General features: G+C 36.4%; 1 protein-coding gene across 1 annotated transcript; it reads left to right on the top strand.

Moving 5' to 3' along the window:
• The first annotated feature begins 62,340 nt into the window (after positions 1 to 62,340).
• On the top strand, positions 62,341 to 71,050 carry LOC149200800 (disease resistance protein Roq1-like). Its single transcript, XM_089401074.1, has 6 exons — positions 62,341 to 62,485; positions 67,353 to 67,983; positions 68,097 to 69,186; positions 69,312 to 69,587; positions 69,739 to 70,812; positions 70,887 to 71,050. The coding sequence occupies exons 1-6, from the start codon at positions 62,341 to 62,343 to the stop codon at positions 71,040 to 71,042; spliced, it is 3,372 nt and encodes a 1,123-aa protein (XP_089257200.1). The 3' UTR covers positions 71,043 to 71,050.
• The last annotated feature ends 1,039 nt before the right edge of the window (positions 71,051 to 72,089 follow it).

Here is a 72,089-nt window from a genome sequence, read left to right as displayed (position 1 = left end):
AGAACCATTACTTGAAAAATTAGTTTAGGCAATATTACAGGAAACAACATCTCAAATAGAACTACAAGAAAAAATCAAACTGCCTCATGTCCATTGGGAGCAAGTGTAGTATAAAACTCCTCACACACATCCTTAATGAGCTAAATAAATCAGGTCCTTCATAGAGAGACAAGAAACACACCTTATAGGAAAATATGGACCTTCTATAAGAAGATAGATATAGTCAGAATCCTTGAGACTTCCTCCTAGGGACAATTGAGACCTCATCATCTCCTGCTGTCGTGGCGGAAAAAAGTCGTTTGTGCGGACACAACTGACCTCCCTAGGAGTCTAAACTCTCTAGCGACAAACAAGACAAAATGGAGTGATCTTTCTCTAAATATACCTTTTAAAATATGAAAACTACAAGTGTTTAGTAATTGTTTGATTGTTTGTGGTTGCAGGAATTGATGTGAAGGAGGAGCTCATCCGGATCGGCAAGGACGGACTACAACAACAGCGTTTTGGAATAAGGTAAGCCTAAACACTTGTAGTTTTCATATTTTAAAAGGTATATTTAGAGAAAGATCACTCCATTTTGTCTTGTTTGTCGCTAGAGAGTTTAGACTCCTAGGGAGGTCTGTTGTGTCCACACAAACGACTTTTTTCCGCCACGACAAATTGGCGACTCCACTGGGGATAGATTCCATTGATGAGAAGAGTCTTTTCTTTTGTATGAACTTTGCTTTGAGAAAATTGGTTTATTTTTCTGGTTTTGGCTCTGTGACCTTGTCTCTGGGTGGGTTAGCTTAGGATTAGTTTTATTTTGGGTTTTCTTGAGTTTTTCAGTAGGACGCACCCTCTGAGTGCTGCACAGTGCGTCCCTGGACGCACTGTCGCTGTGTGCACAGTGCGGGCCCGCACCTGTTCTAACGGGTTGCCTGCGTCCCCTGCTAAAATTTGAAAAAATTCCATTTTTTGCATTTTTTGCTCTTAGATTTTGTTTTTTCTTAGTTTTTTTCTGCCCAGATTCATTAGTCTCTTGCCATAAATCTTCACCTAAGCTTGTTTCATTGGCATTCCTACTTTAGCTTTCATCAATTGGGTGTTTTGAGTCTCTTTTTTGAGAAATTCTTAATTTGATTTCCTTTGGTCATTACTTGGAGGTTTGGCTCAGTCTTGTACAGAAGGACGCGCCTGTCCTTTGACATACAGAGCGTCCAAAGACGCAGACTTTGTGAACATTGTGAGCGTCCCTGCAGGTAAGGCTTGAGAGAACCTGCGACCCCAGAGATAAACACATTTTTTACAAGACTTTCTCTCTTCTTTGAGTTTGAGATGGATAGCAGAGGCATAAGGCTTGCTTAAGAGGGTAGCATGACTGTTGATTTGAGCCATACTAACTGTAAGTAGTCATGGTGACATTTTTTAGTGTAACACCTGCCCCATGCCATGATGGAGATTGAGAAGGAAAATATGTAACCTCATAGGTGGAAAAATATAATAGAAAAGCAAGGGTTTCAGAAAGTACTCAATTTGTAAGATGAATTTCATCAACTCAGAGAAGAGATGGCAATCATCAAACTTCAAGAGGCCAGTAGAAGGCAAAACTTGGAGAAGGGAAAAAACAATTTAGATAGTGATTGTAGCAAATTTCATCAATAAAAATAGTTAGCAGTGACCAATTAATAAGGATGGAAACTAATTTGGGGATCATGGCCCACTTATCCTTAGATACATCCACCTATAGGAAACTAGCCAAAACCTAAAATTTGTTTTTGAAGGAGTAATGGTGATAATTCAAAATATCTTGTTTAGCACAACAATGAGGACTTCAAATATAGATTCCTAAGGATTTCATCAGGTTATGAAAAAACTGTAACATTGAGGAGAAAGTTAGACTATGTGAATTTTACCTACACATCATGATTTTTCCTTACTCACCATCCTACGATCCAAATCCTTATGTGGGGGATGTACACATTATAGCCCTATCCTCTTAGATAATACATGAAGAGATGAAGGTTAAGGAGGGGAAGAAGGCATTAGCGAAAGAAGTGACCACTCCACTGTGGGTGAGGGAAGAGGTACCTAACAATCTAACTATTATTGCAACCCACAACATCCTCATCGAGGACCAATAGGTGGCCTAAATCTAGAGAAATATATAAGACGAGGTTATCCTCCCATATAGATTGTATATGAAAGAATTCCACACACCCACTAGGCTACATAATGCCTTATTTAGGACAACACTCTACAAAAGGATCATCCAAAGAATGGAATATGAACAACTACTACAAATTGAGAAGTTAGAGTTCAAAAATGCATGAAATTGAAGGAAAAAAATTATATAACAACCAACCATCAAGGATCAAGATGGAAAAGAAATTTTTTTGGATGGATGGATTGCCATTGATGGTAAATAGAATGCAAGAAAATCATATTACTTGGTTTCATCACATATAAGTCCTTTAACTACAAATCTTTGAGGGAAAATCGTTTGAAGGAGAATACAATGATATGGTTGCAAGGGGAGCATATATGAGGTTAAATGTATATTATATGACCTCAAGGGGAGGATATGTGGGGGTTAAATGTACATGTTATGTGTAAATGTATATGTAATATGGTCAGCTTAACAATAAAGGGGCCACATGTACAATGTATGAATAGGTATATCTAGAGATCATGTAGTTGTTATTGAGGAGATGTGATTTGGATGTACAAATGTATTGGGGTATTTATAGGAGCTCATCTTATTCTTTAAAAAGTTATTGTGTAACTTATATCTTTTATGTCTCTTGGAATTGTACTTCAAATTTACATTAGTGTACGTGGTGTGTACTTTTGGTTTCTTATGATATTTTAAGTATTTGGACCATAACACAACTATAGTCAAACATGGGAAATAACAACCATCATCAAACCATAGTCTTACATGATCAACCATGGTTTATTAGACTATAATATCATAGATATTTCATTACTTTTTCATGGTAACTTTTATGTTCATTGTGATATAAGTAGATGCTACCTTTTTGTGTTTAGTTTGCTTTCCTTTCCTTCCATTGCATTGGGAATTTACAAGCATTTTCCTGGAAACTTGTTAATAAGTTGTTAAATACAATTACAAAAATTAGAGGATAATGAAAAGATAAGGGAATATATTTTATTAAGTTCATAATATGGAAAATCCATTACGAGATTCATATTAAAATGAATCTAGAGCTAGATGAGGAAAACTATGCAATTTAGAAATTCAAGACGTAAACTTTGATGGAACTTGGGTATAATATTTAGGCAATTATGTTTGGAGATGAACCAATATCATGATGTTGTCCTTCAAAGAAAACATCATTATGAATATTAAGGAATGCAAAACATCCCACGTACCTTGGGAGACACTTAAACGTTTGTATTAAAGTACAAATACAAATGGAATGTTATTTTTAAAAAGAAAAACAAATACCAATAACAATAAAATGTGATAGCCAAAGCTATATAAAATTGGCACATAACCTAGTTTATTATGCCAAAACAAAACATATTAAAACCATTATAATTTCTATAAATAAAGGATACACTCAAATGAAATTGACTTGATATAATGTGATAGATACATAAACAAACCTCTTGGGAGTACTAAATTTGAACTATGTAAAAACACAATGGGTATTCTAGAGAATTCATTTCAACATTAATAAAAGTGATAAAATTAATTAGGGAAATGTTATTGTGCCAATGCATTATTATTTCCAACACATTCTTTTCATCTAAAAATTGAGAAATTGCAGTGCCTTCCTATGGGACTGTGAATGACAAAGAAAGCTTTAACATGTTTTTCGTATATTGTTAAAAAATTAAGTGTCGGCCAAGGTCGGGCTTTAGTGGGTTTGGTCTCCATAGAGAATTAAATAGCAAGTTGAATCTAGGGGTCTGCATGAACAACCAATTCCCAGTGAAGGGGTATATTTTGCTTTATTATAATAGTTTTTAATTTAACTTTATTTTTTTAAATATATTACAGAGTAGTTGATAGATTTTAAATGCTAATAAAGTGACTTGAAAGTATACGAAGATCTTCAATGAGAAAGGATTTGAACAATATTATTCTTAAAAGATAGCTAATCTCTTCAAAATAATTAAACTAATAAAAATATAGTTGTTTTTTTTAATTTAAATGATATTAGTTTATGTATTTATAATATAATAATTCTTATATGGTTTTCATTAAAATGTTAATTATTAAAAAAAATTAATAATTATTTATGACCTAAACATTCCACAGTTGAGTATTGCATAACTTTAAGGAACATTATTGAAAATGTTTGGGAGAAAAGGGAAAAAGTATTTTGTTGCTTTATTGATTTCAGAAAAGCATTTGACTCGGTTTCTAGGGATAAAATTTGGCACAAAATGGAGGAACTTGGCATTCTAAACATTTGAGAGGAGCTGTGCATAGGTTGTATGAAGAGGTGAAAGTCAAAATTAGAACTTCAGTAGGCATTTCTGAAAGTTTTAGAAGCGATATTAGGGTCAAGCAAGCTTGCCCACTGTCTCCTACCCTTTTTGTTTTATATATCGACAAGCTTGAGGAGTGGTTAAATTCGCAAGGGGGTGATGGTATCTATTTGAGAAAGTTTGTTATAAGGCTTCTTTTGCATGCAGATGACCTTATTCTGATTGCTAAATCAACTCTTGGTTTGCAAGAGCACTTACCATCCCTTGAGCATTTTTGTAGAAGTGTGGGGATGCAAGTCAATAACAACAAAACAAAAGTAGTGGTCTTCTCTAAGAAAAGAAAACATAACCAACATAAGTTCTACTTTGAAGGCAACATTCTGGAAGAAGTTACGGATTACAAATACCTCGGAATTCACTTCAACAAAAATCGAAGCTGGAATGGTTGTAGAAAGAAAATAACTTTGGGGGGTTGGAAAGCATTTTATGCTTTTCAAAATAGGTGTAGACAGACAGAGTTGTGGGATTGGAAAACCACTCAAACTCTTTTTGGGCTTCTAGTGATTCTCGTGATTCTCTATGGTTGTGAACTATGGGCCAGCAGTACATTCGACATGCAGTGGAGACAAATTGAGAAAATTCAGAAGCATTTGATTACAAGAAAATTTAAGATTAAAAGCGCAGTTCCTTATGATATCTTGTTAAATGAAACAGGGACTGCTCCTATTGAAGTAATTTCTATGGTGTGAGTCATAAGGTATTTAAAAAAAAATTAAGCAAATGGAAGAGGGTAGATGGCCTAAGGTTGTCTTTAATGATAGATTATGCAAAAGCAAAAAAACTTGGATGTAAAAAAATAACAAATGGTTTAGTAAATGGGGTATTTGCTTGAACGCGTGTCCCATAAACAAAAAATAGATAAAAGCTTTTGTTATGGAAAAGTTCCACAAGTATACTTGGGATAAGGAGCTAAGAAGAAAGAAAAATTACTATATTGAATTGTTTAATCCCACTCATAGTCATCAACTAAAAGCATACATAGAGGCTAATATCTCTTGGAGAGCCAAAATTATTATTGCTCAGTTAAGGACTAATTCTCATCAACTCCGTTGTGAAATAGGGTGTTGGAAAAAGCCAAAAGAAGTGTGGGAGGAAAGAGTATACATTTTTTGTTTTTCCAGAAAAGTGGAAACAGAAAAACATTTCATTTTAGAATGTAAGGCCTTCAAAGACAACAGGGAATGTTATGCAGATATGCTGGCAACTAGCTCTTGGGATAATCTATTTAGCGAGGGGTTTGTCGAGAAGCTATGAGCATTTATTTTGAAGCTTCACAGAAAAATGGTCGAATACATAAATTAGATGAAGAAGCAATATGTCCCATAGGCTATCTCTAACCTCGTAGACGTTAAAATAATTTCTTTCTTTCTTTCTTAAATAATAATAATAATATTAAATTAATTTAACTATAAATTATAATTTTGACATAAAATTTTAAATTTAGAAATTAGTCAATATATCTTATTATGACTAATAACATTTTTAATATAATTTTTTAATCTAAAACTTTGATATAAAATTTTTATTTTGAAAATTAAGATCGTAGTGCACCTTAGAATACTTGAATGACATAATCTGAAAATTCCATATAATATAATATTGGAAAAAATTATTTCATACTCAATTTAAAAAGTCATTTTTAATATAATTTTTTAATCTAAAACTTTGAATTTTTATTTTGGAAATTAAGATCGTAGTGCACCTTAGAATACTTGAATGAATGACATAATCTGAAAATTCCATATAATATAATATTGGAAAAATTTATTTCATACTCAATTTAAAATTTCTTTGTATACAATGCTTTTAATTGTAGGAAAAAATTGGGAAAGGTTTGATAAACAAGTTTCATTAATTAATGTGTATATTAAAAAACTTTATACAAACTTTATCAAATCAAGACAATTAACATCTTGAAAATCATAATCTATTCCAGTGAATTGGGCTTAGCACTTTTTGTTTACTTGTTGTAGGTCATGAGCAATTCTCATTATCTTTATTTTCAAAAAAGACAACTTAAATTCGAGTATGCAACTATCCTTCCTTTATCACCAATCATATATATACATAATTTAAACCTTTAAACATCAGAGTTTTCCTATTTTTGGCAAATTTTAAATATCACAAAAGAATACTAAACGTAAATTAAATTTGAATATTAACAAAAATTTTGAAGATAAGATAAACAAAACTTTTTTTAATTTTTTTTTTTTTTTAATTTCTTTATAAAAGAAAAAATCCCAATTTTTCAATTATCTACTCTATAAGAAGAAATTCAAAAACAATTATTACACAATTACCTCTTTTATATATATATATATATATATATATATATATATAATAAACATAATTGTATAATAATTGGTGAGGTCTGGTGCGGCGATTCGACGCTAGGGTTTCTGCGAACACCTGCAACGGCAGGACATTTGGACGGAAGCCACCAGATCTGATAGCGGCAGCGCAGCAACTCACAGGCTGCAGGCTTTGGCAGACGGCAATGATGAACCCCCGCCAGGGGGAAGGAGGGATGCCTCCTCCTCCAGTAAATGACATCCAGCCAGGGCATAGTGAAGGTACAGAAAAGGAACAGGGGCGTACTGAGAGGAATAACGACAATAGTCAGCAAAAGCAGACAGAACAGGCACAGCCAGACAAGCCAAAAGTAAGCTCATCTACATGTAAGCCAGTAGCCACGATACGGCCAAAAGTGGAGCTACCCAGTCATCGAATCAATGCCAGAATTCAATATATGAGAGATCATGCTCTCATAGGTAAATTTATAGGTTTTTGGCCAAATGAGAAAGCATTGAGAACCTGGATCAATGATAAATGGCACCCAAAAGGACACATATCATTGCATCTTGGGCCAAAGGGGTTCTTTACCGCAGTCTTCAACTGCTTGGAAGACAGAAACAGAGTATTTGAGGGAGGGTCGTACTTCTTCAACTCTGTCGGGCTATTTCTCAGGGAATGGGTCGCACGATTCAATCCGGACAAGGAAGATCTAAGCTGGGCACCGGTATGGATCAGGCTGTATGGATTGCCATGGGAGTATTGGGAAGAAGACTCGCTCAAAGCTATCGGCAAGGTATTGGGAGATTTTGTGAAGGTCGCGGAAGACACAAAAATGCAGAGATACACCTCCTACGCACGGATCTGCATCTACATGGATCTGAAGCAACCCCTGCCTGATACGGTAAGTCTTGATCATGAAGATACGGAATGGATCCAGTTAATTGATTATGAGCATGTTCCCTTTAGATGTAGAAAATGTCATGATCTAGGTCACCTTTATAGAGATTGCCCATTAAATAGCAACCCTCCAGCGCAAGTTGACCAGGAAAACCAGCCATTGGACGGTTTTACAAAGGTGACAAATCGAAGAAGAGGACATAAAAAACCTGCAGTCCAAACAAAGGCAGCCCAAAAGGACCCATCAAAGCCCTCTACAAGCAACAACTTTGAAGTTTTGGCAAACGAAGAGGAGCAGGAACCGGATCTCTTGAACTCCAAAGGAAAAATGTCCACCCAGGACAAAACTGAAGGAACCCAATCTCAAATGGGGGAAAAGAAGGCGGAACAAGAAGGCAATATTACCAAGACCGTGTCAAAAACCTGGAACCTCCCGGAAATGGAGATAGATAATACGGACCCAGTCACAGGAAAAGAGAAGGAGGGAGAAGGAAGTCATCAAGAACCTCAGATCATGGATGAGGACACAGAATCAATAGATATTGGCGAGCTCGATATTCTGGGTCTAGAACAAGCATGCAAAACAGGGAATTTCGACAAAATACCAGACAGACAGGTGGATAACCTAGTGGAAGTTCTTAATAAAGCCCAAAAGAAATACTCTTTAGGGGTTCAAATCGGCAGTCAATGGGATGGGAAATTCATCACCAAAGACAACAAAAAGCGAGGAAGAAAGACGGCTTTAGAAAGAACCATCAGGATCGGTGAAGTCTTGGTTGAATCAGGCAGATATGCCAAGTTAACTAAGTACTACAAAAACAACCCCAAACCTTCCCAATGAAGATGATTTCTTGGAATATAAGAGGGCTCAATGGCCCAAAGAAAGGTAGACTTCTAAAAAACATGCTTATGGAAGAAAAACCAGCAATCCTTTTTTTGCAGGAGACAAAATGTAACTTGGAAGTTTTGGAAAAAGTTGCAACAAAAGCATGGCCGAGGGGGCTAGTCACAGCTGTAGATGCTCAGGGAGCCTCAGGAGGACTTGCAGTGCTCTGGGATGCAAGAATGATACAATTAAGTAACATACATGCTAACAAAAATTTCATACAGGCTATTTTTCATATTTTGGGGTCTAACATCCATGGTCACATAACAAATGTGTACTTCCCCCAAGAAAGCCAGCACAAGATAGAAATCCTGGAAGCATTAACGCAGCTTAATGCAGAAAGGACATATCCGTTATGGGTCTCAGGTGGAGATTTTAACATGATCGCTTCAATAGAGGAAAAGAAGGGAGGGAGATGCAGCACAAACAGGGACGGCTCAATATTAAAAGATTTCATTCAAAATAACTGGTTAATAGATATTCCTACAAACAACGGCCTCCACACTTGGAATAACAAAAGAGCAGCACCTATGCAAATAGCCTCGCACCTAGATCGATTTCTGATTTCCGACAATGCAGTGCATATTGGGGGAGAATTTACAGCCTCCATCCTCCCTTACTCAGGTTCGGACCATTGGCCCATAGCCCTACACTGGAATCGACCGGGTAGTAGTATACGACGGCCATTTCGGTTTGAGGCTTTCTGGTTGACTCATCCGGAATTCCATGAATTTATCAGATCAACTTGGCAAAATTTCAATCCAACGGATGGGACAAAAATGTCTATATTCCACAGGAAGTTGAAGCACCTCAAAGAGCAAATAAAGCGCTGGAACAAATCAACTTTTGGCAACATATTCAAAGCAAAGGAACTTCTCACCCAAGAGATGAAAGATATTCAGCAAAAAATGATCTCTGAAGGACGTTCTGAAGAACTAGTCCAGAAGGAGCAGGTCATAGAGAATAAAATCCTTGAACGAGACCTACAGGAGGAAACTCTCTGGAAGCAGAAATCGAGAGTCAGATGGTTGAAGGAAGGTGAAAAGAATACGAAATTCTTCCACAAAACCACCGTCCAAAGAAGAATGATCAACCAAATCTCCTATGTCTACAATGAACAGGGATCCAAAATTGAAACCCACGAAGGAATAGAACAGGAGTTCATCAATTATTTCAAGAAGATGAATCAAGAACCCAATATAGATAGAACAGAGGCCATTGACACCATCATCGGGCAGATACCAAGATTAATCACTGAAGATCACAATACTCTCCTTCTCAAACCTGTTAGTCTTCAAGAGGTTGAAACCGCGGTGAATCAACTCAAAGCAGGGAAAGCGCCAGGACCAGATGGATTTACTTCTAATTTTTTTCAGCACTTCTGGGAACTAATCAAATGGGAAGTCTGGCAGGTGGTGGAAGAATCGCGTACGCTCAGATGGATGTATCCAACCCTGAATGCAACTTTTATAGCCTTAATTCCCAAAGCAGAGGAATCCAACACTCCAGATAAGTACATACCAATCGCTTTATGCAACATCATATACAAGATTGTCTCCAAGGTCATAGCATTGAGACTGAAGCCCATGCTTCCGCTCATTATATCTCCAGAACAATCAGGCTATGTAGAAGGAAGACAGATCACAGATGGGATTATTTTAACCCATGAAATAATACATTCTCTCAAGCAATCAAAACAACCAGGTATGCTTCTAAAAATTGACTTATCAAAAGCCTTTGACAACATCTGTTGGGATTATTTGCAAAAAATCCTCAAAGCTTTGGGCTTCGCCCCCCCCCCCTGGATCAGATGGATTAGCAATCTTCTATCTTCCTCGTTCTTTTCCATTCTCATCAATGGCCTTCCGTCCCCTACCTTTCGTCCCTCTAGGGGCATTATACAAGGGGACCCTTTATCGCCTTTTTTGTTTGTCATCGTAGCAGAAGGACTAGGACGCAACATAAAATCCGGCATTCTCTCCCGCAATCTAAAAGGTCTAGCCCTACACCAAGCCCCCGCTGTCTCGCACCAACAATTTGTTGACGATAATATGTTATTTGGTCACCCCTCTGTGTAAGAAGCGCGCTCTTTTAAAGATATTCTTGATAATCTTTTGAACGCCTCAGGAGCCCTCATTAATAATGTCAAATCTCAGATCTTCTTTTTTAACACTCCTCCCTCTACCCAACGAGCTATAGCACGCATTCTCGGTTTCTCCATAGCGTCCCTTCCTTCTAAATACTTAGGAGATCCTCTAATCGCTACAGCTCTCAAGCATTCCTCTTGGACCAGCCTTTTAGAAAAATTGGAGGCCAGACTATTCCTCTGGACTCACAGAGCTTTAAATCTGGCCAGTAGGACAGTGCTAATTAAAGCGGTTCTGCAATCTATGCCTCTTTACCTTTTCTCCATACTGGCAGCACCGAAATGGGTTCTAAAAGCCATCAAGCAGCTGCAGCGTAACTTCCTATGGGGAAGCTCGGGACCAAATAGAAAGTGGGCTTTAGTCAAGTGGGAGAAGGCTTGTTTACCTAAAAAAGCAGGAGGGATTGAGCTAAGAGATCCTGAACAAAGCAACAAAACCATGGGGGCAAAAATCTGGTGGAGGTGGCTCACAAACTCAAACACCCCCTGGGTAGTCTTATGGACAGTGAAATATGCTAGAAACTTGCCCTTAGAAGAGAGAATTAGAATGTCGGAAGTCAGCAAAGGCTCGATCATCTGGAATTCAGCAATCCAACATTGAGACTTAATTCAAAAACACAGCTTCTAGGAAGTGAAAGATGGCCTTTCAGCACGATTTTGGGAAGATTCATGGCAGTAGCTTCCAAATCTCAAAGACAGCATACAGGGAATTGCAGAACGAGAAATCAACCAGCTTGACAAGGTAAGCTACTTCTAGAAATCACAAACCACCCAAGAATATAGAGAATGGAAAGAAGCTTGTCATATCTTACCTTACAGCACGGAGCAGATTCAACTTTCTCTATCTTCAGAACTTCAAAAACGAAAAAATTCTAAAGCTACCAGGTATGGGTACTCTTATATGGGGATATGAGGAAAAGGGAATCTTCACAACCAAGGAAGCTTACAAACTCATCATTAAAGACAGAGTAGTCAAAGACAAAATATGGGACAGAATTTGGAATCCTCCTATTTGGCCAAAGGTTTCAACCTTTCTGTGGCTTCTCTCACACAACAGAGTTCTAACATGGGACAACCTCAGGAAAAGAAATTTCTATGGGCCATCTATATGTCTCAACTATAATCAGGAAGAAGAATCAGCTTTACACCTCATGCAAAACTGTCAGCTCGGAAGGAAATTGTGGGAAAAGGTAATATTCCGATGTCAGAGGGATGGCAGAGTGATGGGGGATATCATTGGTACCCTCCGCAACTGGACTCAAGAGCCATATCAAAGCAAGATTCTAAACACTCTTTGGCAAATCATACCGGGACTACTGATGTGGAATATTTGGAAGGAGAGAAATAGAAGGATTTTCAAAAATCAATCAATGACATTGGAGCAAATATGGAATGAGATACACCACAACATCAGAGAAACTTTATCTATTAAAGGCTGGTCTAAGGAGGACTTCCCATCGCATCCGCAAGAACAAGCGATATGGGACAATTGGCAGATAAAATTACAAGATCCAACTTCTGCCAATGGAAATCCATCTATTCATCAAGGGAACTCTACAAGCTGGTCCTCGCCACCAATCAATGTGTTCCAACTTAATTTTGATGGAGCGTCGAAAGGAAATCCTGGTCAAACAGGATATGGTGGAGTCATCAGAGATTACCAGGGCACGCCCCACATAACATTCTTTGGTTCAATAGGTTGGAATACCAATAACGCAGTGGAATTGGAAGGCCTATGGAGAGGACTAACTCTATCACAGGAACACAAACTCTTCCCTCTGATAGTTGAAGGGGACTCCAAAATTCTTATCAATATGGCATCAAAAATTCAACAGGGATCCCCAGTATAGAAGGTCAGCAGTAGCTGGAGAATGGCAACTAGATTGGAACGCCTTCAACAATGGCTCAACAACAACCAAGCTATCTCCTTTAAGCATATCCGAAGAGAAGGGAACAAACTTGCAGATTTTCTTGCCAATATTGGCGTGGACAGTGGGAAATAATTCTTTGCAGGATTTTTACAAGACATAGCCTCGGAGAACCAACTTTCTACCTTCCATTCCATATTAGCAAGAGATATGCAGTCAGGACAAGAACTACACCCGGATGTGGGTGTCAACATGAGAAGTTAAATGTCACTACATGAGCAGATGGTAGCGGGCGAGGTGATAGGATGACACAAGCGGCATAAGATGGGAATTTATGGTTCATTAATGATGGCACGCTATCAAGCTATGCTGAGGGAGGAGATCAGTACGAGCGACGCCGGAATGGGACACCATCGTAGAGCAAGTAGGCATCCTTTGTCAGAGCATCAAGTCCCATTAATGGAGAATTGGGTGAACAGCAAGTGCGGTAAGTACCTCAGGCTGATATCAAATTCTATTTTAATTGCCCAGAGCTCGGCACTCTCTCTGGCTCATTCTAGCAGAGACATTCCAGATCGAATTGGTTTTCAGGAGTTAGGTACAGAGCTAAGTATTTGGAGGCCATCAGCGCTCCACCGAAACCTGCAACAGGTCGGCCTCATCTGCTTACCTCTACTTGCTAGCATGGTTCGACCTCGCGGTGGTTCCCGAAGGGGAAGAAATACAGGCACACGGGGGAGGGGTAGAGGTAGGGGGGGTCCTGTTCCTCGACGCTTCTCCCGGCTTGTCTCAGTCTCACCTGCTTCTCCACCTTCCGACCACTCTGGTCCATCCCAATCCAGTTCTCGCCACATCTCCCGCTACACTTTCAAGAGCAAGCTTCACAAGCCAACCATCTCTGCCACCATCACGGTCATCTTCTCAGAGGAAGAGGATGACCTTCCTGGCTCCGCCGAACATTCAAATGATCGAAATCTCTCCCAGAATTCAGAGGACACTCACGGAGGCAGGGTAGAGGTTTCCCCCAATCTTCCAGAGATGCAGCAAGATGAAAGTCATGAAGCGGATGAAGGAATTCAGCAAACTTCCTCACACGAGGAGGTCATTTTCTGCGGACCGGTGCAGTTCTCCGGCACTGTTCTATATCTGGTGATGCCTCCTGGGCGCAGTTTAACGGACGTGGAAGACAATGTAATGATTGAGTGGGTCAGTTCTCTGGGCAAGGTCAATAGAGATGAGGCAGAGTTGCCACCTCGGGCAGATTCAATCAACGGCGAGGATTGATGGAGAAGATCGAACGGCGGAGGCGGATTTCGGACGGCCTTTTTTGGCGGAACTTTACGCCCCGAAAAGCCAGACTTGATGACGTCAGGTGGAAGCCACGCGTCAACAGGAGGCTTTATCGGGCTTGTCTATACGGAAACCGCTTGTTGGTCGATGGCGGTCCGATAAAATGGTGGTTTTTGTTACGCGGTTTTGTGCTGCCACGGATGTCCTCGTCCGCCTTTTGTCATTGTAATGCTCTTTTGTCCTCGTGTTTGTGCTTTTTGGCGGTGTTGTATAGGGATAATGAGTCCTGGGCTCTCGTCTCCATTAATGTAAACAATCAGTCAAGCGCCGAGGGCCGAAATTTTTCAGATAGAGGGCTAGCTTTAGCCCCCTCAGAGGTTGCTACCTCTTTGTAAATATTTTTCTCTTTTCTTTTAATTAATAGAATAGTCTTTACTCAGAAAAAAAAAAAAAAATTGTGTAATAATTGGTTTTGAATTTCTTTTATATATTAGATAATAAGATACACAATATATATATATATATATATATATATATATATATATATATATATATATATATATATATATATATATATATATATATATATATATCTATATATATATATATATATATATATATATATATATATATATATATATATATAGATATATGAAAAACTACCTTTTTATATAACTATTATGAATTTGTTATATATATTAATTTTTATATTTGTTTAAGATAAATAAAGTTTATAATCGTAATAACAATAATAATGATCGTTTAATTTTAATGTCACGACCAAGCTATATACTAAATTGGTGTAGGAGACCCCTAAAAAAACCTTGTAATTATCTAGAAGTTTATATACCTTGGGTTTATAATATTAATCCTTTGGGTTTAATGTTATTTCATTGGTTTTATAATATCTTGGGTTTTTAGTATTGATTCGTTAGGTTTATAATATCAGTCCCATAGGTTTATTAATCTAAGGGTTCATATTCCTAGGGTATAATATTATTCATAGGGTTTATAATATTAATCTTGGGGTTCAATATAAATCCCTTGAGTTTATAATCATGGTCAACCATGGTCCAATGTGAAATTGAGACAAAGATTGTCTCAATATGAAAAGCAACCATGGTTAACCATGATCAACCACAATCGATCATGGTCAACCATGGTCCTGTAGAATTTCCCACTGTAGATCAATAGATTATGTAATATACTAAAGAAAAATACAAGATCTACTTCTACAATAACCTTTGTAGAAGCTTAATCGAAAATGAGCAAGATCAATAGAACACATATAACTAAGAATGAGAAAGCAATCACACATGAACACAAAAGAATACTCTGGGGAAAGCCTCAGCCTAGAACCCCAATCTCTGTAATATCATACAAGTGGAAATATGTTCAGATTACACAAAGAATTAGCTCACAATCTATCCTTCTCTCTCTACAATCGAACAATATAGCTCACAGACTGAATAGACACAACATAAGTCTTCCTTCAACCCTCCAAGCCTCTTATTTCCTAGTGCAGTTTCTCTTGGGGTCCAGTGATGCCACCTGTGTGTATTGGCCTCATCACACACTCACTAAACTAAAGAAGTAACTGTGCAATCTCTAAGGACTGAATTCCTTCTACATGCAAGAGATATCCTCCAAGGAATATTCCTACAACTGATAGTACACTGTCCCATCACCTAATCTCAATTCGGTCTCTGACTGAACTGACATGCATAAGTTATTTATGAGAGAATATTCAGTTATCTGAAGTGCAGTAGTTACATGCATGCATGCATTAACTAACTGAACTGACAATTAGTTCAACAAACTATTTGAACTAATCTAACTGGACTTAACTCAGATAACTAAGCTAACTAATTACAACTCAAAGTAAAACTCATCCTGATCTCCTTTAATCAAGGGATAACTTCCTCAATCAATGGAGAAACTGTTGCATGCCTTCACATAGACTTCATGTTTGATTTCCTACAACTAATTAACTCAAGGTGAATTAATTAATTATTTTACAAATAACTGCTAAGATCAAATTCGAATTTTACTTCTCTATTTTAGTTTAGGAACTAACTAAAATAGGAAGGTATCCCGAAATGCTATTTATAGCAGTGCTATTTTTAGCACTTCTATTTTTAGCATTTCTTGTTGCTATTTTCAACACTCCCTCTCAACAAGAAAGGGATTATCAGTAACCTCAATCCTGTCTCTGTGGAACTCGAACTTGCATTTTGACAATGCCTTCGTCAAAATATATGCATCCCGTTCCTCAGTCGAAACATACAACAACAACATGATCCTATTGACCACACAGTCTCGAAGATGGTGATACCAGATATCTATGTGGTTGGACCTGTCATGAAAAACTGGATTCTTAGAGAGTTTGATACAACTCTAATTATCACAGTAGATCACTGTAGGATCCATCCTCTGACCAAACAATCCCACTAGAATCTTCCGCATCCAAATGGCCTCACATGCAGCCTGACTAGTAGCAATGTATTCAGCCTCTGCCGAGCGAAGTGCAACTGATCTTTGTTTCCTACTGTACCAGGAAACTGCAGCTGAACCAAGGTTGAAGAGTGCTCTTCCGATCTGATGGACTACCTGCCCAATCTGCATCTGTGAAGCCCTGAAGCTTCACTCCCTCTGTCCGTTTGTACCACAATCCATACTGAGATGTGCCTCTGAGGTATCTCAACACATGCTTCGCTACCTTCCAAAATAACTTGGTAGGCTGAACCATAGCTTGACTCAGCTGGTTCACTGCAAAGCATAAGTCGGGTCATGTGTTCACCAGATACATAAGTGAACCCACTAGCTACCGATAAATAGTAGTAGCTACTACCTCACCTGAAGTAGCATCCTCCTTCCTCCAATTCCTAGCTAGAGGAGTCTGCATGGGTTTTCACTTCTCCATATGGAACCACCTGAGGATCTCATTGGCATACTTGCCTTGAGACACAAAAACTTCTCCATCTCTCTGCCACACTTCCATGCCTAGAAAGTAGTGCATAAGACCCATGTCTTTCATTTCGAACTCTCTTGCAAGGTCCTCCTTGCAAGACTGGATCAACTGATCATCACCTGTCAAAATCAGATCATCGACATAAAGAACAATGATCAATGGCTTACCTTCTACCATGATGTGGTAAAGGTTTGCATCTACTTCACTCTTGGTGAAGCCCAACCCAGTGAAATAGCTGTCGATCCTGGTGTACCAAGCATGGGGTGCTTGCTTCAGCCCATACAGAGCCCTCTTGAGTCTGCACACATGCGTCTCACGATTGAAGGTCTCAAAACCTTCTGGTTGCTCAATGTACAACTCCTCCTCAATCTTCCCATTGAGGAATGTTGTCTTCACATCCATCTAATGGATTTTCCAACTCATCTGAGCTGGTAGTGCCAACATCGATCTGCTAGATGAGTACCTTGCTATAGGAGAAAAGGTCTCATTGTAGCCGATCACCTCGACCTGTGAGAAACCACGAGAAACAAACCTTGCCTTATGTTGCTCAACACTACCATCAGCTACCTGCTTTACCTTGTAAAGCCATCTGGAACTCACCACTGACTTGTCCTGAGGTCTTGGGACAACATCCTAAACACAACTCCAAATTATGGAGTCGTACTCCTCCACCATTGCATCAACCCAGACTGGTTGCTGCACTCCCTCCTCGAATGAAGAAGGTTCGGACTCTTCACACTCCCCAACCAGGGCCATGTAACCAGTGTACCACTCAGGCGACCTCCTCTGTCTGCGCTGAGAAGATGGTTGTACCACATTCTCCCGTGCATCCAGCATCACCCTATCATCTTCCCATGAGCATTTCCGCCCATATCTAGAAGACTCAACATGAGTGGATGTCTCCAATCCCGGATCCTAAGCTGCGGATGCATGCGGCTGCTCCTCATTAATCTTAGGTTCATCCTCCTTAGGAACCGAAAGTTCCTCGTCTGCATGCAACTTGAGCTCCCTCTCAAGTGATACTCGCATGGATTTCTGCTCGTTGAACTTCAGATCCCTGTGTATCACTGTCCTCTAACTGGTAGGTAGGAACACCCGATAGTTATGGGGTGTATCCGTGTACCCCACAAGTATTCCCAACTCAGCTGTTGGATCTAGCTTCTTCCGGGCATCTTTGGTCACATGGCAGTAAACTGATGATCCAAAGATACGGAAGTGACTCACATCTAGTCGCTTCCCCGAAAAGGCCTCCATAGGTGTCTTCATTCCCAGTATACGGTGCGAGCTTCTGTTCTGCAAGTATACTGATGTATTGCATGCCTCAGCTGACAAATGCAGTGGTAGGCTTTGGTCATGCAACATCGCTCGAGCTGCTCCCACAGTCGATCTGTTCTTCCTTTTGGCCACCCCATTCCGTTGTGGGTTATGGGGTGCTGTCAACTCCCGTTTAATTCCCTCTGCAGTGCAGAAGTCGTTAAACTGCTAGGAGACATACTTTCCACCATTTTCGCTATGCAAGGCTTTTATTTTCTTTCCAGCGTCTTTCTCTGCCAAGGCTTTAAACTCACAAAACCTCAAGAAGGTCTGATCCTTCTTTTGCATAGAGTAGATCCAACATCTACGAGAAAAATCATCAATAAAAATAACATAGTACCTTTGTTTAGCCTTGGAGGCTGTAGAGAATGGTCTACAAACATCTGAGTGAACTCGCTCCAGGATTGCTCCAACTCTATTGTCTCGATCTGGAAAAGAATATTTCGCATGCTTATCCAAGGTACAACCTTTGCATGTATTCGTCTGCTCTAGTTTTCCCTTGGGTAGTCCGGTAGAAATATGTTGCATGATCTTCAAGGCTCCATGGTGCAAGTGGCCCAATCTTCTATGCCATAGCTCGCCAACATCTTGGCTCTGCACCATCTTAGCTTTGGAACTCAATGCAGCACAGCCATCTACCTCCAGCTTGTAGAGATTCTTAAATCGAATCCCTATTCGCTTGGTCTGTCCAGTGCCGATATGCCTCAGGAATACCTTTCCTTTACTAAAGATTACATCATAGCCTTTATCTTCTAGCATAGCAACGGACACAAGATTCTTCTTCAGACCTGGTACATACTTTACATTAGTCAGGGTGAGAGGAGCTCCATGCTCCCTCTGAAACACAACTGTACCTTCACCTGAAACACGGTACTTTCCATCGTCGCCCATCTCGATGCACATCTAGAGATCCTTCTCCTCCAAGGTACTGAAAAGATTCTTGTCACCTGAAATGTGGAATGAAGCTCCACTGTCTAGGTACCAAACACGTCCCACCATGGATGAAACCATGCATGCGATAAGAGAAAAATCCAACTCAAACTGTGAGGCCAGTGCCTCACCATCAGATCTCTTCGAGGATTCATTCTTGGATTTCTTCTGTGGACAATTCGTAGCATAATGGCCCACTTCACGACAATGAAGGCATCACACTTTCGATTTGTCAAACTTCTTCCCGACATGGGAAAAATTGGATTTGGAATGGGACGCCTTCCCTTTCCCCTTCCTCACCTTACTCGTTAAGGCTATATTTTCCTCATCATCTTGCTTTGATGAGGATCCGTATCTAGTGCTTCTTCTTATCTCCTCCTGCATCATATCCAACCAAAGTCGTTCCCAATGTAGCCGATTTTCTCTTCCATTAACCGAGTCTTGGTAGCTATGCCAGCTCTTACGAAGACCGAGGAGCGCAAGACTCACCATGTCATGATCAGTTGTCGTGATCCTTACACTTCCAAGCTCATCCCTGTAGGTGGTGAGCTTGTTAAGATATGTAGAGATCATGTCGCCCTTTTCACACTTGATTTTCCAAAGCTTGTCTTTCAGCGCCAACTTCCTCTGATCATTGTTATTCTGATATAGATCTTTCAATTTTTTCCACATCGAAAACGGTGTCGGTGTCTCCTTCCCATGGAGACTCGAGACTATGTGGTCTCGAACTCCCTCCAGAAGGATTCTCCTTGCTCTAGGCACACATTTCTTCCGCTCCACCAATTCAATAGCATTAGCCACTATGGGCTTGGGGAATTATTGATCAATGAAGTCCTTTAGACCGTTATCCTCTAATACTGCTTCCATGTGATCCTTCTAAGCTATATAATTCGAGTTGCCATCAAGGGCATACTCGAGTCTTGAACTGTTGAACACCATTGGTGAAAATGAGATGTGATAAGAACTCGATTTTTATATTCAGGAACCTCAAACTTTGAACTTCTCCCTTCTTGTATACTGTTCTCTCCTTCGATCACCTTTGCTCCAATATCATGTAGAATTTCCCACTGTAGATCAACAGATTATGCAATATATTAAAGTAAAATACAAGATCTACTTCTACAACAAACTTTGCAGAAGCTTAATCGAATATGAGCAAGATCAATAGAACACATATAACTGAGAATGAGAAAGCAATCACACATGAACACAGAAGAATACTCTGGGGAAAGCCTCAGCCTAAAACCCCGATCTCTGTAATATCATACAAGTGGAAATATGTTCATATTACACAAAGAATCAACTCACAAGCTATCCTTCTCTCTCTGCAATCGAACGATACAACTCATAGACTGAATAGATACAACATATGTCTTCCTCCAGCCCTCCAAGCCTCCTATTTCCTTGCGAAGTTTCTCTTGGGGTCCAGTGATGCAACTTGTGTGTATTAGCCTCATCACGCACTCACTAAACTGAAGAAGTAACTGTGCAATCTCTTAGGAATGAATTCCTTCTGCATGCAAGAGATATCCACCAAGGAATATTCCTCTAACTGATAGTACACTGTCCCATCAAATGATCTCAACTTGGCCTCTGATCGAACTGACATGCATGAGCTATTTATGAGAGAATATTCAGTTATCTGAAGTACAATGGTTACATGCATGCATGCATTAACTAACTGAACTCACAATTAGTTCAACAAACTATTTGAACTAATCTAACTAGACTTAACTCATATAATTGAGCTAACTAATTACAACCCAAAGTACAACTCATCCCGATCTCCGTTAATCAAGGGATAACTTACTCAATCAATGGAGACACTGTTGCATGTCTTCACATAGACTTCATGTTTTATTTCCTACAACTAATTAACTCAAGATGAATTAATTAATTATTTTACAAACAATTGCTAAGATCAAATTCAAATTTTACTTCTCTATTTTAGTTTAGGGACTAACTAAAATAGGAAGGTATCCCGAAATGCTATTTATAGCAGTGCTATTTTTATCACTTCTATTTTTAGCATTTCTTGTTGCTATTTTCAATAGGTCCAATGTGAAATTTAGACAAATATTTTCTCAATATGAAAATCAACCATGGACAATGATGGTCAACCATAGTTAGTCACGATCAATCATTGTCAACCATGGTCAGCGATGGTTAACCATGGTCCAACGTTTCATTGTGACAAATATTGTCTCAATATGAAAATCAGTCATGGCCAACCATAGTGAACCATGCTTCAACATCGTATTGTGCAAAATATTGTTTCAATATGTAAATCAACCATGATAAACCATGTTTATTTTAGCGTTTAGAATATTTATCAAAGGGTTTATATACCTTGATTTATAATATTTATCTTAGGGTTTACCATAGGATTTTATGAATATGAAAATTAATCATGGCCAACCATCGTCAACTATGGTCCAATGTCACATTGTGAGAAAGATTATCTCAATATGGAAATAAACCATGGTCAACCATGTTCCAACATTGCATTGTGAGAAAGATTGTCTTGACATTAAAATAAATCATGGTCAACTATGGTCCAAAGGCGCATTGTAACAAAAATTGTCTCAATATGAAAATCTACCATGGTTAACCATGTTCCAACATCACATTGTGACAAAGATTATCTCAATATGAAAATCAACCATGGTTAACCATGGTCATACTGTGACAAAGATCATCTCTTGGTCCACCGCCACATTGTGACAATCATGGTCATCCATGGTCAACCATGTTCCAATATCACATTGTGACAAATATTGTCTCAATATGAAAATCAACCATGGTGTCAACAATCTTCCAACATTGCATTGTGACAAAGATTGTCTCAATATGAAAATCAACCATAGTCAACCATAGTCAATCATGGTCAATCATGGTCAACCATGGTCACATTGTGACAAATATTGTCTCTTGGTCAAAAATCACATTGTGACAAACTGGTCATCCATGGTCAACCATGGTCTAACACTGCATGTTTAAAATAACAACAAGAAATGTTAAAATAACATCAAGAAAAATCCTAATTTAATTTGTCCTCGAATTAAATTAGGAATTAAAATATAACTCAATTCTCATAGAAACTTGTAGCAATTAACTAAGTTAAGTTGACTTAGTTGGCTCAGTAAATTTGAGTTGGAAGTCTATCTAGAGTCATGTAGAGTGATCCATAAAGCTTAGGGCCCAGGTCGAGTTCTTATTGAGTTGTAATTATTTAATTCAATTTAACTGAGTTAAATTAAGTTGAATTGGTTCTAATTGTTGGAGGAACTAGTGAGAGGTAAAGTGAATTAAATTGGATTTAATTCACATGCAGTTATCAATAAGATAATTGATTATTCACTCAAAATAGCTCATGCATGTCAGTTCAGAGGAAGACCTAGTTGAGATTAGAGTTCAAGGATAGTGTACTGTCAGTTAAAAAAACATCTAAATTAAACCGATGATGCATGCAATTAGAGGAAGGCCTATGGAAGGATTGTGCAATTATGAGTGAGGAATTTCCCAATTAGATATGGGTTAATTCCCTAGGAAACTACAAAAGGATGTAGGAGCTTGGCAGGTAGTAGATTTTGCTAAGCATTAGCTTGAGCTGGTTTGTGAAGCATTGAGATAGTTTGTACTTGTGCAAAGATTGTTCTGATTTAATAAGCATTGTATTTTTTTCTCAAATCTTCTAGTTAATGAAATATAAAGATAGCGAGGTTTCTAGATGTTTCTTTCCCCAAAAAAATATTGTGTTGTGTGATTGAAAATCTTCCTTTTCTGCTTCGTGAATTCATCGATCAATTTTTGTTTCCACTGATGAGTAGAGTAGATTCAAGTATTTTTTTCTAGTATATTACATAAGCAGTTTGAATCTACATTAAAAATATACATGATATCGGAGTTGAAATCACTATAGAGGAGGAGAATACAAGTTTGTTGTGCGGGTGAAATCAAATTTGCAGTTTCATACTTCAGAGTCAGTAGGATGTCATTCTATGGTTTAAGACTTGAGTATGCCCTAGAGGGAAACTCGAATTACATTGCTTGGAAGGACAGGATGGATGCAGTTTTCTAAGACAACAGGCTGCGGGAATTCATAGATCATGATATCCTAAAGCTTCCAACATCTGATGCTAAAGATCTGGTTGAATGGAGAAAGTGTGTGGAAAAGACGAGAACAATTATCCTAGAAAGAGTTAGAGATCATATTGTCTCAAATATCCATGGTAAGGAAACACCATTTGCAATGTGGAGGGAATTGATAGACCTTTTTCAAAACAAAAGTGACCATAGGAAGTTGGCACTGAAGGAAAAACTCAAAAAGGTCAAGACAGACAAGGGCGACTTAATTTCTAAGTACTTGATCAAGTTCATCCAATGTCGGGATGAGTTTGGAAGTGTTGGGGTTACTATTGAAGAAGATGATTTGATGATCCTAGCACTTCTAGGCCTTCCTAAGAGCTGGCATAGTTACCAAGACTCAGTTAATTGGAGGTAGAATCTACCAAAGTGGGAGCGGCTGTGGTCCGACTTGGTATAAGAAGAGATTCGCCTGAACACCAGAGATGGGACCTCATCCAAAGAAGTGGAAGAGGACTTTGTGTTAATAAAAAAAGAAAATAAATCCAAGTGAGAGAAGTCCCAAGGTGAGGAGGGAGGCAAGAAGAATAACTTGTCAAACATCAAGTGTTTTCATTGTCACGAGTTCAGGTGTTATGCCACAAAATTCCCACAGAAGAAAGAAAGCAAGAAGGAGCTTGTAGTAGCAACAACAAGTGAAGCTCTAGCTTCACAATTTGAACTTGATTTCACTCTCATTGCATGCATGACAAGCACTGTAATAGGAAGCATGTGGTATCTCAACAGCGGTGCCTCATTCCATATGACGAGGAATAGAGATCTCTTCAGTGAATTGGAGGGCAAAGACCTCAAGTAGAACATATAATTTGGAGATGATGGGAGGTATAGCGCGACTGATACCGGTACTGTTACCATTACTTTTCAAAGGGATTCTAGCTCCCCTCTCAGACTCACGGATGTGATGTATGTTCTAGGAATAAAGAAAAATATTGTTTCCATCATGGTATTGGAAGGCCATGGCTAGGATGTTATTATTAGTAAAGAAAAGATTTTCCTTAGACACATCGCCACAAGAAAAGTGAAACAGATTGGTGTGCTAGTCAAGAACCTGTAGGCACTTGAGGTTAAAGATGCATGCAAAACCTTGAGGAGCAAGGCAAAGTTTAGAGACTTGGTGATTGGGAGGGAGCATGAATTACATCTCAACATGTAGCCTCAGAAGCAACCTCAACAATTTGTGGAGCAACCACAACTGGAGAAGCGGAGAGGAGACCGAGTGGAGACATCCACTCAAGCAGATACCTCTAGTAGAGGGAAAGTTCGAGCCATGTGGGCTGAGGGAGAACATGCAGCAATACCTCCAAGTGAGAGGTGGGGAAATGTGAAGAAATAGTCCCAAGAGTTCAGAAATTGGGTAGGATCCATTGAGGCTTTTTCTTGTCTCATGGATCATTACCTCGCTACGGGAGCCTACAATATTCAATAACAAGAGGATCAGTGTCAGTCAGATACTAAGGAGTGCAGAGTAGTGTTGACAACAGAGCATGAGGCTCAGGAGTAGAGTCAGTAGCAACACAATTTTCCCAATAGATAGTTGCAGACACAGTTGATTCAACTTATTTTATTAGGATGTTTTTTTATTGCAGATGTTGCAGTACCAACAACAACAATGAAAATTGTTGCATGCAAAACATTCCAAAGGTAACAAATCGAGATAGAATTGAATTCCTTTCTCTTTGAGAGGGGGTGTTGAAAATAGCAAAAAGAAATGTTAAAAATAGCATCAAGAAAAATCCTAATTTAATTTTTCCTTGAATTAAATTAGGAATTTAATTGTAATTCAATTCTCATAGAAACTTGTAGAAGTTAACTAAGTTAATTTGACTTAGTTGGCTCAGAAAATTTGAGTTGGAAGTCTATCTAGAGTCATGTAGAGTGATCCCTAAATTTTAGGGGCCCAATTTGAGTTCTTATTGAGTTGTAATTATTTAATTAAATTTAACTGAGTTAAATTTAGCTAAACTAGTTCTAACTATTGGAGGAACTAGTGAGAGGTCAAGTGAATTAAATCGGATTTAAATCACATGCAATGATCAATTAGATAACTAATAATTCACTCAAAATAGCTCATGCATGTCAGTTCAAAGGAAGACCTGGTTGAGATTAGAGTTCAAGGACAATGTACTATCAATTGTAAAATCATCTAACTTAAAGAGGTGATGCATGCAATCAAAGGAAGTCCTATGGATGGATTGTGTAGTTATGAGTGAGGAATTTACCAATTAAATATGGGCTAATTCCCTAGGAAAGTGCGTAAGGAAGTAGGAGCTTGGTAGGCAGTAGATTTGGATAAGTATTGGCTTGCGTTGGCTTGTGAAGCAGTGAGATAGTTTGTACTTGTGTACAGATTGTTTAGGTTGAATAAGCATCGTATTTTCTTCTCAGATCTTTTGGTTAATGCAATATACAAATAGTGGGGGTTTTAGCTAGTGCTTTCCCTAGAAATGAGAAATTCATTATGCGAGAGGGAGATCACACAGTTGGTGAGGGGGTCAACACAGAAATCCTCGAGTATTTCATTCCAAATGCTCAGGCGTTAGGGTAATAAGATCATGTGCATTGTGTTATATTTGATTGAAATTTCCTTTTTTGTTTCGTGATTCCATCGATCAATTTTTGTTTTCGATGATGAGTAGAGTAGATTCAATTCTATTGTTATAGCATATTACATAAGCAGTTTGAATCTAGAGTAAAAATCTACATTTCATTGTGACAAATATTTTCTCAATATGAAAATCAACCATGGTCAACCATCGTCAACCATTGTCCAACATCACATTGTGAGAAATGTTGTCTCAATTTGAAAATCAATCATGGCCAAGTATAGTCCAACGTCGAATTATGACATAGATTTTATTAATATGAAAATCAACTATGGTCAACCATGTTTATTTTAGGGTTTATATACCTTTGGTTTATAATATTTATCCCTTCGGTTTAATATTATTCCCTTGGGCTTTTAGTATTAATCCGTTGGTTTTATAATATTTATCTTAGGGTTTATATACCTTTGGTTTATAATATTTATCCCTTGGATTTAATATTATTCCCTTGGGTTTTTAGTATTAATCCCTTGGTTTTATAATATTTATCTTATGGTTTATATACCTTGGGTTTATAATATTTAGCCCCTATGTTTAATATTATTCCCTAAGTTTTATAATACCTTGCGGTTTTAGAATTAATATAGTGGGTTTATAATAGCAATCCCTTCGATTTATCAATCTAAGGGTTCATATTCTTAGGGTATAATATTATTCATAAGGTTTATAATATTAATCCTGGGGTTTAATATAAATCCCTTGGGTTTGTAATCATGGTCAACCATGCACAACCATGGTCCAATGTCACATTGTGACAAAGATTGTCTCAATATGAAAATCAACCATGGTAAAAACATGGTCAACCATGTTTATTTTAGGGTTTATAGTATTTATCTTAGGTTTTATATACCTAGGGTTTATAATATTAATCCCTTATGTTTAATATTACTCACTTGGGTTTATAATCCCTTAGGTTTTTAGTATTAATCCCTTGACTTTATTATTCCCTCTAGTTTATAATATTAATCTATTGGGTTTATTAATCTATGGGTTAATTTTCCTAGGGTGTAATATTATTCATAGGGTTTTTAATATCTTTAATCCTTGATTTTAATATAAATCCATTGCATTTATAATCATGGTCAACCATGGTCCATCGTCACATTGTGACAAAGATTTTCTCAATATGAAAATCAACCTGGTCCAATGTCATAATGTGAAAAATATTACCTCGATATGTAAATCAATCATACTAAAATATAATCAACCATGGTCCAATGTTGCTTTGTGACGTAAATTGTCTCAATATGAAAATGAACCATGGTCAACCATGATCAACCATGTTTATTTTAGGGTTTATAATATTTATCTTAGAGTTTCTATACCTTGTGTTTATAATATTATTCCCTTGGGTTTATAAAACGTTGGGGTTTTAGAATTAATCCCTTTGGTTTATTATTCCCTTTGGTTTATAATATCAAACACTTGGGTTTATTAATATATGGGTCAAATTCCGAGGGTATAATATTATTAATATGATTTATAATATTAATTCTATGGTTTAATATAAATCCCTTGCATTTACAATCATGGTCAACCATGGTCAACGATGGTCCAATGTCACATTGTGCCAAAGATTGTCTCAATATGAAAATCAACCATGGTCAATCATGGCCCAACGACGCATTGTGAAAAACATTATCTCACTATGAAAATCAACGATGGTAAACCATGGTCAACCGTATTTATTTTAGGGTTTGTAAAATTTATCTTATGCTTTTTATACCTTGGTTTTATAATATTTATCCCTTGGGTTTAATATTATTCTCTTGAGTTTATAATGCATTGGGTTTTTAGTATTAATCCCTTGGGTTTATTAATCTAAGTGTTCATATTCCTAGGGTATAGTATTATTCATAGGGTTTATAATATTAATCTTTAGGTTTAATATAAATCCATTGGGTTTATAATCTTGGTAAACCATGGTCCAACATCACATTGTGACAAATATTTTCTTAATATGAAAACCAACCAATGTTGCATAGTGACAAGGATTGTCTCAATATGAAAACCAACCATGGTAAACCATAATAATAATCATAATAATCATTATTATAGGCCTTCAGTGTATATCAACCATATTTACTAATGTGGTTTTGCATGTGAATGATTTAAGCCTTCGACGTAAATCAAATGCATTTACTAATGTGATTGTGCTAGCACAACCACATTAAAAATAAAACATGGTTAGCCATGGTCAACCATGGTCACATTGTGACCAAGATTGTATCAATATGAAAATCAACCATGGTCAACCATGGTCCAATATATCATTGTCACAAAGATTGTCTTCATATGAAAATCAATAATGCTCAAACATAGTCCAACATCACAATGTGACAAAGATTGTCTCAATATGAAAAGTCAACCATGGTAAACCGTGGTCAATCATGTACATTTTAAGGTTTATAATATTTATCTTAGAATTTATATACCTTGGGTTTATAATATTATTCCCTCAAGTTTATAATCCCTTGGATTTTTAGTATTAATGCCTTGGGTTTATTATTCCCTTGGGTTTATAATGCCAATCCCTTAGGTTTATTAATCTATGGGTTCATATGCCTAGGGTATAAAATTATTCCTAGGGTTTAGAATATTCATCTTGGGGTTTAATATAAATCCCCTTGTGTTTATAATCATGGTCAACCATAGTACAATGTCGTATTGTGAGAAATATTGTCTCAATAAGAACATCAAGCATGGTTAACCATCGTCAACCATGATTAACCACGATCAACCATGATTAATAATAATAAACAATTATAAACATTATTATTGTTATTAATATCATTTATATTTTTAGAAATAATATTAAAAATTAATTAATTATTATACCAAAAGAAATGAATTAAATAATTATTATTATGTTTATTTTTAATATAAATAAATAAATTATTATTCATTAATTATTATTATTATTTAATTAAATTATAATTAATTATGTTATAATTGTTTAGTTTGATTTTATGATGATGATGATGGTGGTGGTTAATGTCCACTGAGACCAAATTGGTCTATCAGACCTATAATTTTCTTAGTTTTTAATTGTCTGGATTCTCATCTTTCTTGGCGAGATTGGTGTTGTAGCTTTTTTTTTTCTCTACGGTCTTCCAACTTCCTTTATCTTGCATCTTCTTCATCTCTTCTGGTTCTTGGGATATTGGTGTCTTAGCTTCGTGATCTATTGTGTTCGTCCTTTTGAAGATAGTCAGAGAAGAAGTTTGGTCTCGGAGATCTGCTTTGCTATTAAATGAATGTTTATTTTGTGCGGTATTCGAATCCTCATAACTGTTGATGCTTGAGGCATTGTTGAGTTCACTTTTTTGCTGTTAAGCGGGGCTTTCCCCTTGCTTGTCTTGAGAGTTGTTTCTTTCTTGCCCGATTTCTTACAATTCAGATTTTTCTGGAGAGTATTCTTCCTTGATGATAGTGTAATATTCTTTTTGTGCTCCTTCCCACCATGTAGATCTGTAGTGATTCTTTCTAGCATAATTTTTTTGGGAAGCTTTTGGGCAATTTTTGGCTAGATGGCTTGTCTCATAGAATGATCGACATTTGAAGAGGACACTTTCATAATCGAGTTTCTGGTTCTATACATAGTCTTTACTTGTTAGGTTTATTTCAGCTGGGAATCTGACGTTGAAGTCCACACAGATGTGCGCATAGGTGGTTCTAGCATATTCCTCTATTTCTGGGCACCTGCAGTAAAATTTCCCAATTGCATTTCTAATGGCTTTTAGCGAGGAGAAATTCCAGAGATGCGAGGGTAGGTTTAGCAATCTCACCCAAACTAGTGCTGAGGTTATGACTGTTGTTAAGGGATTGAATGATGGGTTCCATGGCTTCATCAATAGGTCTGAGTTTTTCCAAAACCAAGGGCCAGAATCTAGAATACATTGTCTACTTTTAGGGTTTTCAAAATCTACTATAAAGAAACCCCTAACACAGGGGTAGATATTAATTTCATTAGAAATGACAGGCTTCCATACCTCCGAGATCCATCTGTGGAGAGTTGTCAGCCACGACCAAAAGCCATTGAACCGGCAGATTAGGGCACTTTCAAAAAACTTCAAAGCCTCATCGAGTGATACCTGGACCACCTGGACAGTGGGAATTGGGGCTTCACTGATGATATGGGCAGGAGCTTGCCCCCCAAAGGCGGACGGAACTGAGCCAATAGTTATCTTCGTGAAGCTGAGAGCCATTTGGATCAAGGTCGATCAATGATTCCCAAGCTTATGTATTCCCCTACGGAAGAATGAAAAAGTCATGCGGAAGAATGTGATCCATATTTAATTATTATTTTTAATTATAATTATTTTATAGTTATTTAGTTTGATTTTACATTTTATCAAAAATATTTAGTTATTTAATATTATTTATTATTTAATTTAAATTTATTATTATTATTTAATAATATTATTAATTGATAAGAGTAACAATATTAATTAATGACAATAATTTTAATAATAACAATTATTTTAAAATAATAATCATTATTATTATATATTTAATATTATTACTTAATTAATTAATTATATTAATTAATAAATTAATATTATTATTAAATAAAAAAATTATATTATATAATTTAAAATTTAATAATAATAAATGACATTTAATATTAAATAATAATTATAATTTATTATAATGATAATAATAATATTTTTTATTGCAATAGCTTTTTTTGCAATTAGTTATAATATTTTTCTTTTAGTGAAAAAGATTGACTTTCTATTAGTTTTGAAATTTCTAAATAGATTTTATGATGATGATGATGATGATGGTTAACGTCCGCTGAGACCAAATAATGGTCTATCAGACCTAAAGAAACAAATTATCTATTTTGATTTAAGATTTTATTCCTATGCTCAAAAAGGTTGGAGAGAAGCCTCCCGAGCTCACTATAATTTTGACATTGTAAAAGGCTAGGAAGGTCAGTATTATAACAAAGATTGTGAAACTGAAATCTAATGTGGTTATACGCGGGGCACTCTAAGAGGAAGTGGTTTTCATCCTCGATGTTCCTATTCTCACATATATGGCAGATCCTTTCCGTCCATGGCGTTTTAGGAACTGCCCAACGACCTGTTTCACTATGGAGCTCATGAGAATTCGTTCTAATCTTTGCTATATTAATTTTCTTCTTTGAGCTAGTTAAAATAGAGAGATACTTTTGATCTTCTAGGGTGGGGTTGATGACATTCTTATAAAAACTTAACTTTCTTTTAGCCGCTAAATCTTTCTCACACCACATTTTTTCTTTGAACTTATAAGTAACAATATCTTTAATGTTATTTATGTTTTGCAATGCATCATTTTCATTGATCTCCCAATAGTTTAACCAGGCCCTTGTGTCTTTATGCCATCCTCGATTGAGCCTTAGGTGGTTTTGGCTAGAATTTAAAGCTAGCTTAGGAAGTCTATGATCATCTATGTTACTGATTTTGTGCTTGTACAACAGAAACCTAAGCATAGCTAGGCTCTCGATAGGGAAAAGACCTGCATCTATAAGGAGAATAGGATAGGGTGTATTACTTTTAATTTTTAGGTTATAAGTTATAAAACGCTTCTGGATTTTCTCAATCTTTCTCCATGATTCTCTGGAGATGCTACAACCTCAAACCTCACAACCATATAAGATAACAGGAGTGACTAAAGTTTCAAAGAGGAACTTCTTTTTATCCCACATTACGAGGTTTGCTATTTTACAATTATTTTCAAGACCAAAGTAAGCTTTCCACCCCCCATTAATCCTTTTCTCAATGCGATGGTTCCAGTTGAGCTTGTGATGAATATCGATTCCTAGGTACTTGTAAGAATACACTTCCTCCAAGTTATTATTGTCATAGATAAAATTAGCGTAAGTGTCCTTCTTGGATTTGATAATCATAACTTTTGTTTTGTCAGTGTTAACAGTCATACCCATGGTAGAGCAGAAATCCTTAAGAAGCCTGAGTTGCTTATTAAGATCAGATGGGCACCTTGCCAAAAGAACAATATCGTCATCATAAAGAACAAGGATGACGACTATCCCAGCTAAGATTGTGCCATCACATCCTGCTTCCTCTAAATAGCCTTCGAGCTTATCGATGTAAATGCCAAATAGGGTAGGGGAGAGGGGGCAACCTAAATATTAAACTAATTATTTTGAAAATAAAAAATCATTTTTGAAATTTTTTAACATTGAATTTCTACATTTTGATTGGTTCATTTATACGAAATGACTAATTTCATGGTGTTTAAAATTGAATTGTAGAAAAAAAGTTATTTAAAAATAAAAAATCAAAAAAATCTTGTATGCAACCAAGTGTCATAACATTTAATAGAGAGCACACCTATCAAATCTAAATATTTATGAAAATGAATTGTGGTTGTATGAAGTACGAAACCAAGTGCCATAACATTTAATAAAGAACACGCCTATCAAATCTAAATATTTATGCTTAGTAATTTATTTTGACACTACTTTTTCAATATTTATTTTTACTATATAGTTTTACTAATAAAAATGTACAAGACAATAAATATAATTATTCATATATTATATTATATTATTTTTAATTTAATAATTTTTCATTTTTTAATTAATAATTATATAATGAATTTAATATCAAATAAATAACAACATATTTTTAAGTTACAATATTCATTTAAATTAATTTATATGCATAAACTATTTAGATTTCTTTTTTAAATATTATTTATTTATAATTTATTTATTTAGAAAATGTTTAATTTATTTATTTTTTTTATATGAAAAATATTAATGTTGCATTTCAAAATTTATATATTTATAATTTTTAGTACAATTTTTACATAATAATAATAATTTAATTTTAAGATATATAAATATGATATTATATGTCAAACTATTTTAAATTGAGGTTTATGATTACTATGTATTATACTTTATATATGTGTGTGTGGTTTTGGAGGTTTTAACTTTATAAACATTTAAATTAATCTAAAGGAGCTATCAATTAAATTTTACATAAGGAGGTACTAAGTAGCAATACTGCATATTACACTTGTTTATTAATTTATTTAATTTAATTGTTGTGGTTGTTGTTTTTCTCATATTTATAATGATAAAGGAATATTAATAATATTTAGAATATTATATCTATGGACATGTTTAGCAGTAAAATATTTTTTATATCTATGGACATGTTTAGCAATAAATTTTTTTTTTATATAATAATAATTTCCATCATTATATATATATATATATATATATATATATATATATATATATATATATATATATATCCGTTGACATTTTTGTCATAATTTGTTTTAATTATTTTAAAATCTTAATATATTTTTTTAGTATGAGAATTTTGAAATGGTGTATCAAAAGTTGAGTTTGTCATTTTTATAAATATGCATGATTTATTAGAGAGTCTCAATTAATTTATTACTTTCTTAAGGTTTGATAAACTACATTGGTCTTAACAGAGGCTCCTCTTTTAAGCCTACATGACTTGAAGGTGAGTTGGAGTGAGGAAAAAACTCTGCAACTTGATCTAGGGTTTGAGTCAGGGTTTGGTGCTGGTAACCATGGCAGGTCGTGGAAGAGGGAGTTATGCTCCCTCCTACACTCAAATAGTCGCAAACAGAAACAAGGAAACTCTTCTGCATCGCTTCAAGAAACCAACAGAGGTGATAAATGAGGATATTAACACAGGAAATATCAAACCTCACGAAAAAAGACTAAATCATGAGGAAGATAGCAGGGAGAAGGGGAAAGAGGGCAGCAGTCAGAAAGCTACACCTCTGAGGGCGACAAGCGTCTGCAAACCCAAGTCAACCATCATTCCTCGGGTCACTTTAAGTGACCCAACACTACATGTGCACAAAGATCACATGACGGATCACGCGATCATATGCAAATTTATGGGGATTTTACTGACGGAGAAGGCCTTACATGCATGGATAAGGAACCACTAAAAACCAAAGGGGGAAATAAGCCTTCACCTTGGATCCAATTGTTTCTTTACGATGGTGTTCATGAGCTTAGAAGATAAAGACAGAGTGTTCGAGGGAGGACCCTATTTTTACGTTGTTGCAGGTCTTTACATGTGACCATGGGTGATGAACTTTGTCCCAAAATGAGAAACGTTCACTTCAGCACCATATGGATAAGACTATACTCCCTTCCTTTAGATTATTGGCTATCATAGTCTCTAAAGGTTATCGGCAATAAGCTACCTCATTTTATAAAGATATCAGATGCGACACTAAGAGGCAAATACACTTCCTTTGCTCGGATCTGTGTGGAAATGGACCTATTTGGGGCACTCCCAGATGAGATCATTTTAGAAGTTTATGATGGAGAATGGGTGCAGGTTGTGGACTATGACCATGTCCCATTTAGATGCCGTAAGTGCCATGAACATAGGCACCTATACAGAGACTGCCCATTAAACAAACTGGAAAGCAACAAAAAAACCACTACAAGTAAAGATCCCGAGGGTTTTACCAAGGTGGGGGGTAAGGGGAAAGGAGGAAAGAGGAACCAAAAGAAAATCAACGAGGACGGATAACTGAGCCACAATAGTTTCAAAATCTTAGAAGAAGAAACTGGAAACAATGGGGAAAACTATAAATCAGAGACTAAAACCAATTAGAAGGATAGGGATACTAGCATGGAGGACATACCAGAGAACAACTAGCAGCAGAATGATCTACCACGCATTGTGGAGCTCAACAAGGACCATGAGATGACCCCAAGTGAGGCAGGAACGGAGGATCATGAACTACAGGAGATTCTTGAGAAGGAAAATTTGGATCTAGAAAATTTTTTGGAGCAGGATATTACCAAAGGAGTTGAATCCCTACCAAAAGAGGAGTTTGACAAGGTTCAACAACTCTTCCTATGGAGATCACAATCGAAGAGCTCTGTAGTCAAAAGAAACCATGACAACCAGGAAAGTAGAGGGTTGAAGATAATGGAGGAAACACCGGGGCACTCTTCCAAGAACCCGGGTAGGAAAAGAGGAAGGAAAAGACAGAATGAGTTGCTGACAGAATGTGGAAAACTCATGATCAACTCAGGTAAGATGAAAGATCTCACCAGTTACTCTTTTACAAACATTTCTTAATGAAGTTTACAACCTGGAATATTAGGGACCTAGGAAGTAAAAGGAAACAAAGAAATCTTAGTAGTAGAATAAAAGAAGAAAAACCAGACATGTTTTTCATTCAGGAAACAAAGTGTTCAATGGATAAAATCAAAGAAATCCATAGCAAATGGTTAAGCAAGTATGAATAACTAGAGGTTAAGGCAGACAACTCAACAGGAGGGATTCTTACGCTTTGAGATCCCCAAAAACTTGGAATCCTAGACGCGGAAGCATCCAGGAACTATCTTTCACTGGTAATACAACCTGTGGGTGATAAGGAGATTTACATAATTACAAATGTCTATGGTCCTCAAAAACTAGAAGACAAACTCAAGCTTCTCACTTCCCTTGAGGAGCTAAGAGAGAGATACCCTGATATACCCTGGATTCTGGCAGGGGATTTCAGTATGATCAAATATCTTACGGAGAAAAAAGGTGGCACCAGAACACTAGGCAGAGATTCCATTGCCTTCTAGAACTTCATAAATAACATGAGATTAATGGATGCTGAAATAATAAATGGCACTTTCACCTAGAACAACAAGAGAGGAGGGGCTTCTCAAGTTGCCTCTAAACTGGATAGATTCATGATCTCAGAGGACCTAATTCTCACAGGCCCTGACATGTCAACTTTAATCCTTCCATTTGGAGGCTCAGACCACTGGCCTATCCAGCTTGAATCCACTTTTATTGGTACACGAGGAACAAACCTTTCAGGTTTGAAAATGTCTAGCTCTCTCATCCTGACTTCACCAGCAATATTGATAAATGATGGATGGAAGAGTTGCCCTTTCAAGGCACCAAAATGTACATGCTACAAAAAAGACTTAAACACGTCAAAGTCAAACTCAAAGATTGGAACAAAAAACAGTTTGGTAACATTTTCAAAGCCAAAAAAGAAGTTTAACAAAAACTTCAGGGGATTAATCAGCTTATGATCACAGATGGCTTTACTGAGGATAGGAAAACTCAAGTCGATGCTCTTCAGAAGGAATGGGTTGACAGGTGCAGGCAAGAGGAGATTTTTTGGAGACAGAAATCGAGAGTGCAATGGATTCGAGAAGGGGAAAGAAACACAAAGTTATTTCATAAGTCTTGAAACTGAGTCACAGGTCACATAACAGAATTTTAAAACTCAAAGATTCTGAAGGGAAAGAGCTCGTAACCCACAAAGAAATGAAATTTGTCCTAGTACAACACTTCCTTAGCATTGCAAAGGAGCCTCTCTTAGACAGGTCACAGTTCATTAACAAATTCACAAGGTGCATTCCCAAGCTTGTAACAAGGGAAGACAATCATAATCTCAATAGGAAAGTTTCTGAAGATGAGGTCACGGAAGTTATCAACAAGATGCAAAATGGAAAAGCTTCTGGCCTGGATGGTTTCAATGTGGAATTTTTCAAAGCATGTTGGAAAACAGTCAAACAAGACATCCTTGATGCAGTGGAAGACTCAAGAAGATCCAGATCGGTCTTGAAGGCTCTCAATTCCTCTTTCATAGCTTTGATTTTGAAGCAGGAAAAAGTCATTACACCGGACGGATTCAGACCCATAGATTTATGTAATGTGGTGTACAAAATTATTGCAAAGTGATCACTAACAAACTCAAGCCCCTTCTTCCAGCTCTTATCTTAGAGGAGCAAACTAGTTAAGTGGAAGGAAGACAGATCCTCAACAATATCATACAAGTTCATGATATGGTACACTCTTTGAAGAGCAACAAGCAAGTTGGTATGATCATATAGCTTGACCTAGAGAAAGCTTATGACAAGAAAAGCTGGTCTTACATCAGGGCAGTGCCGAAAGCTTATGGTTTTGACCACAATTAGGTCAGATGGGTCATGGCCCTTGCCTCCATGGTCAATTTTTCAATCCTACTTAATGGCTTGCCCTGAAGAACCTTCATGCCTTCTAGGGGACTAAGACAAGGAGATCCGCTATCCCCCTTCCTCTTTGTGCTCATGATGGAAGGGCTAGGTAGAGTGATAAAAGTGGCAAGTGTTGAGGGAAGAATCCAGGGTTTGAAACTCACCTCAGATGGAGCGGGTTAAACTCACCAACAATTTGTGGATGACACTATGTTGCAGGGCATTCCCATGGTAAAGGAAGCCAAAGCTTTTAAGTAAATCCTGAATGACTTTTCTATGGCCGCTGGTACAGAGGTAAGCCTTGACAAATCAAAAGTTTTCTTTTTTAACATAGACATTGCTATTCAGAGAAATCTTACCATAATTCTAGGGTTCCAAAGGGATCAGTTACCCTCTAAGTACCTTGGAATGCCCCTTACAGACAAACCTCTAAGTAGGGGAGTATGGGAGCCAATTATTAACAAACTTCATAATAGGATCCGAAAATGGACATGCAGATCTTTAAATTTAGCACGACACCTTGTGCTCACAAAAACTGTCCTATAGGCCATACCCATTTTCATGATGTTAGCTCTTCATGTTCCTAAAGGAGTTTTGCAACAGATCAGGAACATTCAAAGAGATTTCCTGTGGGGCAAAGTGGAAGAGAAAAAGAAATGGGCTTTGGTAGCTTGGGATAAGCTTTGCAAACCTAAGGCCCATGGAGATTTGGGGCTTCATGACCCCGAAACCCTCAGCAGAGTTTCAGGTGTAAAACTTTGGTGGAGGGAGCTCAAGGAATCAGCAACCCCATGGGCCAAGCTTTGGAAACAGAAATATGCAAATAATTGGTAGGAGAGGATCATATTCAAATGTCTGGGCTTATCAAGGGCTCCCACATTTGGAATCTTGCTTGGGAAAATAGAGGCATTGTCCAGCAGCACAGTTTCTGGGAGATCCGAGATGGGAACCTGGCAAGATTCTGGGAGGATAACTGGCAGCAAGAACCAAACTTGTTTAGGGAAGAACCAACCGATCTCAAGAATGACACTGACAACAAAGGTTTATGCATGGTAAGTGACTTCTAGGATCAGGTAAGGAACAATAGCAAATGGAGAACTTGGAAGGATCTAGGCTACAGGGAAGAGAGCCCTTTGAAAGCTCAGGAAAACTCTCTTGCTATGGACTTGGAACAAAGGAAGATTTTGGTTTCATCCTTGTCTGACCAACTAAGATGGGGAAGAAACATAGAAGGTAATTTTAACCTCAAAGAATCCTAGCAGATAGCCATAGGGTGTGATTATCAAAATCCTGATAAGGGATGGAAGGACCTTTGGCAGAACCCGCATTGGATGAAAATAAAGTTGTTCATGTGGTTGGTTCAACAAAAGAAAATTCTAACATGGGAAAATCTTCTGAAGAAAGGCTTTGTTGGCCCATCCAAATGTTGTCTATGTGGTACACAAGAGGAGACAATGGAACACTTACTCAACCTGTGCCCTTTCACCTCAACCTTGTGGGATTGGGTGGCCTCAGTCTTCAGGCAAACTGACAGGGATGGCCTCAGTATTACCAAAACTTTGAGGAATTGGAGAAGAAACTTCTCAGGAAATGAGCTCATCAACAACGCTTGGACTCTGGTTCTAGGCTTCTTAATTTGGAACGTCTGGAAAGAACGCAATCGTAAGATTTTCAAGAGAAAACCTGGCTCAACCCATAACACTATTGCATAGATATTAAGACAACTCAAATATATTGTTGGTGCCATGTTAGGGAGACCTCCTGAGAACCCGACTCTACCCCAGGACACTCATATACTGATGCAGTTGGGTCTCCATTCGCTAGTTCCCTAGACCATACACAAGGATGTGAGCTAGATAAACTCTGGTAAAGACATTTGGCAACCTCCTCCTCATGGTTTCTTGAAAATTAACATAGATGGAGCCTCTAAAGGTAACCTAGGGATGGTTGGTTTTGGCAGGGTCATCAGAGATGAGCAGGGGTGCATAAAGGACATCTTTCATAGTCATCTGGGAACAGCTACAAATAACATGGCAGAGATCATGGCCTTAGAAGAGTGCCTGGAAATACTAATCAAGTCAAATTCTCATAATGCCATCATTGAAGCTAACTCAGAATTGGTTATTAATGCGTCCAAGAAGATCTGCAAAAGAAAAGCACCTGGAAAAGTATCAAAACATTGGCAACTTTTGCAGGTCTTTCAGCGCATTCATTCCCACCTACAAACCCTAAGAATGGCCAACTTTGTTCATGTGCGAAGAAAAGCAAATATGCTAGTTGATCGTCTGGCAAATGAAGGATTTTTTTGCAAAGAAAATTACAACAGGTATGCATGGATTCGACACCCTCAGGGAAATTGCGTGAGGATTGTCAAAGACAGGTGGACAAAGACATGGAAAAATTCCAGAGTTTCAAGACTAAACAAGAAGGAAGATTAGTGGAAGCAGGAGAAAGTGGAAGTGTAATCCATTATTAACCGTTGATTCTCAAAAATTAATTATAAAAAAAAGAGGAAAAAAAGGGAGAAGAAAAATGCTTAAAACGAAGCTTTCCACAAGGGAGAGGCACTTGGTAAACAATAGACCTCTTAGTAGGTCATCTACCATGGATCCTGACAGCCTTTGTAATTGAATGGCCATCGGGTGGAAAAGTAATCGGAGGTTAACCACCAAAGCGGACCCGATGCTTTTTAGATAAGCGGTTTACAATCCTCATCGGGTCTAAAAAGGAGAGTAAAGACCGTGCAGGTTTCCGCTCCGATATCTCGAAGGATCGTCAGATAAACAGGGGCATTTTCGCATGGTTTTTGGGTTCTAAAAGTGATCGAAGCTTAAGTTTCAAACCAGACCCGAACATTCATAAAAATTGGTTCACATTCCTTATCGAGTCTGTGAACCGAGTAAAAGGAGTGCATGTTGCCAAGACGATAGTTTCGTGACCGTCAGATCTCACGGGATCATGGATGGAGACTTATTTTGTAAGCCTCAGGTTGAGGGTTTCGGGTTTATTTCGAGTTGTGTAGTTGGCTACCCTTCATAGGGACAACCCTTGTTGGTCCTGACTTTGTAAAGCCATGTAACATATGTATTTTTTCATGCGGTTAATAGAAGGCTCCACTCGTATTTGACCAAAAAAAAAGATAAACTACATTGGTCTTAGTGGGCATTAATCATCATCAACAACATCTATTATAGATATTCCATTATAACAATTTGTCACAGCAATAATTATAATTTTAATATAACTTTGTTGTTGAGATCTTCCAGAATACGATGTTGCAACACTATGTGTTGACGTTTCAGGCAAACACTTCACTCATCTTGAGCGATAGAAAGCTATATTACTAATACAATGAGTGATAGGCCAAGAATAATTACATCAAGAATGTGAGTGTTAAGGGATGTAAGGAGATTTGATGAATGTTATTGAAAACTAAAAGAAATAATTAAAGAAGAGGTCAACTAAGATTAGTAATAATAATATTATATAATTAAATCAAATCCTTAGTTTAGGAATAAATTAAATTAAATTAAAATTAAAAGATTATTCAAAACGACAAAAAATGGAGGTAAATGAATTGAATACAATATAATCAATAATATGACTAGTTAATATTAGTTAAAAGAATAAGGTTAATAAGAAATTTTGGTCAAAGTAATGTTAAGTTACAAATATTAATTATAGAAAGCCAAATTAACAAAATAATAAAATAAAGAATAATAGTAAAATATCAAATATGAAAAAGATGATGGTAAAAGTAAAAGGTAAAGAATTTGGTCAAAATGAAAAACCAATGATAGAGATAAGGTTAACAAGGAGATATTATAACTAGAATTTCCCCAAAAGGTGCAAAGAGAGGCCGATAGAATTTTTAAATTGTGATAATTTCAAAGACATTTACATTTGAATTCAACTTCCCAATATTATCAACGTTTCAAGGGGGAATATATCACTATTTAAGAAGAAATAAAAAGTGGAATCTCAACCCATTAATTGATTATATCAAATTGAGAAAAAGTTGAAACATCTTTTTAGGTGATCTTTTTCAAATTTCAATGTGAAGTTAGAAATATTTCTAGTTGTGGCCCAAACTATAATAAACCCATATATACTGTTATATAACTTCAATTAACCCATATATATAGTTATATAACTTCCTAAGAAGTGTTGGTTAGACCATTATAAATATCCTTATATGTAGTTATGTAACTTCTCATAAAGTATTGGGGAGATCATTTTCAGTAGAGGTGGATTAGAAAAGTATCTCATTTATCAAGAAAGAAATTTGCAACTTTGAATCAATTGTTTCCAAGAATTACTAGGAAGCATGAGTATTGCTCGCTGGAGAAAATTATCGTGAAAGGGATTCCTGTTCGACCTGCACTGTGACCTCAATTAGAGTCTCCACAAATGGAGACATGTCCTCCTACACGGCCATCACATGTACAATAGGTCTGACACGACTATACTACTAAGCACTCATTTCATTTTCTAGTTTTGTTAATAGTCAATAATAGGGGGTTAGTTTCGAACTTGTGGCTTCATCATAGCCCGCTACTCATTTCGTAGCGTTGTTAGTAGTTAATAATAGGGGATTAGTTTAGAACTTGTGAATTCATCGTGGCCCACTCTAAGTTTGATCGAGGAGGATGTTTGTTTAAATCACAAAAATTTGAATATGTTCTCAGAGTACTTCATATTCATATTTATAATACGATTGGAAAGAATGGTTCCCCTTTGATTTTTCAATTGTATTTTTTATTTTCCTGGATGAAAATGGAAATACTCTTATAAAGGAATTTTATACTTCAATTACTAATTTTAAAAATTAAACCAGGCCTAAATTCTACTCGTGAGGAAAAATCTTTGCCAGTTTACATTCTCTGCCTTTGCCAGTTTACATTCTCTGTTAAATCCTAATTTTTGTCAAATATATATATCAATGTCTTTGTACGTATTCCATATTTCGATCCAATAGCTTAAGGAAAGAGTTAAAAAGAGTAAAACACGAACATGTGGTAACCATAAAGGAAACGCTATAGCCATGGAATATCAAAAGAATCTCGCTTTTGTCCACCAGTACCAGAATGAAATTATTGATACCCTCTAATATTTTACATGTGTTTCTGTGTTTATGAGAAAGAATGAAATAATTAATGTAATAGAAATGAATCAGAATACTTGGAAGGAGATATTTTACATGTGTTTCTGTGTGTATGAGAAAGAATGAAAGAATTAATGTAATAGAAATGAATCAGAATACTTGGAAGGAGAGAATCGGTGGAAGGGTCGGGTATCCACTGAATTCAATGGAATGGAATTGAATTGATGGAGCATTTACATTCAGGAGGCAGCCCCTGGGGGATTCTTTTGGTGTTAGAAGAGTAATCATAGATCAGGTAGTTCTTTCGTACCCACTCTAGCCTCTACTCTTGGTTCAATTTCAAATCCTCCTGCTCTGCAACGACATCAAAAGAAGAAGTAGCAGCAACATTGAAATTATTGAAGGATGCAACAAAGGGAGCTTTAGTCCAGTCCGTTTTCACAAGCCCACCCCTAGTTGCCCAATCATCTGCATTCCAAAGGCTAGAGTAGCCCTCATTTCTTGGCTCTTGGGATAATAATAATTTCTATCCACTTTACCCAACTCTGTCTCCTTATTCTTAAACACTTGAACAAGACTCCCGTCTACCAAAAAAATATGAACAACAAATTACAAGAATGTCACGGTCGTGAACTAGTTTGAGAGGTCACTGTATTGTTTTATATTGAAAGAAAAAGAATGAATGCAAAGAGTGATCAGAGTACGTACATAATTTGGTTTTCATCTATGCTATTCAAGCATGAACTTGTGGCCTGCCCATATCCATTTCCTGCAACTGCTGTGGGGATTCTCTACGAATCCAGTAAGAACAAAATAACTCAAGGAAAGTTAAAGAAGATGCTTTTGCATACAAGAGCCTCCATGAAAAGGAATTTTTCAAGTTGTGGAAGCAGGCATGGGGCGAGCAACATGAGGAAGATGAAATGGAGGTACATCAAACTGAGGCAATTGGGAAGACAAGACTTCTGCTGGAAACCATGGGGAGGAAGACGAAGAAGAGGAAGAGAAGTCAAGAGTGATGGAGGCACCGAATAACAACCCATGAAGATAGAATCGTCTATTAACAAATAATGAAGGAAATCATGGATATGTCAGCCGAGGTCACCAGAGAAGTGAAGAAAATGGCTGAAATGTCTGAGGCCTAATTGAAGGCATTTTTGGGGCTGAATTGAAGGCTCTACTGATCAATCACTTAAATTTGGAAAACGACAATTCCAGATCTTAATATTCACATATTTTACGTCTTAAATTTTGCAGCAGTAATACAAAATTTATAATGAAATGCTATATAGATTTTTGGTTGACTTAATGGGATATGAACTATATTCATAAAAAAAAATGATTTGTTGTGGTCTTGAGATTTTAATTGTTTGAATGATTCTAAAAAGGACTTTGTTAAATGTGTGTGTTGCACTGCAAACTTTGGATTAAAATTTTTGAGTAGAAATAGTGTATGTCTGAAAAATTCTAACCATTTTTAGTTTTCATTCAAACCATGTGAAGTGTTTATGTAAGACAGTTGTATTGAAAATCTTAGGTTTTTAATTTTGGATTTGAAATTGAGTTTCTAAAATGACGTCTTCCTAGATACTAATTTGGGATTTCTCGCAATACTGTATCTATATGGTAGTGTGAAAAAAATAAGGATCTCTAGACAGGTTTCCCAAAAATTCAAAGTCTATTTCGTCATGTTTGGAACCTTCAGATGATAGCTACGGACAATGATAAAAACAACAAAAACATGTTAGTCGAAGTTATACCTTCAATATAATGAATGAAGGTAGTGGTAAGTAATTGAATTCAAATAAGGTAGAAATAAGGTGGACTTAATTACATAAAAGGTAGTGATTGTTCCTACAGAGTTTCCAGGTACCAACTTGATTTGCATATCAATCTTGGCAAATATATACGGTTGCTTGGATTGAATACCACAACCTGTCATCAAAGAAGAATATTAAGATTAGCTTATCTTGGCTTAGCTGAAGTTAATTGAAAAAAAAGGCATAGCTAGCAGAAGAAGAGAAGAACTTCAAATATTACCTTAAGAGTGGTCGAGAGTAAGCAACAATTTTTGTCCATTGTCAAGGATTTTAGCACAATCATTGCCCCATGTGATGTTGAAATCATTGTAGAAATTTGCAAAAACAAGAGCTATCAAGGAGGCCAATAAAAGAAAGAGGAGGTGAAGAGGTGTGTCCTTGTCGATCACAGATTGGGAAAAGAGGTTTTGATGCATAGAAGTTCAAGAAATGAGAATAAATGTGTGTAGAGAATATCTCATGCTTACTCTCAAATGGGTAGAACATCTCATGCTTTTCTCCTTAATGCCTACTTCGCCCCTAACTAAAGACTGTGATGCTCCACCCATAAATGAAGACTGTGACACAATATAGTGAAACACATGTTAATACATTTAAACACATGTCAATGAAGTGATGAACCATTTATTTGTCTCATTCCACTGCCATCAAGAGACAAGAGACATGTGTCAAATCATAGTGAAAAGGGTGGACGAAATTGGGAGGTGAGCTAATTCAAAAGGAAGGCCTATCGGCATAATAAATTGAAATATTAGAGTAGAGATGGAAATTAGATTAAAAGGGTTAAAACTCGTGAATTAATGGGCAAGATTAGATCAACAATTTTAATAGGATTTCCAAAGTAGGGAGAAGAACAATATGATTAATCTAGGAAATTAATTAGATAAGGAAATTTGTAAATTAATATACAATATAAAGATTATATTAGAAAAACAAAAGAAAAAAGAGGAAGGAAGAAGGGTTGGAGGAAACAAGGAAAGAAAAAAAGACAGTCAGGTGAAAGGAATTTGAGAAGGATAGGGATTATTGACATCAGGGTTAGGGGGATTAGATTTTTGAAGACATAAAATGGATAATTGATTTCCACTGTTGGCTCAACTAATATCCATCTTATCTATTAAAGTTGTTAGGGTGATTTTCAATTTCTAAAGCCTCCTTAATAATAAGTTTCTAGTGGAAAGGGGTGGAGGCCTAGTATTGTCAAAGAAAATTAAATATTGGATCTTCTTTTAATTAATCTTAATTAGTCTAACCAAACCTCTATCTAATACTATTGATTATAAATTGAAAATTTTAATAGTTATTATTGTATTCAATTCCTTTAGCCCCCTTTTTGGTCATTTTGAACAATCTTTTAAATTAAATTAAATTTATTCCTAAACTAATTATTTTATTTAATTATATACTATTATTATTACTAATCTTAATTGATCTCTTCCTTTATAATTATGAATTAATTATTTTTACTTTTCAATAATGTTCACAAAATCTCTGTGCATCCCCTAGCGTTCAGATTCTTGATCTATTTATTCTGTGTCTAGCACTCTTCATATTAGCAATATAGCTTTTTGTTCATGAATATGGGTGAAGTGTTTACCTGAAACATCAACACTTCACTAATGCAAAATAGTATTACAGAAGATCTCAACAATAATAATGATTATAATATTTTGAAATCTTTTATTAAAGTATATCTTAAATTTTGTATTACTAGTGTAATACTCAAAATAATTTAAATAACTAAAATTACAATGAAATAAAAAGTAAATGCATATACCATCAACACAATTGAACACGATATGTGACTTGGGAAAACTAATATAGGAGAAAACCCAACTAGAAGGTAAGGCTTATGCTTCACTCTCTTTTTCTTAGTGATGAAATACAAATACAAAGAAGGTGACACCCACTATGGAGTTGATATGAACATTGTAGCCTAAGTGGTGGTTATAGAATATTTTTGTTATAATTTAATATCCCACTCTTAGATGTTGTATTCAACTATTGAACAATAACAATACCAAAATAATAGAATCTCTTCCTTTCCTAACAACCTAGTACTTAACATAGCCTAATAGCCATGTACGGTTACAATTAGAGTTTTTTCATGCCACAACCCTTAACGAATGTTGGGGTTTTGGGCCCTCGAGAATCTTTTTGAAAACCCACATGTGACTAGCTCCATATGTGTGAGTAATGGGGCTAATGTAGCATCCTCTTGGTACCATCGTGATTAATAAGGTAGGTTAACTTGTAAGAGGCATAACTTCCACATACGAATGTAGGCTAAGGTGTGCACCATTGAAAACTTATGGTGTGTAGAACAACAATGAGGGAATGAAACTAAGCTTCTGAAGTCTTGGCCACAAAAGTGTTGTTTGATGCCTTAAACTAGAATTGGAAGTTCCCAACTCACCGAAATGGAGCTTGCCTCTAAAATGGGCCTTGGAAGACAATTTTTCCTCCTATAAAATACCAATATAGATGACAAATATGTTGATCCATTATAAACCATACCTCCCCATTTAGGAAGGATTTTGGTCCCCGAAAGCTTATACTGAGTGAGGTGAGGAATTTTTTCCTCTACCATCTCCCTAGAGCACCATTTTGCCTTGCCTAGATGTTATCCTTTCAATCTTATCTACAATAGTTCATTCTACCAATATAGTTATGTACTTCTTACTGTATTAATATTATTAGGTTGTTGGAAATCATGTAGTATGTAAGGGTTTGTCATCTCTCAAATGGGATTTCGCGGTGGTGTGGGTCATCTTATTTTCCTGTTTTTAGGTGGGTCGTATCAAGGTATTGTTCGAAGTTTTTTTCGTTTGGGTTTCTTGGGGTGTTTTTCTCCCATTTTTTAGGTCCTTCTGACCCTCACTCTCCTATAGTTCATGTCTTCTTTGGTGGTAGTCAACAGTGTGTCAAGAAATTGTTGGTATCCTACTATTTTTTTCTTTGTTCGAGATGTCAGGCAACCTTGACATTCTCGATTTTAGCATATCGAAATATCCAGATGAGGCTCCAGAAATTTGTCGAACATCCTCTAAGTTATGTTCTATGTGTGAATTTTCCTCTATCACTCACTACTTGTCGATTGTGTAATGCTTCAGACCTTCTAGTTTTCTGTTCTCACCCTCCCCCTCTCGCTTCTCGGTGTAGTCCCCATCTGTGACTTTGGGTCTGGTGGTTGGGGATATTAACGCCCCTATATCAGAAAGGGATTTCAAAGGTTTTAAGTCACCATTAGAGGTCCTTGCTCCTCCAAAAGCTCGATGTTCCTCGACCTATCGCTTTTCAAGGTTCTATTTTCAAGTGTTCAAGTTTCGAGGTTTTTGTTCCTCAACTCAAAGGACAGGAGAATTTGGGTCAGAATGTTTATGTCGGGTTGGGGGTTGTGGTCGCGGGTTAGAATTATGATGGTTTGAATGTTTCGGGAATTGAAAGTACTAATCAGGGTTCTCAACCCCCTCTGAAGGTTCTCTCTCCTCTCTCTGAAAGGTCAATTGGTTGGGGGTTGTGGTCGCAGGTTAGAATTATGATGGTTTGAATGTTTCAGGAACTGAAAATACTAATCAAGGTTCTTAACCCCCTCTGAAGGTTCTCTCTCCTCTCTCTGGAGGTCGATTCTAATTTTGTGCCGATAACTCTCTCTCTCTCTCTCTCGACCCCCTCTGAAGGTTCTCTCTCCTTTCTCTAAAGGTCGATTCTAATTTTGTGCTCTCTCTCTCTCTCTCTCGACCCCATCTGAAGGTTCTCTCTCCTCTCTCTGAAGGTTGATTCTAATTTTGTGCTCTCTCTCTCTCTCTCGACCCCATCTGAAGGTTCTCTCTCCTCTCTCTGAAGGTTGATTCTAATTTTGTGCTGTGTGTGTGTGTGTGTGTCTACATATATACTTTTTTAATTTTTATGTAATAACAAATCTAATAAAATCTCTCTTATAAAAGGTTTTCAATTTGTATTGTTCTTAATTTTTTTATTGACAAGTGTGAATCATGTGGCTTATCCTTGGTACCGAAATCTAGAATAAACCTAATAAGTTAGAGTTTAAAAAACGAAAGAATGAATTATGATACATCAAATGTTCATATACCGAACAAGTTGATTGAAAAAGCAGATATTGGAACATAATGGATTTCCCATTTGAGCTAGTAGATCCTGAATAGGAGTATGTACGAGCATTTGTATGAATAATATGATTTGCAGTATGCCCTTTCCTTTATTAATGATGCCATAAACCTTCCATATCATGTCATCTACTATGCACAGGAAGCTCACACTCAAAAAGTTGCTTTTGAGAAAATTGTGGCAAAAAGGTGTGTGATAGTCTGCATTCTACTGTGCACAGGATGCTCACACTCGAAAAGTTTCGTTTGGGAAAGTTGTGGCGAAAATGTGAGTGATAGTCTACAGGAAAATGATCATGGATAATGGGCACCAATAGAAAACAACCAAATCGTTGAGACTTTGACTATGTTTATGATGATTATGGCGTATAAGGACCAATAGAAAACCTTTTTTCATCATTTTGATGATTGTGACGTCTAACGATGTGAATTTGTCACAAAATTTACATTTATTTATGTTCATCGATGCTTACTGTTTCTCAATAAGAATGGGAACAACAAACATCTTGTTCTCTCCTTCGATCACATTTTCTCCAATATCATGTAGAATTTCCCACTGTAGATCAACAAATTATGCAATATATTAAAGCAAAATACAAGATCTACTTCTACAACAAACTTTGCGGAAGCTTAATCGAATATGAGCAAGATCAATAGAACACATATAACTGAGAATGAGAAAGAAATCACACATGAACATAGAAGAATACTCTAGGGAAAGCCTCAGCCTAAAACCCCGATCTCTGTAATATCATACAAGTGGAAATATGTTCATATTACACAAAGAATCGGCTCACAAGCTATCCTGCTCTCTCTGCAATCAAACGATACAACTCACAGATTGAATAGATACAACATATGTCTTCCTCCAACCCTCCAAGCCTCCTATTTCCTTGCGCAGTTTCTCTTGGGGTCCAGTGATGCCACCTATGTGTATTAGCCTCATCACACACTCACTAAACTGAAGAAGTAACTGTGTAATCTCTAAGTAATGAATTCCTTCTGCATGCAAGAAATATCCTCCAAGGAATATTCCTGCAACTGATAGTACACTTTCCCATCACCTGATCTCAACTGGGTCTCTAACTGAACTGACATGCATGAGTTATTTATGAGAGAATATTCAGTTATCTGAAGTACAACAGTTACATGCATGCATGCTTTAACTAACTGAACTCACAATTAGTTCAACAAACTATTTGAACTAATCTAACTAGACTTAACTCATATAACTAAGCTAACTAATTACAACCCAAAGTACAAATCATCCTGATCTCCTTTAATCAAGGGATAACTTACTCAATCAATGGAGAAACTGTTGCATGTCTTCACATAGACTTCATGTTTGATTTCCTACAACTAATTAACTCAAGATGAATTAATTAATTATTTTACAAACAACTGCTAAGATCAAATTCAAATTTTACTTCTCTATTTTAGTTTAGGGACTAACTAAAATAGGAAGGTATCCCAAAATTCTATTTATAGCAGTGCTATTTTTATCACTTCTATTTTTAGCATTTCTTGTTGCTATTTTCAATAGGTCCAATGTGACATTTAGACAAATATTTTCTCAATATGAAAATCAACCATGGAAAATGATGGTCAACCATAGTTAGTCACGATCAACCATTGTCAACCATGGTCAGCAATGGTTAACCATGGTCCAACGTTTCATTGTGACAAATATTGTCTCAATACGAAAATCAGTCATGGCCAACCATAGTGAACCATGCTTCAACATCGTATTGTGAAAAATATTGTTTCAATATGTAAATCAACCATGATAAACCATGTTTATTTTATCGTTTAGCATATTTATCAAAGGGTTTATATACCTTGATTTATAATATTTATCTTAGGGTTTACCATAGGATTTTATGAATATGAAAATTAATCATGGTCAACCATCGTCAACTATGGTCCAATGTCACATTGTGAGAAAGATTGTCTCAATATGGAAATAAACCATGGTCAACCATGTTCCAACATTGCATTGTGACAAAGATTGTCTCGACATTAAAATCAATCATGGTCAACTATGGTCCAAAGGCGCATTGTAACAAAAATTGTCTCAATATGAAAATCTACCATGGTTAACCATGTTCCAACATCACATTGTGACAAAGATTATCTCAATATGAAAATCAACCATGGTTAACCATGGTCATACTGTGACAAAGATCATCTCTTGGTCCAACGCCACATTGTGACAATCATGGTCATCCATGGTCAACCATGTTCCAATATCACATTGTGACAAATATTGTCTCAATATGAAAATCAACCATGGTGTCAACAATGTTCCACCGTCGCATTGTGACAAAGATTGTCTCAATATGAAAATCAACCATAGTCAATCATGGTCAACCATGGTCACATTGTGACAAAGATTGTCTCTTGGTCAAAAATAACATTGTGACAAACTAGTCATCCATGGTCAACAATGGTCTAACACTGCATGTTTAAAATAACAACAAGAAATGTTAAAAATAACATCAAGAAAAATCCTAATTTAATTCGTCCTCGAAATAAATTAGGAATTAAATCATAACTCAATTCTCATAGAAACTTGTAGCAATTAACTAAGTTAAGTTGACTTAGTTGGCTCAGTAAATTTGTGTTGGAAGTGTATCTAGAGTCATGTAGAGTGATCCATAAAGTTTAGGGGCCCAGGTTGAGTTCTTATTGAGTTGTAATTATTTAATTCAATTTAACTGAGTTAAATTGAGTTGAATTGGTTCTAATTGTTGGAGGAACTAGTGAGAGGTAAAGTGAATTAAATTGGATTTAATTCACATGCAGTGATCAATCAGATAACTGATTATTCACTCAAAATAACTCATGCATGTCAATTCAAAGGAAGACCCAGTTGAGATTAGAGTTCAAGGATAGTGTACTATCAGTTGTATAATCATCTAAATTAAACCGATGATGCATGCAATTAGAGGAAGGCCTATGGATGGATTGTGCAATTATGGGTGAGAAATTTCCCAATTAAATATGGGTTAATTCCCTAGGCAAGTACACAAGGATGTAGGAGCTTGGCAGGTAGTAGATTTTGCTAAGCATTAGCTTGAGCTGGTTTGTGAAGCATTGAGATAGTTTGTACTTGTGCAAAGATTGTTCCGATTTAACAAGCATTGTATTTTTTTCTCAAATATTCTAGTTAATGCAAAATATAGATAGCGAGGCTTTTAGATGTTTCTTTCCTCAAAAAAATATTGTGTTGTGTGATTGAAATTCTTCCTTTTCTGCTTCGTGAATTCATCGATCAATTTTTGTTTCCACTGATGAGTAGAGTAGATTCAAGTATTTTTTTTCTAGTATATTACATAAGTAGTTTGAATCTACATTAAAAATCTACATGATATCGGAGTTGAAATCACTATAGAGGAGGAGAATACGAGTTTGTTGTGCAGGTGAAATCAAATTTTCAGTTTCATACTTCAGAGTCAGTAGGATGTCGTTCTATGGTTTGAGACTTGAGTATGCCCTAGAGGGAAACTCGAATTACATTGCTTGGAAGGACAGGATGGAGGCAGTGTTGTAAGACAACAGGCTGCAGGAATTCATAGATCATGATATCCTAAAGCTTCCAACATCTGATGCTAAAGATCTGGTTGAATGGATAAAGTGTGTGGAAAAGACGAGAACGATTATCCTAGAAAGTGTTAGAGATCATATTGTCTCAAATATCCATGGTAGAGAAACACCATTTGCAATGTGGAGGGAATTGATAGACCTTTTTCAAAACAAAAGTGACCATAAGAAGCTGGCGCTGAAGGAAAAACTCAAAAAGGTCAAGATGGAGAAGGGTGACTCAATTTCTAAGTACATGATCAAGTTCATCCAATGTCGGGATGAGTTTGGAAGTGTTGGGGTTACTATTGAAGAATATGATCTGATGATCCTAGCACTTCTAGGCCTTCCTAAGAGCTGGCACAGTTACCAAGACTCAGTTAATTGGAGGTAGAATCTACCAAAGTGGGAGCGGCTGTGGTCTGACTTGGTATAAGAAGAGATTCGGCTGAACAGCAAAGATGGGACCTCATCCAAAGAAGTGGAAGAGGACTTTGTGTTAATAAAAAAAGAAAATAAATCCAAGTGAGAGAAGTCCCAAGGTGAGGAGGAAGGTAAGAAGAATAACTTGTCAAACATCAAGTGTTTTCATTGTCACGAGTTCAGGTGTTATGCCACAAAATTCCCACAGAAGAAAGAAAACAAGAAGGAGCTTGTAGTAGCAACAACAACTGAAGCTCTAGCTTCACAATTTGAACTTGATTTCACTCTCATTGCATGCATGAAAAGCACTGTAATGGGAAGCATATGGTATCTAAACATCGGTGCCTCATTCCATATGACGAGGAATAGAGATCTATTCAGTGAATTGGAGGGGAAAGACCTCAAGTAGAACATAGAATTTGGAGATGATGGGAGGTATAGCGCGACCGATACCGGTACTGTTACCATTAGTTTTAAAAGGGATTCTAGCTTCCCTCTCAGACTCACGGATGTGATGTATGTTCTAGGAATAAAGAAGAATATTGTTTCCATCATGGTACTGGAAGGCCATGGCTAGGATGTTATTAGTAGTAAAGGAAAGATTTTCCTTGGACACATCGCCACAAGAAAAGTGAAACAGATCGGTGTGCTAGTCAAGAACCTGTAGGCACTTGAGGTACGAGATGCATGCAAAACCTTGAGGAGAAATGAAAAGTTTAGAGACTTGGTGGTTGGGAGGGAGCATGAATTACATCTCAACATGTAGCCTCAGAAGCAACCTCAACAATTTGTGGAGCAACCACAACTGGAGAAGCAGAGAGGAGACCAAGTGGAGACATCCGCTCAAGCATATACCTCTAGTAGAGGGAAATTTCGAGCCATGTGGGCTGAGGGAGAACATGCAGCCATACCTCCAGGTGAGAGGTGGGGAAATGTGAAGCAATAGTCCCAAGAGTTCAGAAATTGGGTAGGATCCATTGAGGCGTTTTCTTGTCTCATGGATCATTACCTTGCTACGGGAACCTACAATATTCAATAACAAGAGGATCAGTGTCAGTCAGATACTGAGTGCAGAGTAGTTTTGACAACAAAGCAAGAGGCTCAGGAGTAGAGTCAGTAGCAACACAATTTTCCCAATAGATAGTTGCAGACACAGTTGATTCAGCTTATTTTATTAGGATGTTTTTTTATTGCAGATGTTGCAGAACCAACAACAACAATGAAAAGTGTTGCATGCAAAACATTCCAAAGGTAACAAATCGAGATAGAATTGAATTCCTTTCTTGTTGAGAGGGGGTGTTGAAAATAGCAAAAAGAAATGTTAAAAATAGCATCAAGAAAAATCCTAATTTAATTTGTCCTTGAATTAAATTAGGAATTAAATTGTAATTCAATTCTCATAGCAACTTGTAGCAGTTAACTAAGTTAATTTGACTTAGTTGGCTCAGAAAATTTGAGTTGGAAGTCTATCTAGAGTCATGTAGAGTGATCCCTAAATTTTAGGGGCCCAATTTGAGTTCTTATTGAGTTGTAATTATTTAATTCAATTTAACTGAGTTAAATTTAGTTAAACTAGTTCTAACTATTGGAGGAACTGGTGAGAGGTCAATTTAATTAAATTGGATTTAACTCACATGCAATGATCAATCAGATAACTAATAATTCACTCAAAATAGCTCATGCATGTTAGTTCAGAGGAAGACCTGGTTGAGATTAGAGTTCAAGGACAATGTACTATCAATTGTAAAATCATCTAACTTAAAGAGGTGATGCATGCAATCAGAGGAAGTCCTATGGATGGATTGCGTAGTTATGAGTGAGAAATTTGCCAATTAAATATGGGCTAATTCCCTAGGAAAGTGCGTAAGGAAGTAGGAGCTTGGCAGGCAGTAGATTTGGATAAGTATTGGCTTGAGCTGGCTTGTGAAGCAGTGAGATAGTTTGTACTTGTGTAGAGATTGTTTAGGTTGAATAAGCATTGTATTTTCTTCTCAGATCTTTTGGTTAATGCAATATACAAATAGCGGGGGTTTTAGATAGTGCTTTCCCTAGAAATGAGAAATTCAAATATTCTCTCTTCGTCCAACGTCACATTGTGACATGGTCATCCATGGTCAACCATGTTTCAATGTCACATTGTGACAAATATTTTCTCAATATTAAAATTGACGATGGTCAATCATGGTCACATTATGACAAATATTGTCTCTTAGTCCAACATCACATTGTGACAACATGGCCATCCATGGTCAACCATGGTCCAATGTTGAATTGTGACAAAGATTGTCTCAATATGAAAATGAACCATGGTCAACCATCGTTAACCATTGTCCAACGTCACATTGTGAGAAATGTTGTCTCAATATGAAAATAAATCATGGTCAACTATAGTCCAACGTCTTATTGTGACAAAATTTTTGTCAATATGAAAATCAACTATGGTCAACCCTGTTTATTTTAGGGTTTATAATATTTATATTAAGGTTTATATACCTTTTCTTATAACAGTTATCCCTTGGGTTTTTAGTATTAATACCTTGGGTTTATAATATTAATCCCTTGGGTTTAATATTAGTCCCTAGGTTTTATAATACCTTGGGGTTTTAGAATTAATCCCATGAATTTATAATATCAATCCCTTCGGGTTATTAATCTAAGGGTTCATATTCCTAGGGTATAATATTATTCATAAGGTTTATAATATTAATCCTAGGGTTTAATATAAATCCCTTGGGTTTATAATCATGGCCAACCATGGTCCAATTCCACATTGTGACAAAGATTGTCTCAATATGAAAATCAACCCTTGTAAAACACGGTCAACCATGTTTTTTTTAGGGTTTATAGTATTTATCTTAGGTTGTATATACCCAGGGTTTATAATATTATTCCCTTAGGTTTAGTATTACTCACTTGGGTTTATAATCCCTTGTGTTTTTAATATTAATCCCTTGAGTTTATTATTCCCTTCAGTTTTTAATATTAATCCATTGGGTTTATTAATCTATGGGTTCATTTTCCTAGAGTGTAATATTATTCATAGGGTTTATAATATCTGTAATCCTTGGGTTTAATATAAATCAATTACATTTATAATCATGGTCAACCGTGGTCCATCGTCACATTGTGACAAAGATTTTCTCAATATGAAAATCAACCATGATCCAACATCGCATGTGACAAAGATTTCCTCGATATGAAAATCAATCATGGTCCAACATCACTTTGTGACAAAGATTGTCTCAATATGAAAATGAACCATGGTCAACCATGTTTATTTTAGGGTTTCTATACCTTGTATTTATAATATTATTCCCTTGGGTTTATAATACCTTGGGGCTTTAGAATTAATCCCTTGGGTTTATTATTCCCTTGTGTTTATGATATAAATTGCTTGGTTTTATTAATCTAAGGGTTCAAATTCCGAGTGCATAATATTATTCATATGGTTTATAATATTAATTCTAGGGTTTAATAAACTCCCTTGTGTTTACAACCATGGTCCAATGTCACATTGTGTCAAAGATTGTCTCAATATGAAAATTAACCATGGTCAATCATGGTCCAATGACGCATCGTGACAAACATTGTCCCAATATGAAAAGCAACAATGGTAAACCATGGTCAACCGTATTTATTTTAGGGTTTGTAATGTTTATCTTATGGTTTTTATACCTTGGGTTTATAATATGTATCCCTTGGATTTAATATTATTCCCTTGAGTTTATAATCCCTTGGGTTTTTAGTATTAATCCCTTGGGTTTATTAATCTAAGGTTCATATTCCTAGGATATAATATTATTCATAGGGTTTATAATATTAATCTTTGGGTTTAATATAGATCCATTGGGTTTATAATCATGGTCAACCATGGTCCAACATCACATTGTGACAAATATTTTCTCAACGTGAAAACCAACCAATGTCGCATTGTGGCAAGGATTGTCTTAATATGAAAATCAACCATGATAACCATGGTAAATCATAATAATCATAATTATAGGCCTTCAACATATATCAACCATATTTACTAATGTGGTTCTACGTGTGATTGATATAAGCCTTCGATGTATATCAAGCACATTTGCTAATGTGATTATGCTAGCACAACCACATTAAAAATCAAACACAGTCAGCCATGGTCAATCATGGTCCAACATCTCATTGTCACAAAGATTGTCTTCATATGAAAATCAATCATGGTCAACCAAGGTCCAATGTCGCATTGTGACAAAGATTGTCTCAATATGAAAATTAATCATGGTAAACCATGTTTATTTTAGGGTTTATAATATTTATCTTAGGATTTATATACATTAGGTTTATAATATTAATCTTAGGGTTTAGAATATTAATCTTGGGTTTAAAATAAATCTCTTGCGTTTATAATCATGTTCAACCATGGTCCAATGTCGTATTGTGAAAAATATTGTCTCAATAAGAAAATCAAGCATGGCCAACCATCATCAACCACATTCAATCATGATTAATAATAATAAAGTACTATAAAAATGATTATTGTTATTCTTATCATTTATATTTTTGAATATTAAAATTTAATTATTTCTTGTAAATTAATAAATTAATTATTATACCAAAAAGAAATGAATTAAAACATTATTATTATGTTTATGTTTTAATATAGATAAAAAAATATTATTCATTAATTATTATTAATATTTAAATAAATTTCTGTATTCAAACTTCTATGATCCATAATTGAAATAAACAAAGTCTTTCGATAGAAATCACATGAGAGAATATTTTTGGCTGACTCATTTCAAACCAACAAGTGTGGTTCATCATCAGGACTAGATGAAGAGGTAGACCATGGCAAAGGCTAAAGCCAGATCTGTCTTCAACTTGGAAACCCTTACGTGAGACCGTTCAAAGTGATGAAATTTAATAGCAGTGGCCCTTCCGTATAGGGTATTAATTTCTGTATTCAAGCTTCTGTGATCCATAATGAATTAAACAAAGTCTTTCGGTAGAAATCACTTCATCTGGTCTACCTCTTCATCTGGTCCTGATGATGAACCACACTTGTTGGTTTGAAACGCGTCGACCAAAAATATTCTCTCGTGCGATTTCTACTGAAAGACTTTGTTTAATTTAAATAAATTATTTTATAATTATTTAGTTATTTACTATTATTTATTATTTAACTCAATTTTTATTATTATTATTTAATAATATATATTTTTTTCTCAGTAAAGCTAATTCTATTAAAAATAAAGAAAAATATAATTACAATGAGGCTGTAGCCTCAGCCGAGAACAACTGAGTTCCTTCTAGGTATCATAACTGCCCCATATTTGGGAAAACCAGTTTAACATTGCAAAAAACCATGCAGAAGACTGGGAAAACATCGAAAAAACTAGAATGAAGACTTGAGACATCACCATCTGAAGCAGTTAAGAAACAAGACAAAATTGCCTAACATGTAAACGAGAAACAAAACCACAAACGACAGGACCTAACCAGTCATCAACAAAACTTTGAGATGGCACTTGGGAGTCCACGTGGCATCACATTGGGACATCCTGGTCAGGAGTCTCCTCAACGAGGGGGCATGCGTTCCCATACTAGATCTCGCCTTCCTTCGCCACGTCGCTATCCGCCCTGCCACCTGGAGGTTCCGTCACCTGAAGGGTGTCGCTCGAGCTGCTAGCAATAGCCATCAAAATTGTGGCTCCATGAGAGCTGCCACCTAGTTGCCGGGTGTCGCCTGCAGTATCACCTTCCTCATGCTGTCTGCCACGCCTTGCTGCCCTGCCTTCTTCCGTCGGGAGCTGCTCAGAGCCATGACTAACAGCCATTCTGCGAATGTCCTGAGGTTGCTCTGCAGAGTTTCGCACAGGAGCACTGTGCTGTTCTTCTTCTTCAGAGAAAATGATGGTGATATTAGCAGTGATAATGGGCCGGTTCAGGTTGCTCTGGAACCTGAAATGAGTCGACTGGAAGGCATTGTGAGGATAGTGTCTGTGGGGTGGACTAGGAGGGGGAGAATTGGCCTAAGACGGAGGCAGAGAGGCAGGTGGTGGTGGCTGTTCATCGCTTTGTGCTACCTGAGAGTGAGCGCTACCACCTCGGTTACCTCCTTGGCGACTCCTCATGCGGTGACGAACCATGGCAAAGCAGCGGAAGAAAAGTTCAGGAGAATTGGGTGTGTGGATGGAAAGCAGAGAATGCATAGAGGGCTCCTGAATAGGGTTCAAAGGGCAGTGCTTGGAATGGGAGTAATGAAACCCATTTCCAAAGTCAAGACAACAAAGAAGCCAACAACGTTTTCCTATAACAGTTCTACTGCAGGGGTTTCCTGCTTGGAGCAGGCAAATGCTGAAGGAGGGAGGGCAGACAGAGGGGTTGATGGGTGCCATGTTAAATCGCACAACTTCCTTATCTCGACCGGAGCGACCATTAAAGGCGTCCTGCAGGCAGACCTGCTCTCGCCTTACGTGAGTCTGCGGGTGCCATAACTGAGCATGGAAAAGTGCGTTGGCCTGCAGCTGGCTGGGCTGAGCGCTGTCATTCCTTCGTAACACCATTAATATTCTTGAATTTCACCCGCATCCAAGTATTTAATAATATTATTAATTAATAAGAGTAGAAATATTATTTAATAATATTAATAATTATTTTAAAATGATAATAATAATAATTATTATTATTAACATTATTTTTATTATTATATATTTAATATTACTAATTAATTATAATTAATTAATAATATTATTAAATAAATAATTTGTATTACATATTTTAAATTTAAATAATAATGAGTAACATTTAATATTAAATAATAATTATTAATTATTATTAATTATAATGAAAATAATAATAATTTTTTTTAATAATTTATTATTATTATTATCTCTATCGTGAAGGGTATAATGCATTCATTAATGCGTTGACCATCCATTATGTCCTATTTGACTTAAAAATCAAAAGACCATGGAAAATGTTAACACTATAAAATATTTTTTTTGGGGTAAATTTCATTTATTTGAAATTTTTTTTGGGTAAATTTCATTTATTTGAAATTTGATTGGTTGATGAGGCTTCACTCTTACTTTACAGTGACGGTGGTTTACGGTCATTGTAGTACTAGTACGTCATAGTAGTATTAAGAATTGAGAGTGTGTCATACAGTTGATTCAGTCAACTATGCGGGGGAGATTTCCAATATTAATCGCATGTACGATGTGATCTCTCAAATAAAATTATTAAATTTATTAATTTAATCTATTAATAGAAGCATTCAATGTAAAAGGTAGAGAATAATTTCAAGTTAGAATTAATCAATGAGTTATTGTAATAAGGTATAAACATTTTTTAGTTTAGAAGTATAGTTTTATGATTTTGATTCTAATATTTAGATACTATAAGTTCGATGTTATTAACAATATTGTATGGCTACTGAAAAACACTTCGTTCATCAATTCATGTGTGTATTCATTGTTTTTTACTTTAACTTAATTGTAATTAAACTAAGCAAGAGTATCTAGAATGCAACCCTTGTTCAAATGTGGCAGTTAGTTCATATTTTTCAAAGTTCAATAATTAAACTAAGCAGCAGGGAACGCTAGTTGTGTGGCCTTGTTACTATACCTACTGAAAGCAAGTTATATTGTTTTTGTTTTTAGTGAGAAAGACTTGATTTTCAAATTCTTTTGAAATTTCTGAATAGATTTTATGAAGTTCATTAAAGTTTAGAAAAAAATAAATATTTTGAAAATCAAAAATGAATTTTGATTTTTTTTTTTTTAAATTTGAATTTCTATTTTCTTATTGGTTCATTTATATAAAATGACTAATTTCATGGTGTTTAAAATTATATTGTCAAAAAAAAAATCTTGTATGCAACCAAGTGTCATAATATTTAATAAAGAGTACAACTAGAAAACAAAAACAGAAAATCAAAAAAATCTTGTATGCAACCAAGTTTCATAACATTTAATAAAGAGTACACCTATCAAATCTAAATATTTATGCTTAGTAATTTATCTTTACACCTCGCTTTTTCAATATTTATTTTTACTATATAGTTTTACTAATAAAAATGTACAAGAGAATAAATATAGTCATTCATATATTATATTATTTTAATTTGACAATTTTTAATTTTTTAATTAATAATTGGGTAACAAATTTAATATAAAATAAATAAGAACATATTTTTAAGTTACAATATTTATTTGAATTAATTTATTTGCATAAACCATTTAGATTTCTTTTTAAATATAATTTATCTATAATTAATGTATTTAGAAAATGTTTAATTTATGTAATTTTTACAGGTTGATGTTGCATCTCAAATTTTATATAGTTATAATTTTTAGTACAATTTTTTACGTAATAATAAAAATAATAAAAATAATTTTATATATATATATATATATAGTTTTGGAGGTTTTTAAATCTATAAACATTTAAATTAATCCAAAGTAGCTATCAATTACATCGTTTTGGAGGTTTTTAATTCTAAATATTTAAATTAATCTAAAGTAGCTACTAATCACATTTTACATATTAAAAAAAAAAAATACTTACTAAACAACAACTCTGAATATTACACTTGTTTATTAATTTATTTAAACAACTCTGAATATTACACTTGTTTATTAATTTATTTAATTTAATTGTTGTTGTTGTTTCTCTCATATTTATAATAATAAAAGAATATTAACAGAGTATTATATCTATAGATATGTTTATCAATAAAATATAATTTTTTAGTACAATAATAATTTCCAACACACACACAGATAACCATTGAAATTTTTGTCATAATTTGTTTTAATTATTTTAAAATACTAATATAGTTTTTTAGTATCAGAAATTTGAAATGGTGTATCAAAAGTTGAGTTTGTCATTTTATAAATATGCATGATTTATTAGAGAGTCTCAATTTATTTATTACTTTCTTAAGGTTTGATAAACTACATTGGTCTTAGTGGACGTTAATCATTATCATCATCTTCATCATCAGCATCTATTATAGATATTCCATTATAACAATTTGTCATAACAATAATTATACTTTTAGTATAACTATGTTGTTGTCGAGATCTCCTGGAAAACAATGTTGTATCACTAAGTGTCGACGTTTACTTCACTCATCATCTTTAGAGACATAAAGCTATATCACTGATACAAAGAGTGCTAAGCCAAGAATAAATAGATCAAGAATGTGTGCATTAAGGGATGTAAGGAGATTTGGTAAATGTTATTGAAAACCAAAACAAAAAATTTAAATTATAAAGGAAGAGGTCAATTAAAATTAGTAATAACAACATTATCCCCCGACCGGGGTGATAATGACGATGATCAGGGCAATTAATACAGATCAGGTAAGAGAGGATGACGAGGCAACAGACAGTCAGGTAATGATGAAGGAGAACAGAGGGATTATCAGCAAATGTATCATATCGAGAAGGGACGGCGACGAGGCAATGAAGGAAGAAGCCGGTGGAGGTAATGCGGCAGAGCTCGGATGTGGGAACGACCGCACAGAAGAAGGACGAAAGGAGGTGGGTGGTGATGAAATCGGCAGGTGGCAGGTGAAGCGAGCGACGAGAGATGAGGAGAATCGGCGGAGGAGACATCATAAAGGAAGGCGAGATAAATAGAGGAGAACGTTAAACAATTGTGCCGAGGATTTGCGAAGAGACAGAGCAGTGAAAGCTCTGGGCAGGTTAATAGTAAGGCAGAGAAGGCGGAGAAGACAAGCGGACAACGCCGGAAGGAAGTATCGAATGGCGACAAGGAGGAGAATGAGGAACGACGAGGATGAAGACAACAGAGGACGGAGAAGCCAGGGAAAGAAGGGGAAAGGAATCGAAGAGGGAGAAACGACAGAGGAGTATCAGACGATCCAAGATGACACGGAAGAAGAAGTAGAAATGTTTGACTCGGACCAGGATAGAGAGGAACAACCGCGCAAGAAGATATGGAAGGATGCGGGGTCAGCAAAGGATAAAATACAGGAGGACAGGGAGCAGGTAGACAGGAGTAACAAATGGCGAGAGGAGAGAGGTGACTTCGGAAGCACCTCAGGCATGAAGAGTCGGGGAGGTAGGGGAAATTACAGGAACAGAGGAAGAGCAGGACGAGGACGAGGACAACGAAGCAGAGGAAGAGGAGGATCGAAAGGGAGATGGGTAGAGAATGAACCAGCACTAGCAAGAAAATACATGAAAACATTAAAGAAGAGGATTCAGTTTGCGGAGGAAGCCTACTGTGAGAACACCAATAAAGACATCAGAAGGATAATCTAGCATCTGGAGGAAGAAGCGACCCAGGGGCAATCAGGGTCAGAAATGGAAGACTGGGAATACCTCCTCCCGGATCTAGGGAACACGAGAGGCCGCATGACTCTGTATAAACAGGCCTTGCATGTTTACTGAGTCATGAAAAAACTGTTGGCGAAGGCGATGGAGCAAGTGGCTATGGAGATGGCAGAACTGTCACAGGGAATCCCAAACTTGAAGAAAGAATTGCAAAACATTCAGGTCACTCTGATAATGCAGGATAAAAAACTGGAGGAGATTCAACAGTTGATCAAGGAAACCAACCTGGGTATAAAGAAAGAAGAGGAGCAACAGGAAGTCATGGCAGACTAATACTGGAAGATATGTATATACTGTCTGTAGTTTTTTGTGAAAACGGTTGAATAGTTTAGTTTCTATTTTCAGTTAAGAATGCAAACAAGAAACAATAGTAATCTTTTCGAATGTATAGTTTACATAGCATGGACAAGAAGAATCAGTATTTTTTGTTTTTGGATGGCTGTCAAAAACTTAAGGTGGCCAACAGACCCGGTTTCCCCTCGGGGCAGGTTGAGGCCACCATGAAAATGTAATGGTTTCAATTCGAAGTAATGGAAAAAGAATGGCCCCTCCTTAGTTTACAAAAAAAAATTAGTAATAACAACATTATATAATTAAACTAAATCATTAATTTAGGAATAAAATAAATTAAATTTAAAAGATTAGTCAAAATATCAAACCTAAATTAAATTAAATTTAAAAATTAGTTTAAATGACAAAAAAAAGAGAGGTGAATGAATTAAATACAACCATAACTATTACAATTATTAATTTATAATCAATAATATTAGACAAAGATTTGATTAGACTAATTAAGATTAATTAAAAAACAAGATTAATAAAAAAAATTGGTCAAAGTAAGCAAATTAACCTACTAATAATTTATAAAATAAAAAATAACATTAAAATATAAGACATAAAAAAGATGTAGTAAAAGTAAAAGTAAAAGGTAAAGAATTAGGTGAAAATGAAAAACCACTAATAGAGATAAGGTTAACCCAGAGATATTATAATAAATTGATATACTAGAGTAGACATGGAAATTAGATTAAAAAGGTCAAAAAAGAAATTAATGGGTAAGGTTAGATCAATAATTTTAATAGGATTTGTAAGGGGAGAAGAATTATATGATTAATTTAGGAAATTAATTAGATAAGGAAATTTAGAAATTAATATACAATATAGAGATTAGATTTTGTTTTAGATTAGAAAAATAAAAGTAAAAAGAGGAAGAAGTTAATATATAATATAAAAATTAGAATAGAAGAAAAAAAAGAAGGAAGATGCGCCGGAGGAAATAAGGAAAGAAGAAAAAGACACTTTGGTGGAAGGAATATGAGGAAAGAAGAAAAAGGCACTTTGGTGAAAGGAATATGAGGAGGATAGGGATTATTGACATCAAAGTAAGGGGATTCGATTTTTGAAGACATAAAATGGATAGTTGGTTTCCACTATTGGCTCAATTGATATTCTTCTTCTCTATTAGAATTGTTAGGGCACTTTTCTATTTCTAAAGCCTTCTTAATAATAAGTTTCGAGTAGAAAAGGGCGGAGGCCAAGATTTTAGTATTTTCAAAGCTAAATAAATATTGGGTCTTCTTTTAATTAATCTTAATTAGTCTAACCAAACCTCCGTCTAACATTATTGATTATAAATTGATAATTTTAATAGCTATTATTGTATTCAATTCCTTTTGCCCCCTTTTTGGTCATTTTGACCAATCTTTTAAATTAAATTAAATTGATTCCTAAACTAATTATTTGATTTAATTATATACTAGTATTATTACCGATCTTAGTTGGTCTCTTCCTTTATAATTATTAGTTAATTATTTGTACTTTTCAATAATGTTCACAAAATCTCTTTGCATCCCCTAGTGTTAAGATTCTTGATCTATTTATTCCTCGTCTAGCATTCTTCATATGAGCAATATAGCTTTTTGTTCCTGAAGATGGGTGAAGTGTTCACCTGAGACGTTAATACTTTAGTGATGTAACATAGTATTCTAGAAGATCTCAACAATAATAATGATTATAATATTTTGAAATCTTTTATTACCTTATATCTTAAATTTAATATTAGTACTGTAATACTCAAAATAATGGAAGTAACTAAAATGACAATGAAATAAAAAGTAAATGCATGAATCATCAACACAAATGAACACAATATTTGACTTGGGAAACCTAATATAGGAGAAAACCCAACTAGAAGGTAAGGCTTATGTTTCACTCTCTTTTTCTCAATGATGAAATACAAATACAAAGAAAGAGACACTCACCATAGAGTTGCTTTGGACATTGTGGCCTAAGTGGTTGTTATTGAATCTTTTACCTCCTTTTTTATGCTTTAATATCCCACTTCTAGATGCTCTATTCAACTATGGAACAATAACAATACCAAAAGAATGGAATCTCTTCCTTTCCTAGCCACCTACTACTTAACATAGCCTAATAGCCATGTAGGGTTACAATTAGAGTTTTTTCATGCCACAACGCTTAACAAATGTTAGCGTTTTGGATCCTCAAGAATATTCTTGAAAATCTTCATGTGACTAGCTCCATATGTAATGTAGCATCCACTTGGTACCATGGTGATTAATAAGGTAGGTTAACTTGTAAGAGGCATAACTTCCACATACGAACTTTGGCTAAGGTGTGCACCATTGAAAACTTATGGTGTGTAGAAAAACAATGAGGGAATGAAGCTAAGCTTTTGAAGTTTTGACCACAAAAGTGTTGTTTAATGCTTCAAATTAGAATTGGAAGTTCCCAAATCAACGAAATGGTGCTTTGCTCTAAAATGGGCCTTGGAAGACAATTTTTTCTCCTATAAAGTACCATGATAGATGACAAATATGTTGATCCATTCTAAACCATACCTCCCCATTTAGGAAGGATTTTGGTCCCCGGAAGCTTTTAATGAGTGAGGTGGAGAAGTTTTTCCTTTACCATCTCCCTAGAGTATCATTCGACCTTGCCTAGACGCTATCCTCTCAACCTTATCTACCATAGTTCACGCTAGCCATATCTGGCAGTTATGTACTTCTTAATGTATTAATATTATTAGGTTGTTGGAAATCATGTAGGATGTAAGGCTTTGTTGTCTCTCGGATGGGGTTTCGTGGTAGTGTGGGTCATCTTATTTTCTTGTCTTTAGGTGGGTCATGTCAAGAAATTATATAAATGTTTTTTCATTTGGGTTTCTTGGGGTGTTATTCTCTTGTTTTTTAGGTCCTTCTGACCTGCACTCTCCTACAGTTCATGTCTTCTTTGGTGGTAGTGAGCAGTGTGTCGGTAAATCGTTGGTATCCTATTATTTTTTTCTTTGTTCGAGATGTGACGCAACCCTGACATTCTCGATTTTAACACTTGGGGATAACCAGATGAGGCTCCACAAATTTTCCACACGTCCTCTAAGTTATGTTCAGTGTGTGAATTTTCCTCTGTTGCCCACTCTGTGTCGGTTGTGCAGTCCTTCAGACCTTCTAGTTTTTGGTCTCGCCCTCCCCCTTTGGCTTCTCAGTGTCATCACCATCTGTGTCTATGGATCTGGTGGTTGGGGATATTAGCAGCCCTGTCTCATAGGGATTCCCAAGGTTTTAAGTCACCATTGAAGGTTTCTTCTCCTCCACAGATCGGTGTGCCTCGACCTATCACTTTTCAGGGTTCTATTTTCAAGTTTTCAAGTTTCGAGGTTGTCGTTCCTCAGCTCAAAGGCGAGGAGAATTTGGGTGTGAATGTTTCTGCGGGGCGGGGGTTACAGTGACGGGTTAGAAGTATGAGGGTTTGAATGTTGCAAGCACTGAAAAAGCAAATGAAGGTTCTTAGCCCCCTCTGAAAATTCTCTCTCCTTAGAGATTGGTTCGAATTTTGTGCCCTTCCCATTGTTTATGGTCGGCTATATCAACCACATTAATATTTTTAATGTGATTATGCTAATAATAATTATTAAGTGAACCTTTTTAATATATATATATATATATAAAACAAATCTAATAAAATGTCTCTCGTAGAAGGTTTTCAATTTGTATTGTTCTTAATTTTTTAATTGACAAGTGTGAACCCTGTTGCTTATCCTTGGTACACTAGATCTGGACCATTGCTTATGGAATTGGATTTTCAACTTCTTTGTGACTGAAATCCACTAAATGATGTATGATACCTCAAACGTTCATATGCCGAACTAGTTCATTGAAAAAACAGATATTGAAACAGAATGGATTTACCATTTGAGCTAGTAAATCCTGAATCGGAGTATGTACGAGCATTTGTCTGACTAATATGATTTGCAGTATGTCCTTTCCTTTATTAATGATGCCATAACCCTTCCATATCATGTACAGGAAGCTCACACGAAAAAGTTGCTTTTTAGAAAATTGTGGCGAAAAGGATCAAATCGTTGAGACAGGAAAATGATCAAATCGTTGAGACTTTCACCATGTTTTTGACGATTATGACGTCTAAGGACCAATAGAAAAACAACTTTGAGAGATGATCGTGCGTCTTTTTAATTCAACAACTACAGAAATTGAAATATCAACTACTAATCAACACTAGTGTAATTGATTGATGTTTAGGGACATCACTAGCATCATTATTGATTCCCGATAAGTGTAGTCTAAAAATAATAGAAATAGAAATTTTAATAAGATTATAATAAAATCTGGCGAGATAATCGGGAGAAAAAATTAAACACCATAAAAAACAATAATATAAACTGATAATTAATTTAAAAGGTCTTAAAGAGGGTGCTTGAAAATATCTGGTGTGTCGCGAAACTCAATTATCAATGTCAGCTGGTCAGAAGGTCATGTTTTCACGGTTCAAATTGCCGTATTGATTCTTTCCATCCATTCATTCAAAAAAAGATTAATAATGAAATAAAAGGATAATATGGCGACTTGAAAATTACAGAAAGAAACCCTATACACTAGGTATTCAATCGTTTAAATAACTAGGTATTGATACACAGACAGAGTAGCAAAGGTGCAGCTGGTAACTTCATTGGAGTTTCGAGATCATTCAGTCGAAAATATAGAGCTTGAGCTCACATTCCCCAATATCTGTAAAACATTTTGGTTATTGCTTCTTTGTTATTCTATATCCAATGGCAGATATGATTAAATTAACAACAGTTGGTGACGCTACATGCTCGACACCCTCCACCGCATCCACCTCACAGGGCAATAGCTGCAAGTATGTTTTTGATGTATTCATAAATCACCGTGGTCCTAACGTGAAGAAAGGTCTCGCCACCCATATCTACCGTCGCCTGAAAGAACATGGATTAAGAGTATTTTTGGACCAGCCAGAATTACAGAAGGGAGAGACCATGACTTCTCAAATTGAAGAGGCTATTCGAACTTCCACGGTGCATGTAGCGATCTTTTCTCCAAGATATGCTGAATCTAGTTGGTGTCTCAACGAATTAGTATTGATGTTGGAGTCGGGCTCAACAATTATTCCCGTCTTTTATCATGTCAATCCTTGGGAGCTTCGGTGGACGCGGAGCCAAGATGGAGTTTATGCTCGAGCCCTGAGCATACTCCGGTGTATCCTTCTGTGTAAAGAGGACGAAAATGGAGCGTATGCTCGAGCCCTGTGCATATTGGAAAAGAAGACAACGATAGATCCTCAAACCAATACAAAGAGGCCACGGCATAACTCGAACACTATTGAGAAATGGAGGAATGCCCTTTCTACTGTAGCAGACACAAGCGGCATTGACCTGAAAGCGTGTAACTGGTAAGAGCGCCCCTGCTTCTCCCTTCTTAGCTTTTAATTTGGTGGATTCATAATGATATCGATATCTTTTAGGCGTTCCTTATAGACAGACATTTATTGTGGACATTATTCAGTGACGAAGAACTGCTTGTTGATGAGATCGTTGAACGAGTTCTGAAAAAAGTTCGCAGACCACTTCTGAATGTCGCTAAATATCCAACTGGCCTGTTTGAAAAAGTGAAGGATGTGGACATCACAGTGTCACTGCAACGGCAAAGCGGGAAGCCCAGTATTGTGGGAATTGCGGGTCTTGGCGGAATTGGAAAATCGACCCTCGCCAAAGAATTATTCAATCGGGAGATGTCAAATTACGATCGATCTTGCTTCTTGTCTGATGTCAGATCAGGAAATTTGCTTTCCCTGCAGAGTAACCTTCTTAACCATTTGAGTCTCTCGAATGTACATCTAAACAACATTGATGAAGGCATGGGGGTCTTCAAAAGGCATATCTCTTTTTCTAACCAGGCTCTCATAGTTTTAGACGATGTTGATCATATTAATCAACTAGATGCATTATTTTCCCCACTTAAAGATACTATTCATCCAGGAAGCTTAATTTTAATTACAACTCGCAATAAAGACTTGCTCACAAGCTCAGGGATCGCAGAGTCCTCTATTTACAAGCTGAAAGGCCTAAATCGAGAGCACTCGCAAGAACTCTTTTGCTCCCATGCCTTTGGTCAGCCCCGTCCTGCGTTGGGATTTGAGGACGTGGTGGAAAAGTTTGTGGATATCTGCAATGGGTTGCCCTTATCTCTTAAAGTGCTTGGAGCCCTTCTTTGTGGAAAATATGATTTAGATTATTGGAGAGCGCAATTGCACAAAACCTCCAAAATACTTCCCAGCGATATTCAAAGCACACTTAAAATTAGTTATGACGCCCTGGATAAAGAGGAAAAACAGATCTTCTTAGATATTGCCTGTTTTTTCGTTGGAGAACACAGGGATACCGTTATCAGAATATTGGACGGATCAGGTTGGGAAGGATGGCTGGGTCTTCGTAACCTAGAGAACAGATGCGTTGTCGAGGTCGACACTGAAAACCGTATAAGAATGCACGACCAGGTTAGAGACCTTGGCAGAGATCTCGCAAAGGAAACTCCTGAGCTTCGGCTTTGGTGGTTGACTGACAGCTTTCTTCATAATCTTTCTACGCGATCTCCTGTAAGTATTTTGTAGATTTCAATCGGCTTCAAAATAAAGTTGCGTTAATCCTTTGCAGTTTTCAAGTATTACAACTTTGCAAGATTGACCATCTTGTTTCTAACAGTTCGAGGTGATCAATTCAGGTGCGTGGAATTAGCATGGTTCACGGAAATGTCTCTGAACAATCTCTGGAAACCCTTGCGGACAGCTTTAACCTAAGCAGCTTAAAGCTGCTTAGGGCTGAAGGTTATTTTGTTGAACGCCTATTCCGGGCTGGGCAGGTACCACAACTAATATATCTCCGCTGGGAGAATTGCCCGTACTCGTCCTTACCTTCCTGGATTTCACTAAAAACTTTACGAGTTTTATACATACAGAAGGTGAGCCACCTGCAAACACTGTGGCAACATGAATCTCAGGTAATCGTTTTTTTTTCTTTGAAACAGATTTTTGTTTTGTTTTTCTCCAAATTATAAAAATTGCTTGCATTTGAGAATTGTCTTCGCATACCACAATGCCAGAATGTTCACATTTACAGTGCCGAACCCACTTTATTAATGTACATTGCAGGCACCTCTAGAATTGAGGGAATTGTATATTCGTGCTCCCCTTTCAAAAGTTCCAAAGTCTATTGGAACGCTGAAGCACCTCCAAAAATTTGTCTTGTGCGAGAGTCACCTAGAAATTTTGCCAAATGAATTCTGTCATATGGATTCCTTAAAACACCTTGCATTAAAGTATTGCTGCAGTCTGCAGGAGCTCCCAAACTCACTGGGGAACTTAACAGCTCTTCAAAGTCTTGACTTGGGCAGCTGTTTTGTTCTGCATACGCTCCCAGACTCGGTTGGGAATTTAACAGGACTCCAAAGTCTTGACTTGGACGGGTGCTCTACTCTCCAGACGCTCCCAAACTCGGTTGGTAACTTGACCGCACTCCAACGTCTTGACTTAGGTGGGTGCTTCTCTCTGCAGAGGCTGCCTGACTCGGTTGGGAACTTGACATGTCTCCAAAGTCTTGACTTGGGTGGATGCTCTAGTTTGCAGAGACTCCCAGGTTCGATTGGAAACTTGAAGGGCCTCCGAAGTTTTCACTTAGGCGGGTGCTTCTCTCTGCAGATGCTTCCAGACTCTGTTGGGAACTTGATCAGCCTGCAACGTTTTCATTTGAGTGGGTGCTCCGCGCTGCAAACACTCCCAGACTCAGTTGGGAATTTGGTGGGCCTCCAATATCTTGACTTGGGCGGCTGCTCCGCTCTGCAGATGCTCCCGGACTCGGTTGGGAGGTTGACAGGTCTCCAACGTCTTCACTTGGGAGGGTGCTCCGCTATGCAAACGCTGCCAGACTCGATTGGGGATTTGACGGGTCTCCAACGTCTCCACCTTGGCGGATGCTCCGCTATGCAAACCCTGCAGACACTTCCAGATTGGATTGGGAATTTGAGGGGCCTCCAACGTCTTCACTTGGGCCAGTGCTTCGCTCTGCAGACGCTCCCAGAGTGGGTTGGCAACTTGACGAGCCTCCAACATCTTCACTTGGGTGGGTGTTCCTCTTTGCAGACGCTCCCAAACTCGGTAGGGAAGTTGAAGGGCCTCCAAAGTCTTTACTTGCGCGGGTGTTCTGCTCTGCAGACGTTACCAGACTCGGTTGAGAACTTGGGCCTTCAAACTCTTCGATTGGGTAGATTCTCCACTCCTCACACTACCCAAACCTCTCAGAGTCCGTTAGGAACATGACGGGTTTCCAAAGTCTTCACTGGCGCGGGTGCAACACCATGCAGAGTCTCCCACGCTCCTTTGGAAACTTGATGGGACTCCAACGTTTTCACTTGGAAGAGTATTGGAAGGGTGTTGCAATTTACAGATGCTGCAGTTGAGCATTTTGAGGTCGTTGGAAATGCAAGAGGTGTTTTAATGTCTTAAAAGGCAATGTGGTAGGTATTAAAACAATCAGCGGCACGCCTGGTTATTGCCTTGTAATGAATGGATTTTTTTGCAATTTAGAGATCTACAGTTGAGCATTTTGTGGCCGTTGGAAATGGTTGATGTGTCTTCATGTCTTAAACGGCAATGTCGTAGGTATTAAATCAATCAGACGCACGCCCTGTCCTTGCCTTTGTACTGAATGGAATTTTTTTCTGTATTGGAGTGTTTAATGTATCCATTCGTGTTGGTTTTTCTCATGGAGTGATAATGTTGGCCACTCTTAAAGTAAATGTTTGTATATGTATATGTTAGATGATTTTTAAAATTAAAGTTAAACCTGTTAAATGCATGAAATAGTAAAGGTATTGTACCAGCTGATTCACGTGTGGGTCCATGGGCACCACCACTGGCCTGTACACAAAGCTCCCCTCGATCCTCATGCAATATGGCATCCATTCATTTAGCATGCAATATGGCATCCATTCATTTAGCATTACTCTACTGTAGTGAGCAGTCTGCAGTTTTTTTTAGCGGGGAGGGGGGGTGGTGGAGATTTTTTTGGAGGGGGGGGGGGAGATGGTAGGGGTTGGCGGTTGGCCGAGGAGGGGGAATTCAGTTCAGTTTGGTTTGGTTTTTTGTTTTTTTAATAAAATAAAAAATTATATTTTAAATAGAAAATTAATGTAGATTATAATAAAAAAATAAATATGTTGTAAAATAATTAGAAGTTAAAAATTAATTTGATTATTGATAAAATATTTTAACTAATTAATATTGACATATATTTAAAAATATATGTTAATAATAAAAAATCATTTTAATTTGTTCATAAATATATATGTTATGTAAAATATTTTAATGTCAATTGCTTATATATTATATAACATTTTAATTTTTTTATGTATATATATCATTAAAAAATTTAAGTTTTATGTATATACTTTATTTAGCATTCAAAAATACAATTTCAACCATGAAAAATAACACATTGTATTTTA

The sequence above is a fragment of the Pinus tabuliformis genome, chromosome 2_1, assembly GCF_031772625.1.
Source record: "Pinus tabuliformis cultivar Carrire ecotype Pingquan chromosome 2_1, CPIR1, whole genome shotgun sequence".
NCBI classification, from domain to species: Eukaryota; Viridiplantae; Streptophyta; class Pinopsida; order Pinales; family Pinaceae; genus Pinus; species Pinus tabuliformis.
This window is presented reverse-complemented; position numbering and strand designations above follow the sequence as displayed.

What these genes read in the sequence shown, in the direction of transcription:
- LOC149200800 (XM_089401074.1), top strand. Translation starts at nt 62,341, where the DNA reads ATGGAGCAAGTGGCTATGGAGATGGCAGAACTGTCACAGGGAATCCCA. An exon ending in GATCAAGGAAACCAACCTGG is followed by an intron (nt 62,486 to 67,352) that starts GTATAAAGAAAG and finishes ATCCAATGGCAG; the next exon opens with ATATGATTAAATTAACAACA. An exon ending in TGCAGACGTTACCAGACTCG is followed by an intron (nt 70,813 to 70,886) that starts GTTGAGAACTTG and finishes AACCTCTCAGAG; the next exon opens with TCCGTTAGGAACATGACGGG.